This window comes from Netta rufina (genome assembly GCF_964035555.1).
Source record: "Netta rufina genome assembly, chromosome: 7".
In the NCBI taxonomy this organism is placed as follows: domain Eukaryota; kingdom Metazoa; phylum Chordata; class Aves; order Anseriformes; family Anatidae; genus Netta; species Netta rufina.
The window spans coordinates 31,843,859-31,898,997 of record NC_140130.1 but is presented as its reverse complement, the minus strand read 5'-3'; the positions used below and the strand labels follow the sequence as shown (position 1 = coordinate 31,898,997).

Genomic DNA, 55,139 nt, shown 5'->3' with positions numbered 1-55,139 from the left:
GAAAAGGGAGCTCGAAACCCATCTTTCATGAGTAAAAAGATCCTTTGAAGAGCAGTAGCAGAGTACGCCGCATGGGGAGACGGCAGTTTTTGTCCGTTTTCTGTGGTACTGCAGGTGATTTCATAGAGTCAGAGAATCGTGGAATTGTTCAGGTTGGAAAAGACCTCTGGGATCAGCCAGCCTGGCCTCGGAGCAGCCTCATAGCAGTGCTCTGTCCATCGTCACTCCTCCAAAATACTTTTATCCCCTTGGACTGGAGGAGCCGACAGCATCTCTGTCCCTACCCCTGGCAGGCAGAAAAAGGAAAAGGAAAAGGAAAAAGAAAGAGAAAGAGAAAAAGAAAAGAAAAAGAAAAAGAAAAAGAAAAAGAAAAAGAAAAAGAAAAGAAAAAGAAAAAGAAAAAGAAAAAGAAAAAGAAAAAGAAAAAGAAAAAGAAAAAGAAAAAGAAAAAGAAAAAGAAAAAGAAAAAGAAAAAGAAAAAGAAAAAGAAAAAGAAAAAGAAAAAGAAAAAACATTCAGAGCATGCATTTACAAGTCTCCTGATCAGAGGAGTGAATCCTACTCATTATGATCATTTTCCAGTTATAATCTAATTTCCTTGCTGATGGAATATACGAGGATGGACTAGGCCAGGTAACCACCCCACCTCCAGCAGCAGCTCTGGCTCATGTTCAGGTGTGAATTTGGTCAGGCTGGCTGAAGCGCTCGCTGCTTCGATCTGTCAACTCTGTCTTCTGCAGCCCCTGCAGCAGGGACACAGAAGGAAACATCTCCACTGCAGCCCACAGCCTGCAGATGGATGAATTTCCCTTTGAAACGTGAACAGAGGACAATATTCTGTAGCTCTCAATCCGATGTATCTTCTCCAGCCATGCTGCTGCAGGATCAATAACCCCTGATAAGGCAGCGGGGTAACCAGGGACTTCTGCTCAACTGGCTGAGGCAGAACCGCGGCTCCAGGCTTTCAGAGGAAGACTGAAACCTGGATAATGCCTAAAACCTGTTCATTGCAGAGCTAGGGGAATATTTCTTTCCAAACTTAATCCATTTTCTGAAATACAAGATGAGGCTGCACTTATACTTGACATTACTTTAGAGTTTGCATAACTGCTGTTAATTCTAAGTGGTGGTAACAGTCTATTTCCCCTCTAAATTCTTGACTGTAGTAGATACTGACTGAAAAGATCATTTCCAATCTTTAGCTGTTTTTAACCAGAACAAGACTGTTCACCTTTCCCATTGTTTGTATTTCTAAATACTCCAGGGCACTGGAGAACTAGATTTTTGTCTCCTAAGTACATATTACACATTTTCTCATCTCCTTCTGTATTCTCATATTTTATTTTATTTTTGGCTGATCATCTGTTCTGTATGCTTTAGTGGTTTAAATATCACAGCTACTAAACAAATTACAGACTGCTTAAAGCAGAAGGGCAGTGGATCTGATTTCCAGAGGCATGGAAAGATCCTTGCTATGCCCCAGGACAGCAAAGCCCTCCTTTTGTTCCCCAGTGCTAGACTGTGGCCGGGCAATCAGCTGGAATAGATCACTTCAGCAGCTTCTTCAGCAGCTCCACAGCTGCCAGAAGAGCTGGCTTTGGCAAGGCGAGGGTCCCATCCCACAAAACCTGTTGAGATTTCTTAACTGTCCAAGATCTTCAAAAAAATCTTTATTTTTTTCTTCTGTGCCTATAAAAATTGGATTATCATCCTGGAATAACCCTGTGCTTGGCTCTTGGTTCAGGCCTCTTGGCCCTTACCCAAATCAGAGATTTAACCACTATCTTACAGCCCAGTAAGAGAGCACTTCCATACCACGAGATCACTGCATGTGCATTTTCTGGGTCTCCCCTCTTGTCTGAGAACTTTCCTATCATGCAGTGGCATTTTTGCCCAGTAAAGATGTTAGCAGCAGTTTGGGAGAGGAAGAGAGACTAGAAATGACCAACTAATCCTTCTCAAGATGAAGTCAGGCACAGATGTATTTTTAATGGTAATGATGCTTGTGGGGGTTATCTCCTGCCTGTAAGTGTGCTCTGTGTGTATGTTTGATGAGTTTGCTTTTGAGACATTAAAACACAGTGATGAAAATATAATTTCCATCCCAAATAAGGTATAAATTAAAGGTAAAATAAATATAAGTCCGTCCCAAATAAGGTATACATTTTTGCTTTTGAAAATTATTTATTAAACCTTTACCCTCCACTGCTTTAATCAATGGGAGCAGCAAGTTCTGGGACTGACGTTCTCCATATTTTACCACGCTTTTTAGCTCTACATCTACACTGGGAGCGATGCCAACTCTAAACATCCAGGGAGAACTTGCAAGAAAGGGATCTGAGTGCACAGAGCTGGCAGTAACGCCCAGCAGGCAGCAAGACCTGGTACTGCAAGGCGCTGGGCATTTTAGATCCCAGAAAAGTCATAAATTGTTCAAAACCTGGGCTCCTGCACGGCTGAGCCCTGCTGGGCCCAGGTCCCCTCAGACTGAACACACGCTCTGTTTGGGATACTGTGTCCTGGTTTCAGTTAGCACAGAATTAATTTTCTTCCTAGTAGCTGGTGGAATGCTGTGTTTTGGCTTAGAATGAGAAGAGTGCTGATAACACCCCGATGCTTTAATTGTTGCAGAGCAGTGCTTATACTAAGCCAAGGACATCTCAGCCTTTGCTCTGTCCTGCCAACAGGCAGGCTGGGGGGTGCAGTAAGAGCTGGGAGGGGACAGACCCAGGACAGGTGACCCAAACTAGCCAAAGGGGTATTCCATACCATCTGACGTCATGCTAAACAATATATAGGGGTGGCTAGCCGGGGGGAGGGGGCCGGACTGCTCGGGGTTAGGCTGGGCATCGGTCAGCGGGTGGTGAGCAATTGCATTGTGCATCACTTGTTTGTACATACTATTATTACTTTCGTATTATCCCCATTGTATCATCATTATTATTATTGTTATTATTATTTTTGTTATTTTTTTTTCTTTTCCTGTCTTATTAAACTGTCTTTATCTCAACTCACGGGCTTCACTTTCCATTTCTCTCCCCCGTCCCAGAGAGGGAGGGGGGAGGGTGAGCGAACGGCTGCGTGGTGTTTAGCTGCCAGTCGGGTTAAACCACGACATACTGTCATCTGGTAGAGTCTGGCCAAGTGCATGTTGTATGATTTTCTTCTCTGACATGAAAGCAGCTAGAAGATTTCCCAAGTACCTTTAGAGAATTTGAGGTCGCAGGATTACACATGCTTACTTGCTCGTCAAAGACTGTCCGGGTGAATTTTGCACAGAATCCCTGTCCTGCTTTGATAATCAGACCCGTCTATGCGTGCAGCTCCTCCTTTTGCCTGTTCCGGGACTGAAGACTTATCAACAAAATTTCTGTAAGAGTTTTTGATGCAAGGTTGACGAGATGAGAATGCAGCCCTCTGTGGTACCTTCTTAGCACAGCGTGTTCCTATGACATGTTTTAACTGCACAATTAATGAGCGTACAGAAGAGACACGGGAACCTAATACAGTACTCTTGCTTGTCATCATTTATCATAATCAACAAAAACATTGAATGATTATGAAATATGCATAATGGAAGAAAAAAAAAATCTAAAAATATATCAAGTCTTATGTTTGGAATAACTTGCCTTTTGGGTCTGAATAGGCAAAGAAAGGCTGATCATAGAATCCTAGAATCCTGGAATCCTGGAATCCTGGAATCATAGAATCAAAGAATGGCTTGGGTTGGAAGGGACCTTAAAGATCACCCAACTCCAACCCCCTGCCATGGTCAGGGATGCCACCCACCAGATCAGGTTGGCCAAGGCCCCATTCAGCCTGGCCTTGGGCACCTTCAGGGATGGGGCATCCACAGCTGCTCTGGGCAGCCTGCTCCAGTGTCTCACCACCCTCTGAGTGGAGAATTTCCTCCTAATGTCAGCTCCACATTGTCTGATTACACCATGCAATATCCTCTGTAACTGCAAGAATAAAAAACTGGGGGTGATTTTGGTAAGCAGATTTAAGAAAATCATGCAGTCCAGGTGGTGGGGAATCTTCAACAGATTGAAGTTACAGCAGCTATGTGTTTCATAGTTTGCTTTGCAAAAATATCACAACAGTTGTCAGTACATCTGGCAAGAATCTGCTGGAACTTGAGTCCTGTAACCTCAGATTCAGTGATGTCCTGGGCAAAAATGTGCGTTGGAATTGGCTCATCTCATTAAGATTGCCAACGTTGCACAGGAACGAAAGGGAGGTTGGGATCTTGATCATCTGCACATCATGCAGATGTCTTCTGGTGAGATGGCCAGGGAGCCGTATTTTCCCAGGTGATTTTCACTCAGTTTAACACCAAGACACTGCGAACATGCTGGCCACTGAAAGCAACTCCAATTAAGTTGAAGATGCGGTCTTCAAAGTTTCTTTTTGTTAGCTTCAGGAAGGCAAGGCTGCATCAGTCTATTTACGTATTTAGCTCACTGATTTTGTCAGATCACATTTTGCTCCTGTTAGCCCTGTGGGATCACATCCAGTGTTTTTTTCAGAGTTTAGACTATGATCAAATAGGAACAGTGTGGCATAACAGAAGGTTTTATTTTATTTTAGGATATGTGTGTGTTTCCTCATTGCAAACTTAGAGTTGACAAATAGATGACAAATTCTGGATGGCATTTGAACTAAACTTTCATTAAGCTGGCAGCATCTTTATGTTTATTTTTGGTGGAATGACCTTTAGATGTGTAAGGGCTCTAGATGCTTCCTGATTAAGTTATACGTCCATGTAAGAAACACTTTCAGCTCTGAGGAATTACGTGGGGGCGATCGATGAAGGTATCTTCCACTTTCTCAGAGCCTCCTGCTCAATTTGTGAGATAACTGGGCTGTAGGGGGGAGCTTTTGTATAAAACAAGGCTGCAATGTAGGGGGCTCTTTCTTAGTTGCAGCTCCTAGTGCTGTCTCTCTCTACAACCAGGTGTTTGAGAACAGCTGCTTGGGTCGAGGAGCTCCATGAAGAAACAAGGCTGACTCCTCTGGTTTTGACCTGTAGTAAGATTTCTTCCTCTTAGGAAAAAAAGTAACTGATGTTAAAATAAAAGAGCATTTCCGTTCAGCTAAAATAAAAGGCCATTTCAATGCAGCACACTGAGCCCTCTTTGTGTTTTCTCTTCCCTTTTTTTTTTTAATTTTATTTTGAATCATTTGACTGTTCCATTTCCATGTTCTTTTGCACTACTGTTAATTAGCTTACGTAATGCAGCTCCCATCCTGACCTGGCTCTGATCTCCTGCGTGTCTGCTGCGAGGAGAGGGGCTGGGGAATGCTTATGCGTGGGTGCTCATCAGCTGCAAAATTCATACAGCTCGGACTAGTAGCCTTGTAGATGTCAGCCTTAAAGCTAAGTCAGATAAAACATAAATACATCTCATTTACATTTCATCCATGAAGGATTAGGACGCTGGGGGAGAATTCAAAGGAAAAGAAAACAAGAAGGAGGTCAGGAGTGGAAAGCTCGTTCTCAGGCCATGATGTAAGTTCAGACTTCTTTCCTGGTTTTACTCCATAACTCTGTGCCCAGCTCCAGTTTGGGAGTCTGCCTGACCAGGGGCTGGGTGTCAGTCACAAGAAGCCCTCCAAACATTGCTCCTGGTGTTTCTGCTACGCTTCCATGTTTCCAATCATTTTAAGTGTCACTGCACAGGCTGTGCAGGATAATTTGATCGGCAAAGGAAGACAAATGAAAGCCACCAGATTTACAAGAGGTTGGATTCTCAAGACTAACCCTCCTGCTGCTGAAGTGCGGATGGCAGAGAGAGAGAAAAGACTGCAAGAAGGCACATTTGCTTCCTTCTGATCAGGCTCTGAGCGGGGCTGCCCCACGTCTTGTGGTGTGGTGCCACCGATGCTCCACCTTGTGCAGGGTGGCACAGACTCACCAAGTTGCTTGCACTGCCTGAGCAGAGACAGCCACCCTCCTTGGGCAGGAACATGGATATTTGCTCTGTTTTCATTTCTTCCATAAATCTGTAAAATGCAGTTCAGTAGAACTGAAAAAAGACGAGGTGAAAACAAGTTAGCAAAGCATCTCTGCAAAACTTCGCTGTCACCACAGCTCCCAGACTTGCCGTATGCAATAAAGAATAAGGTATGCAAGACAACAAGTTCTATAAGATAAGCTGTATTTAAAAAGAGATAAATGAAGAGGCTAGTCCCAAACAAATCCTTGCTAGAACCTATAGTTAGTGAAAGCTGTTTGTAGGGAATGTTCTTGTAGCATCGGCTGTCCACTGGAATAAGCAGCGTGTTGCTGGAAAACAGAGATAATTGGCTGACCACAGATTATAAATGCTGTCTTAATTTCTCGTTTGGCCGTGTTATGATTTGGTAACTTCTTCATTTCATTCCTAATGCTTTGAGCCCTTTCTCAGTCATAGATTTGCTGCAACAGAGGGGTACTGACTTGGAGCATCCTTGAGATTTTCTGTGCTAGCAGCTGCAGGTAAGAATTGCTGTATCTCACTTGAAAATATCATGATGAATCACATAACTTATGACCAACAACTAAATATCAGCTGTAAATAAATCAACAAAAAGACCACATAGGACTCAGTGCCTAAGAAGTGGTTATATGGAAAATAAGTCTACTCACTAGACCTTACTTTGCTTTTAAGGAGATTGCTGCTTTGGCAGGTAGAAACAGTTGCAGAGGTAAAATGGGTCATTGTACTTAATGAATGATTGTCTTTACACAAAGATAAATGACATTCTGTTTAGCAAATTAGAGCTACAGAAAGGTATCAAGGCATACATAACAAACAGATTAAGACAAGGTGATTAATTAACAAATCTCAAAAAGTAATTGTTAACGGGAAAACGTAATTGAATAATGGTGTTTCCAGAGAAGTTCTCAGTGCTATCCAATGCTCTGAATATCGTGTCAGTCTTTAAACCTACTAGAAGCGCTTTGTTTCTATCATGTACTTTGAGAAGGCATCTAAGTCAGCTCTCAAGTGCCTTATAAAGTGCTTCCCTCCTTGAATGTGGATGTAATTAAGTCTCATGTGATACGGCAAGTAGCTGGGACCTTACATGTCTCTGAAGCTGAAATGCGCCTGCTTCTTTTTAAACTCCTGTTAAGAAGACAACTTTTGTGTCACTTCATGTTCCATTTTCTAGTGGGTTGTCCCCAGCCATTTGCCTGACCCTGCCCTCAGCCTCGGTGAAGGTCTTCTGCCACACGCTGGTCTGGTGTAAGAACTAATGCTGGGTTCCTTGCAAAGGCCTCTTTGGTTTCATGGATGGAAGGCCTAAGAACCTTCTTAGGCATTTCTGTAGGGGTTCATGTTGTCTGTTTGTCTCCAATTATCTCTGCGATCAGCTCTTCATATTATGCCTACAGTCCTTCAAGTGTAACCAAGTGGTTGCAGCACCACTGCTGTAAAGGCAGTTGCTGGGGATGTCTAAGTTTGATTTCTAGAATTCACATTATTTTGCCATGTCTTTCATGTTAAAAGACAATATTACCAAAACACATCTATATAAAGTGGCCAAACACTGACAGAAAGGTAGAATAGAAGCAAACAAACTTTGAGTTACTTCTGCAAATGGAATGGTTTGATCTGGCACAAATACAGCTCTCCAGCAGGTTTCAGTTCAAGTGGGTCCTGCTCACCTTGTTATGTGCCTCTCACCACCTCTGAATAAATCTTACATCCTTCTCCACAAAACAGTATTCGAATACTCACAGTTCTGTGGCCTCTGCCAGACTAATACAAACTGGGAAGCTTGAACTCAGGAAATAAATTTTCCTCAAAGTTTTTTTTTATTATTATTATTATTTATTGCTGTGTTTAACAATAATGCTTGCACTGCCAGGAACATGGCAGTTGTGATGGGGCTGCAGATTATTGATGCTAGTTGGTAATGGGCAGTCCAACGCCATTTCCATGTCTTGCAGCAAGTCATCTTTCATGCTGCATCGTTTCATGTAGCAATAAACACTGCAAACCATCATAACATCCAGAGAATGCCCATGATTTACAGATTATGACCCAAATAACCAAACACACGAAATAAATAATTGCACTCTTCAATCTGGATATATGTATATAGCTCTATATATCATCTGTATATCCAGTATCCAGACCCGGATATCTTCTGGCATGACCTGAAAAAAAAAAAAAAAGCAAAAAGCAAGGTTAAAGGGCAAAAAATGAGGAAAGTTTGTGTGAAGTTTCATTAGTGCAAGGTATTTTTAAGTGAAGAGGTATTTTTAAGTTCTGAGTGTTGTTTTGATTGGGTTTGGAGATTTTTTTGGAGGTCATTTTGCATATAGCAGAATATTTAAAATATTTTGGTAATGTAATCTTTTAAAAAAATCTGCCTCTGAACGAGAAGGTTTCTGTTTTGCATTGCTGCTGTAAATGAAGTGGCTCTTCTCAGAGAAGTGTTTGCGATCACATTTATGGATGGATATTCCAGGTTCATTCACTTTTTTAGCCCACAGACATTACCAGGAGGCATTGCTGATCTGCATACGTTGTGCCAAGGTTTCAGTCTATCAGGTGTGGATCGCACAGATGTGGTGTCAGTTTTACAGGACACACAGAGCAGGGCCAACTCCTGCCGAGCTGCCGGTTATTTTGCACCTTAGGCAACCCTCAATGCCACACATATGGCTTGCATCAGGAGTCATTTTTGCCCATGCTATAGAAATATGTCTTCTATCAGGTCTCCGACCTGGGTACATGCAGGGCACTAAGCAAGCCACTTCAGCAGGACACGGTGCTCCCAGCAGTGGGCACAACACTGGAATTTGCCCCCACCACTGGTATCCAGCACCTCTGCCCATGCCTCCTGCTGCTGCCAGTGGTGGTTCTGACCATGAAGAGCTTGGTTCCTGCTGGGTGCATGGGTTCTGGATGGTCTTTGGCTATACTAATCCCATGGCTGGACTCTTCCAGTGATTCCCGAGGTATTCAACCTTCTGTGTTTTCCAATGCATTGTAAAAAGCTACTTGAAGCACCTATCATCCCATGTATACTTCTAAAACACATGCGGCATCTAGCCAGGAGAGCTGCTGCCAAAATACGTGCCTGGCAACAGCCTTGCGTGTTTAAGTCAAAGCTGGGAAAACATTGCTGTGGGAGCAGCAGGCATGAAAATAACTAGTCTGATAAGTATATAGGCAGTTTTCTTCACAATGTTACTATTTTGGAAGAGGGAGAGCATTTAGTAGTACTTGAATATGCAATGTGTACACAAATTGAATTTCTTCCAGAATAAGTGCTGTGATTATTCTGCCAGTGAGGAACTCATACTCCGCCTATACAGAGTTATTCTGATCCGTTTCCTAATTGGCAATGCCTAATTTAGCTTGTTACTAGCTACAGAAAAATAAAAGCTACCAAAATTCTTCTATTAAATATTTTTTGTAATGAGATCATTTAATGGCGTTAGCAGGGATTTTTATGTTTTGTTTTGTTTTGTTTTGTTTTATTTTATTTTATTTTATTTTATTTTATTTTATTTTATTTTATTTTATTTTATTTTATTTTATTTTATTTTATTTTTCTCAGAAGTTTTGAGGGAATAACAGAAAAGCAATGTGGTAAACTGAAAATTCATTCCAGCGTGCTCAAATATTTGTAATGCACATAACCATAGTTTGTTAGCTGCTCATGTGTTCCCCTCAACATGAAGACTGGGTTTTGATGCACTGTCTGAACAGTTTTAGGCTGTTTTTGTCCAGCCTAACCTGCTCTCCTTTGTCAGTGTGAATTCTGTGTGACAACGGTGCTGGCTCTCAGAAAATTGTCCAATACTCAACATGTGAAGAATGGAAATATGGGAATTTTTATACCCAAACAGCAGTGCTGTGAGAAAGGACAGCACTTCCAAAGAGCTTCAGGAGAACACTGCTTGGTACCTCTGCTGAAATTGCCAAAAATTGCCAAAAATTGCCTCAGGAACGAGGCTGAGGGACCTTCACCGAGCATTTGGGCACGTGTGGTAACAGCCACCGGCAGTGTTTGATGGCGATGAGGAGCTGTACACGCACCGTGGGTATATCCTGAGACCTTTCCAGCCGTGACTGAACAAAGTAAAACCAAGCCGCTGATGTAAGTCACAGCCTGATTTACGTGGCCTTTTTATGGCATTTCTGGCGTTTGGATTTCCCTCCCCGCCTCCAAGCGCCTTCAAAAGCCACCCTTAGATCCAACACCACACCCCTCAGCCCTGTGCAAGCCAGGGGCGGGGTGCCCCAAGAGGGCAGTTTGGGGTGTCCCAGAGGGTGACTTGGGGTGTCCCAAGAGGGTGTTTTGGGGTGTCCCAGAGGGTTTTTTGGGGTGTCCCTGAAGGGTGTTTTGGGGTGTCCCAAAACCACAAAGCCCGCGCTGGGGCGCAACACCCAAAACCGATTAATTTTAACCAACGACAACAACACACGACAACAACGACAACTTTTTATTCGCTGGGACCCGTCTTCAGCGCCCAGGACGCGGCGCTAATGAAGGGGGGGCAATTAGCGGGGCCACGCAGCCCCTTCCCGCGCCGCCCGCGCTCGCCCCCGCGGCGGGGCGGAACGCGCAGCGCGAGCGGGGCCCGCCTTCTCCCCTCTCGCGGGGCATGCTGGGAGCTGTAGTTCGCTCCTCCCTCCCCTCGCTGGGCCGTGCGCGGCCGGCGGACTACAACACCCAGAAACGAGGTGTGTGTGTGTGGGGGGGGAGAGAGGCGGCGGGCAGCCCTCCCGCCCCGCCGAGCTGTGCCCGGCCGCGCCTACGATCCCCAGAGCGCCCCGCGGCGCGGCGGAGCGAGAGCGGCGCGGGCAGGAGCGGGGCCGGGCCGAGCCCAGGCAGGGAGCGGGGCCGGCGGGGGGCGCGGCTGCGCGGAGCGCGGCTTCCTGAGCGGCTGGCGGCGGCGGCGGCCATTTTGTGGTGCCTCTCGCCTCCGCCGAGCGGGCCGCGCCGCAGGGACCCGGCGAGGGGGCGAGGAGACGGAGCGAGGGCGGCCGGGGCCGCTCCGCCTCAGCTTCCCTGAGGCTCCCTGCGCCGCGGAGCCCCCCCCCCCGGGCCCCGTCACCCTCCGGCTGCGGCTGCGAGCGGCGCTCACGCACCATTATGGAAGACGACGGGCAGCCGCGGACCCTGTGAGTGCTGAGGGGGAGCTGGGGGATTTTGGGGAGACCGAGGGGCTGTGGCGGTGCCCCGGGTGTGTGTGGAGCCCCGGGGGGGGGGGTCCCTGAGCCCCCTGTGGGGCCCCCCCAGGGCTGGAGCTGCCCCCCGTGAGGCGGCCGCTGGTGCAGGAGGGCCCTGTGAGGGGCTGCGTGTGGTGGGGTCTGAAGGCAGCGTGTAATAACTCAGGGCTGCCCCTCTGCTCGCTGTTTAAGCATTGAGGATTTGAGGTTTTTGTTGCTGCCGGTGAGCTGGGTGCTGCCCCGCAGGGCTGGCTTTGTTGCACGCTGTGAACTTGTAGCGGGGGGCCCCGCCGCCTGGGCGGGTGTGAGCACCCAGACGGCGGGGTGAGGGGGTTTGGGGAGCTCCCCGATTAAAAAAAGCTCCACTCCAACACTCAGCACCACGACAGGACCGTGTTCAGGCCGCCCGCACGCGAGACACAGCTCGGGACGGTGCCAACCCAATCTTTGTTTAGTTTTAGGGACAGTGGCTTTCAGGAAGGCTCGCAAAGATGTTCTGGGTGGGAAGCCGCTTTGAAGAAACTACTGAGGCAGGGCAAAACAGCTCGGAATTGCTCAGTTTGGTTTCCAGCACCAAAATGATGACTTGGCATTTGAGGCTGTTGGAGGCAATGTGTGTTGTTTTTCTCCTTGCTAGGTCTGGAAAAGTTCTGTTAACTTGCTCGTGGTGTAGTACAAGTACCTGCCCAGCCTTTGCTCCCTGAGATGTTAAGTTTGAATAACTGCACCCTAAATACTCTCACTTTTTGTGTTGACTGCCCAAGTGGTCTGACTTTGCTCGGCCCGCGGAGTGGAAGTGGTTCCCAGAGCGCTGCCTGAGAAGGAGCAGAGGGAAAAGGCCGAAGGTGCCCCATGTTTTACTGGGGGCTCTTTTCTGGTCCTGATCGGTTCCTCCTCCTCCTTTCTTTTGTTTCAAGAGCTATATCTGGTCCGAATTTTAAAATGTTTATTTACCACTTACAAGTTTCGGCGCTACGCTTGAAGTGGGTTCATCTTCCTCAAAGCATCCAGCAGTGGCCTGCCTTAGCCTGTGGTCACTCGACGAGGAAAAAAAATTGCATTTGTGCTCAGATGTCTGAAATGCCATCACTACAGCTGCCCAGGAGGTTTTGTGGCACACATGTGACTCCCCGTATAATTTGTCAAACTAGTAAAGAGCATACACGTTCAGTTCCTAGCAATTTCGTAGCAATCCCAGTCATGTCGGGTTACTTTCCTAAAATCCTTTTAGGGCTGTTTTCATAAAACACAAACATTTTGCCGTAGCGTTTCTTCTTCCTCCCTCTTCTCCCTCCTCGTATCTGAAATACCTTTAAATTTATAATTGCAAGTTCGTATTTAAAGGTTATTGTGCGGGGTAATAGTTCTCCCTTGTATCTGTTATGATCTTCCTTACAAATAAAAGATGTGCTGTCCTCAGGAGCAACTAATAGTACTGTGAGTTGAACTCTTTAGTTTAGCTTGTTTGTTTTTACAGGAGAAGGCCTAAGTAAAGAATAAATTGTTTATTCTGCTCGATGGCGTGCATAAGCACTTGGCTGATAAGTGAAGCTTTATAGATGGCTTTGCTGAAGGAATAAATGAAATACTAAAGGAAAACCTGCAGGGATTGCTTTGTTGTTCTCGGTTGTGGTAGGTCAGTGATGAACCTCTAAGAATTCAAAATATCTTCTGTGGCTTAATATAGAAAATAGACACCAGTTCCATTTTTTCTCATGTTTCATAACTAACAGGCCTTTATGGAGACGTGGAGAACAACACTCAGTGTTTTCTGCCAAAAACTTCTCCTTGCTGCTTTGAACAATTTGCAGATAACTCGAGAAAGGTGGACTTCTGTGTCGTGTTTTCCCTGGTGACATCTAGATCCTGGTCAGCACCCGTCAAGTCACCCATGGTACAGAAAATCAACAAAGGGTACTTTTTTTCTTTGCTGGCTGTGATCTGAGCGATGGGCTTCCGAGTTCTTTGTACAGAACTCTTGAAAGCTCTGTTTTCCATGGGCACTGCTGGGTCTCTTTCCATCGTGAGCGGTATCAAAGTCCTGCTTCTACTTCAGAGTGGAAACCAGGCCATCAGAAACTTCTTCTGGTGCTGGTGTTTTCAGCTGCCAGGGACAACGGGAAGAAAAGTTCCCAATTTGCTTGTTCTTATTGATGCTATCCGAAAAAATGTCAGGAGCACTCACTAAATACCTGTAAGCTGTTGCAGGTTGCTGCCTTGCTGTGTTGTGCAGCAAGTCCTGTGCACTGGATGCACAAGTCAGACCCTTCAGCTCTGAGCCCAAAGCTGGATTCACTTTTCTTGTACACCTTCAGTTCAATCCTCTTGTAGAGGGGTAGTGTAGGGACTAGATTTTTCTAATTTTATTTTCTGTAGTACACTAGCATTACTCAGAGGGATGCTACTGGAATTTGTAGGGAATTTTCACCACAGCGGCTGCGTTAATCCTTATAATACTTTCTTCAGTGGAGTCTGCCATTTCTTGCGTGTTGTCTGCATGAGCCTGAAAGCTTTTTTACTGTCTTTCAGCAAAGTAGTATGTAGGGGAGCTTTCGTGGACCTAAAAGTGATGGCTGTAAATGTCCCTTTCTTCCTTACCCCAAGAGTTAAACTCTAAACTAATTGCTGCTATTTGCATCTCTTATTTTTTTGTACAATTTTACAAGATCTCCAAATTTGAAATGCAGTTTCTTGTTCTTTGAATTGTCAGCAGCATTCGAATATAGTGTATTGAAACTTGTGTCAGGGTATATTTCTCTGTGTGTGTATAAATAAATATATGTGTCGTTGTTTTTTTTTGTATGTGCTTATTAATTGGTATGTAAGTGCTTCAAACTTGCAGAAGGGAACAAACACTACTGCCTGTATGCAAAAAAAAAAAAACAACTTTTGCTGCCCTGTCACATTAACCAAGACAACAGCCTATAAAAGTATAGTAAGTGCTTCTTCTCTGTTAGTTTTATGATTTTTTTAAAAGTCTGAATAATACATCCTGTCAGATATAACAAACCAGAAATACTGAAATTCTGTGGAACGGCCTTTTGAAGGCCATGTGTTTTCTTTAGGTGTATTTCTGCTTGCTTCGTTTTCACGAAGTAGAATAGAAAGTGCTGCGTTATATCATGCATAAGTTGAGGTTAAAAAGGGGAAATTTGGGTGCCCCAGTAGTCTGGCAGTATGTGCCAGGTGATTAGCATCAGCTGAGACGTGTTGTGTTTCCAGAAAGGTAAGGTTTCCGTTCCTAATGTGTTGAATATATTTCTTTCCTTAGAGATGCACTATTCAAACGTGGTACCTGGAGCTGTTTACTTGTATGATTTTTTTTTCCAGTCATCTTTAACTGTATTGCAGGAGGTAATGTCACTGCAATCTACCAAGTTAAAGACATGAAAGCAGCCATCAAGTCCTGACCTTTATGCGTTGTTTCGAATTTGTAGCGGTGTCTGTTCATGTGTTTTACATGAACTTCAAGAGTTTTGGGTTCTGTGGATGCTGTCTGTGTCACACGAGCCTTTTGCTGTGAAGTATTCTCGGTGTATTCAAGTTTCCGAGCATTACCAAATTGTGTAAGGTGTTGATGCTTTCTGGTTATGGTAATGGTGATCATCAAGGCAGCATTTATCATACACACGCAGAGAATTAAGGGACCATTAGGACTTTACATCCCCTTTGAATCTAGCAATCGGGTGGTCCACAATTACTCTGCTCATTTGTTTTTTTATGCAGCCTGTTTCATAGCTGAGGGTTACCATGTGGCATCTCGCAGAAGATGTGGTGGGGTGGAAAGCCACCTGGTACTGCTTCCAACAGCACAGCTTAGCTTCATTGAACGGGTTTGGAAGGAACAATTTTCCTGGCATTTTTGTTTAGGAATTCCAAAAGGAATTCTGCAAATGGTACATTGGAAATATAAGAACTCTGAAAAACATACTGATATGCAGAAGATGCTGAGACTTTGGTGTCCTGTGTTGTTACTGTGTTCTTTGCAGAGCCTGACTTTGCAGCAGGGTGAATTTGGGAGGGCTGCCCTGTGCTTCTTCCATGTCAGTGCTCCAGCACGTACGGGGCAGCAACCACTGGTGGCAGTGTCAGTGCTGACACTTCCCGGGGGAGCTCTTACTTGAAGCCAGATTTTTCCATCGGATTTTAGTAATGTCTGCAAATGGCAGTGTTTCCACTTAAAACTGTTAGTGCTTGGCGATTTTAACTTGGTGAATGATTAACGAGCTTAGTTAGGGTTTCAGATAGCAGTTAAACACTTAGCCAGATCTTCTACGTTTTCAGGACAGGGAGTTGAAAAGTCCATGAGGCAGGCAAGCTGTCTGACGGGGGGCGTCTTCCTTGGTTTGGCAGGTCTTAACTTTCCCAAAATGCTTCCTAACAACACAGTCTACAAATGCAGCTTCCTTTAGCGATGTCTCCTAATTCATGCATGTTTAGTAAGAAAATGAAGAATACGTGAATGCGTTTAAGGGATGTGTCTGTGTTAGGTGACATCCTGTCGGAAACCAGCTCTGGATCTGGTGCAGCACTTCTCTCCTGATGCCGAGTTCGGAGCTGAGCTTTTGAAAGAGTATCAGCATAAAACCCTGTGAATTTCATTGTGTGGTGTTCAAATGAAAACAAGCGGTGTCAGTTGTAATTTTGCTCAAGCTAAGTGGCAGGCCAGTTGTCAACCACAGAAGTAGCTTTTAAGACTTTTACTCCGAGGGATGCCCAGTAAGCGAGAGAGGCACACGCTTACCGGGCCTACATGTGGACTGAGAGCTGCTGGCTCGTGGTGGAGCTCACCGGAGTGCGCTAACAGCTCCCACTGACTTCTTGTTAGGGGATTCCATAGTAGGTCAGAGTGTAATGGATAAAATGTGTGTTTTCTTTCAACAGCTAGATCTCAGAAGTTGCATTCTTGTTGTTGGTTGTATTTGTGTACCTTATACCTTGACGGGCTTATTTTTGTAAAGAACGAGTGCTCCTGGGCTGCCAATGTGGAGTTGTGCTGACATGATGTGCCTTTCCCTTACCATTGGAGTTTGATTTGAAATCGGGCACGCTTTTTTAAAGGAGTTCTGTTTTGTATGTTTGACTTTTTTCCGAGCCATCTCTGTGACCTGGTTTTACTCTTTGTGAGTGTTAAAACGTAGCAGAGTATCCAGGAGTGGTTCTTGAACTTGGCTATTGCGTGTGGTTGGTTGGTTGTTTTCTTACTATTTGTGTAATTGTAGGACTCCATCTAAACTTCATAAAAACAATTCCAAGTTTTGGAATTTCTAAGGCTTTGTAAATAAATTTTGATAAGCGTGGGTGATATTAAAATAACACTGCTAAAACCTGGGGGAGTTCTTACAGAGGTGGTAGCTGTTGAGCTACATGGCTAGGTGGTCCTGTGTCGTGGTGCTGCACAGATTGCCTTGCCTGTTGCTGAGCCACCGGGTTTCCCACTTCAGGAAAACAGAAGAACTGAGGTGGTTGCTTGCAAGGCACAGCACGGTCTGTGTCCGATAGCTACTGCTGAAATAGGAGGCGTTAGCTGTGGGTTCGTACCCAGATTAAAAGTGGGCTTGATTAGATGCTCAGTGGGAAGTGAAACTTAAAACATCGTTGCCCAGTTGGTCGCTTGCTCTATCCAACATTCCCGAGCAGCGTTCTTCCTGCTCGTGGCACTGCTTTGAAGAAAGGCTTGGTGCTAGATACGGATGTCCAGTGTTCTGTCTGTTTCATGCTTCACGTTCTCAGTTGTGCTGCTGACTTTTTAATTTAAAAAACACATGGATGTTGCATTAAAGCTCTGTCACAAAATCATTTGTAAATAATGTCTTTCAATTTAAGATGCCTGGGATTTTAAAGGGAGATTTTTTCATAGTCATTTAAGGATTAAAAAAGTAACATTTTAAAAGGTGAAAAGTTCTGGTTTAATTCTTTTGTTTGTTTCCTTGTGTAGCTATGTAGGAAACCTCTCCAGAGATGTGACTGAAGTCCTTATACTTCAGTTATTCAGCCAGATCGGACCATGCAAAAGCTGTAAAATGATAACAGAGGTAAGGCCTTTCACATCCAGAGGGGTAGCAACAATAATGTAATTCAGGGTAAAATTGTGGGGGCTTCTTTTGACATTACTGGTAATCTGTTTTCTGGGGTCGATCTTGTTTATGTTTTCTGATACCCTTTTGCAGAAGAGACCTGTTGTTGAGCACAGTCCTGTACTTTTGCTGGTAGCCCTGCCATATCTGCTGTCAACTGATGATGAGATTCTGCTTTAATGTAAAGGATTGTTGCCCTCTCTTTTCAGAACCATCTTGTTCTGATAATCAAAAACTTTCTTGTTTCCAGTGTTATCCATGACTATTTTTTCCATTTTTGACTTTATCTGAACAAAAATCTTAGTAATTTTTCCTTCTTCACTACAGAAGGACGGTCAAAAATTCTTTGAAATATGTCCTGAGCCTCTTCTTTAAATTGGTGTAGGTCTTGTCTGCACTAGGCTGTTCTTAAATGAATTTTTTCTTAAAACAAAATTTCCTTAGTATCCCAGATAAGGTTTTTGTACAAAGTGTTGGTAAGTATTAATACTTTCTTCTCTCACGTTTGTAAACACTCTGATATGTTTAGGGTTGGTAGCTATTTCTGTGATCTTCTTGACATATCCTAGGCAACTTTTTGCTGCCTAGCATTCTTCCTTCTTTCTTTATTTATAACCCACAATCTTCTAGCAGGCAGGGACTAATCAGAACTTGTGCTAGGTTTAATTTTTGGTTCTGTTGTGTTTGTTTTTTTCTTTTTGAGTGCTCTTCTTGTGGTTCCTACTAAGTTGTTATCACAGATTTTATGAGTACGGTCACCTTTTTTTTATCAGGAACATTAATGAAAATATTAAGTGAGCTTGGTCACAAGACTTATCCTCTTAGGAACACCACGATAGTAACTTCTGTGATCTGCTTTTCCTTTCAATGTGGCATGCTGCTTTTTTGCTTTTAGCCACAAATTAACCTGATGCTTGTTAAATCACTCTCATCTTCGACTTAACTAGTAATTTCTCACGTGGCACCTTTATTAAAGCTTCCTAGTGAAGGTAAGAGTTCTGCCATGGTTATTGGAGAAAGACGAGAAGAAAGTAGCATGCGTTACAGAACATTCTTGGTGGTTTTGCTTTAGAGAAATGGTGATTGTCACATGCCCTTCAGAAATAGGGTGCTGCCACTGGCTGAGTGAGAGGTGTTGGCATCACTCTGATTTGCTACAAAGTGGATGAGAAATTCCAATGCTTGTTTTATTTTTTATAACCACAGAAATAAGCAAGTTCAGCACCCATTTACTCAGTGTGCTGTCTGCCCTCACTGCCCCAAGGCCACCTGACAGGCTTCACAAAGAAGAGGGTGTGGAAAAAGATCTTGGTGAGAGGGGAATTCATATCTTGAAGGTAGAAAGGGCAGTGGTTTTCACCTCTGGAATACCTAGGAGGGGTATTTTGTTGCATCCTTTAGGGTATGTTTGCATTTCAGAGGTAGTGTAAATAGAGTATTTATACTGCTGGAAATGGGTTTTGATACAGAGCAATGCCCTATAATTACTCTCTGGTTCAAAGAGAATGAGACATGCAGAAAATAAGAGGGAGGACAGTGTCTTTTTCAGGTAGAGTTGTAAACTTGTCAAAGTGATAACCGTAAACAGCATGAGCTACAAATATTAGCAGTGCCTTTACCTGCATACTTTAAAGGTTTTAAACATTTTTGTATAGCATGTTAGTTGTTTGGGTATTTAAAAAAAAAAAAAAAAACCAACAAAAAAAACAACAAACAAGTCCTTTACAGTTGTTTCAAAGTAATACGCTTACACCTTGAAACTGACTTTCCAGGTAACTTCAAGTGGTTGGATTCTAGACTGGAATTGGCCTGCAGCTGTCATGCATGTAGCTGTCAAAGTGCCTGTTGACATTGCCCATCCTTCTAATCCCTGCATTTTAAATTTTTGACAGCTGCTGTTACATTTCAGTAGTTCTTACCTGCCCATTGTTACTACTTCAGTCAGTTGAGTTTATACCTGAATGTTTTCCTTTTGTGTTTTTTCTCTTTAGCCGTTTGCATCAACTTTTTTTCACTCACTTTTTCCCTTCTCATTTGCAGAAGATGTGACATGGCCATACTAAGTGGCTAGTGTTTTCAAGTGTTTAGTGTTTCAAGTGTTAGGCCCTAGCTCTTGTACTCATGACATTTTTGGGCAGAATTTAAATCCAGTGTCTCATAGTCATTTCCACTTGATCAGCTGTTCTGAAGGCTTTCGTGTTCTTTGCTCTTCATATCCTGATTTAGGGAGCTTTATTTGTGAGTTAGTGTTTTTAAAGAAGAGTTGCTAAGTCAGTGTACAAAAGCAGGTTATATCCCAGATGCAAGAGAATAGCAATCAGTTGATCAGTGTCTTCCCCCTTGATCATTAATTATTTTGAGCCCTTTTTAAGGGGTGTTTCCCAGCTGTTAGGTGTAACAGTTTTCACTTGAGGCCAAGAATATGCAACCTCTACTAGTGTGCTCTACTAATGATTTTCAGGTAAAAAAAAAAAAAAAAAAAAAAGAAAGATTTTTATGCAGGAGGAGAAAGAAAATTGGTGAAAATGTATGTGGGGAACAAACCTTTTCAAGCTATGAGTATATATTGGAGGCAGAAGACTAATTTTGTTCTTCTCTCTACTCTTCCCCTTTTCCCTCCTCTCCATCCAGTCTGCAGATCACCTTTCTGGTAGATGAATTATTTTTAGGTCAGTACTGAGACCTCATATAAAGTAAACAATGCTTCAGAAACTGCTAGACCATTAAGAAGCCCATCTTAAGAATTCTTACATTTAAGTATAATTTCAAAGGCTTTTTCATGAATCTAATGCAAATCGTTCTTAACGTTTCTAGCTATAAGTAATATATTTTCCTGGATTTTCTTCTCAGCAACCCGATAGCAGAAGGGTCAACTCTTCTGTTGGATTTTCTGTTTTGCAGCATACAAGCAATGACCCTTATTGCTTTGTGGAATTTTATGAACACAGAGATGCAGCTGCTGCATTAGCTGCTATGAATGGGAGAAAAATTTTGGGAAAGGTAAGTTGTTTATGTTGTAATCTTAATTTTAAGGGAAATAAGTTCTTGTAAATAAATAAACCTATGGGAATTTTTTGTTAGAGATGTTGAGAAAGATTAAATATTATTAAAATAAAATACTGTTGCATTAAAAATAAAAAATAATCTTATTTAGAAAGTATTCTTTATTTTTTTTAAAGTGCTCCAGTCTTTTATATTGAGCGATGATTCTTTAAACATTGACAGTTGTAACCAACCCTTAAATTACATTACAAAATGTAAGAGTTTTATTAATTTATACTAAATCTTATACTTATTTTCAGGAGGTCAAAGTAAACTGGGCAACAACACCAAGTAGCCAGAAAAAAGATACATCCAGTAAGTAAAGTAATGGCACAGTATTACTTCTACACAAATACTTAATAACATGTGGTAGTGATTGCCATAAATGCATTTAAACATAACTTTTCTCCTTCCCATCTTGTGTTTAATAGAACTTTGCAAACTAATTCTTCTGTTTTCTGCTTTACAACTGGGGAAACTGGAGTGGACGCGTTTAGTTGCTGCTGCTCATCGAGTGGAATCGTGGGCGTTCCTGGTTCCCAGTGCTGTACGCAGAGCATCACTTTCTCAGGAGTTAAAACTGTAGATAGCAGTTAAATATTTGATTAGTAAATTATTTATTTTCAGATCACTTCCATGTGTTCGTTGGGGATTTAAGTCCAGAAATAACAACAGAAGACATCAAGTCAGCATTTGCTCCTTTTGGTAAAATATCGTAAGTATCATAATAAACATTGCTGATATTAGTTAGGAAATCTGACAGTCAAAATGTGGTTCTGATTTGAAATGTTATTTCTTATCTCTTAGATATTTTTTCTGATGTTAATTTCTTTGTGTTGGGTGGGCAGTAATGAGGGATTGTCTTTCTATCTTGGTATTCATATCATGTGTTTGTATATACAATAATGCAATTGTGCTTCAATTTTGCTGAAAGGAATATGCTTTTAACTTTATGTACTAATATCTTCCAACTTTTTATTAGAATTTAATTACTGTTTCTAAGTGTGATTCTTTTATTGTTTGGAATGTGTACAGAATAGTGATTTTCCAAGTGGTATATGTTGCATCTTCAGCATATTTTAAATGCATTTGTACTGCATTTTATAGGCAGTATCGAACACTAGGCAATTAAATAATTTTATGAAGCAGTTTGTTGTCGAACTTCTGAAAATTTTGAAAAAAGCTAATATTGGAAATTAAATTACTTTTCTAGATATGATGAATTAAAATTATATTCAAAATAAAAAATGTTGGATTTATAGTATGTGCACACTTCTGCCAGTTGAGAGAGTTTCTTTAGACTTCTCTCAGAAAATTCAGGTGATAATTAATCATTTGGAGTTTCAATTGAACATGTTTAACATTAAAAGAATGCGTGTGAATTCTAAAATATATATTTAAGAGTACTGCTACAAAAAGCTTGTTAATCTGTTACCAGCTTATCTTCATAGAAATCCTTTAAAGTTGCACATGAATTTTTTTATACTATTTTACAGGAATATATTTCTAAGAACAGAATTTTTCTCTTGTTCTGTACACATATTTTTAAATGAATCATAAATCTTACCTCTGCTATTTTGTTTACTTTGCTTTTTTGTCTCTTAATGTGGTAAGTAGTACTGTTTAAAAATCGATATAAAGAGAATAATTCAGGTTTCTGTTTCTCAATCTATATTTATACCTGAGACCTGCAGTTTTTCTAAAGTCCAAGTCACAATTAAAAGTAATAGCATTCTGGTTATTTTGCAGAATTGCTCATAAGAATGGACAGGATCTTGAAGGCTAACTGCAAGGAACTGTGCACACTGGAACTCAGTTGTAGATTTTTTCTCATTTCTATTTATTCTTATTATACATTATTTATATATACATATTTTAGTATTTACATTTTAACATTCTATATTCAGTGCAGTTCTATATTTCCAATCATTTTAACTTACTCACTAAAATTTCTGTGTAAATTTGTTGTTTTCGTACTGGTGTGCTTAGCATTGTTGTTAGTTTTATTCTCCTTTCTTAAATTTCTGAAAATGTCAATTTTTCAAAATTTACAGCTGCCCAAACTCCAAAATGATGGTAGAGAATTGACCAAGAAAAATAAAGAAATCTGTTAACAGGCCATGTATGCCTTTTAATTCCTATTTTTTCCTCTTTTTCGATTTTTTTAATATTTCATATATTTTGTATCACTAGGCAGAAGACATTTAACTATTTAGAAAATGCATGGTAAATTAGATAGAATTGTTACAGTAATTTATAGAACAGTAAACCTTAGTGGACCCTAGCCAATAGAATATTAGAAAAGGAAATTTGTTTCTCTTATACTTCCAATTTGAACATTCTAGTTTTAGCCAGTATAGGTTATGTGGTTAGGTTGCATGTCTATTACATGTTATTTTTTTTGTCCTACTGCTTTTTTCTAACAGGTAAAGAAGCAATAGGGAGAGTTCAGGAATGACTAGTTTTAGGGCTAACTGAATTTATAAGAAAAATTATGCTCACAATACAGTGTGTGTGGTTCCTTTTAGTTTTTATTTTGCTGGTTGTTAATATTGCCCTCATATAGCTGTGCTTCTTTTCACAGGGATGCACGGGTAGTTAAAGATATGGCAACTGGAAAGTCAAAAGGCTATGGTTTTGTATCTTTTTATAACAAACTGGTGAGTAATCACAATGTAAATTTAAAATAATTGCAGATTTTTCCTCTTTTAGTTTTTCCTGTTTATATATTCACTACATAACAGACTTTTTCTCAAGGGAAATTTGGGTTTAGAAGACAGTTTAATCAAACTTCCATTATTTGTGGTAAGGGATAAAAGAATTATGAAAGAATTTAGATGACTGCAGTGGTGCAAGAACATTCTGAAGAAAGATTCCAGAACGCAGAAAGCTTGTTTGGGTGTGCTGGAGTTGGGCTTAGTCTGTTGAGCCATCTTTTGTAGAGTGAGTGGAGTATCTGCTCCTGGGCCTAGTGCTTTGGGATGCTGTACTTTGGGTCTGCTAGCTGAGGCACTGCACCTCGTCCAGTGTGGTTTGGTGTGGTGGGGTAGAAGCCCCATAGAGTGAAGCCCTGGAGCCCTCAGTCCCAAGCTGTGCATGCAGTTATGCAGCAGGGCTTAGTGTTTGGCAGGTTTCGGTTCACACCAAAGTTCAGTCTTGCTGGGGACCTAATGCTGCTGCATGCGTGGCATACACTGAAGTACAGCTGAACTTGCTTCCTTGAGCTCTGCACCTCAGTAAAATGTCCTACTACTTACAGCAATACAAGAGCCGCAGCAAATTATTCTTGGTAATTTTGAAGTTAATTAAAAAAAAATTCTGGAAATGATTTGGAAGACTGAGTAGTGTTTGTTTAAAGATACATTTAGGACAATATGGGGTGGTTTTCCTTACCCGTTAAGGTCTCAATGCACACCACAATTATGAGAAAATTAAACTGCTGCATTGGACTAGAACAGTTATGGCATGGTCTTGGTTCCATTTGTATTGTACCTGTGATCATCAAGACTAGCAGTGAGATGAATTTGAGCTGGTTTGGTTTCCTAGTCTGGTTGGAAGTTACTGTGTCTTAGGAGCAAGGATGCAGGTTTTTTTTCTATTGGTGTTCTCTCATAAATTCATCATTGTATTTACGTATTGTCTTCAAAATGACGACTGGGAGGATTGAGTTCCTGAGTCATTAGTATTTGAGATGAGCCTGTCCTGAAAGCCGTCAGTGTGGGGCAGGGAGCTGCAAGCCATTCACCTTTAAATTGTTCCCGTGTTCCCTTGGTCCCTTGTGCTTTACTTCCTTTCTTAAGCTTTGTGCCCTTGGAAAAGCATTTCAAGCATATGTACTATTTGCTCTGCCTCTTTTCTTTCAAAAGAGTTGGGGGGAAATAAAAACGATTGCTTCTTGCAGAGTTAGCAAACGTTTCCTTTTTTACAACGTGAGCTTAGAGGTTGTCTGTTAGCTCATATTCAAGATAAGGTGTTAAGCCGTGTGGGCTGTGGACTGTTTGTTTTTTTCTGGGTGTTTGTGTGTTGCATACATACAATGACTTTAACACTTAGAGAAGGTATGTCTGAGGGTAGACTGCTTTGTAAATTGCATACCTTCTAAGGGCAGAAGAGAGGAAGGGGGGTGGAGGGGCAAATAACAGGAACCTGCAAGCTCAGTGGATTTCTGTCCCAGCATTATGTTAACACATTATTCAGCCTTCCCTGAACTTACAACTTTTCTCCCTACATCTGCCTAAACTTGACCTTTTACAATAAGTGCCTATTAAGGTTCTAGAAGGCCACGTTGAAGCATTTCTATTTTATATCATGTCTTCTGCAGCATGTACTTTGTGGTATAAACTTTAGTTGGGTTACAGCCAAGAAATTTCTCAGTGAGGGATTACTAAATGACGATTAAAAAGTCTGTCTTTACTTTTCATCTGTTACTATCAAACACGCTTTTGTGTATTATGTTCTTGGTGATACAGTCAGTTGGCAAAATCATTTTATTTTCTGTAATTAAAACTGTAGTCCTTTCATCTAAATAGTTGCTTCTGGCATCTCTATGACCCTTGCACTTTCTTGGGGCAGCCATCATAGACTCTGATACACTACCTTTACACAACAAGGATCTGTGTGTATACGACTGTAGTTGGCTTTGGCTCTGTACAAAGAAAATGGGAACAGGGAGAAAGCTTTTCCAAATTGCTTGTGAGGGCCTTCCTATGTAACCGTTGTCTTGATGTTACTTGATTTTGTCTGCTTACTAGGTGGATTTTTCAGAATTTCATGTACTTTTTAGCAGTTGCTGGAATTAGTTGACAACCAAATCTTATACATAGGTTTATACGTACTTCTTATTTGTATGTATTCGTAGTCTTTATTTTCCTTTCTTTAGGATGCAGAAAATGCTATTGTACACATGGGAGGCCAGTGGCTGGGAGGCCGTCAGATCAGAACTAACTGGGCAACGCGGAAACCACCAGCCCCCAAAAGTACACAAGAAAGTAAGAGCTTTCTGTAAAGTTCTGTGGTGTTTGCTCTCTTGCATGGCACTGTTAAATGGAGGAATGAAACGGTGCTGCCACAATTATGTCACTTAATTGAATATCTAGTTTGGCTTCCGGATCTTAAAAAATAGATTTTTCTGGTATGTTAAGTCAACGTAGTGGTGGCACTGCTGCTCTATCATAAAGTATTGGATGTTTGTTAAATGCATAATTCACACATCTGTACAAGGTAAGTATCTGGGACTCTGGTTACTACTAGCCTGATGCTTAAAAGCGGCCTTCTCTCTTTCTAGATAACACAAAACAATTGAGATTTGAAGACGTAGTAAATCAGTCAAGTCCAAAAAATTGTACTGTTTACTGTGGAGGAATCGCTTCTGGGCTAACAGGTACGATTTGTTTTATTGCTTCTTTAATTGCTGAAACTTTGTGGACACCAAGAGGGCTACTAATTCAGAAATGTTCTGTGTTGTAGATCAACTTATGAGACAGACTTTTTCACCGTTTGGACAGATCATGGAAATCAGAGTGTTTCCTGAAAAAGGTTACTCTTTTGTCAGGTATGCACAAAGAAAAAGAAAATCTGTGATTTTAAGGTAGTACTGATTCATCTTCCTGTAATTTCACTTGAATGAACTTCAGCTGATGCCTTAAGAGCTGTTGCCGTATGTTCATAGAAAAATTTGGAACTTTTAAGCAGCCACCAATCTTTTTACTTGAAAAGATGAAAATCTGTGAAAGCAGATCTTCTTCTCGGGATTTTCCTGTATGTATGGAGTCACTTTTTTAAATAACGCACTGAAGGGACTACGAAGCATAACACTGGTTTGTTTTTACATTCTTTAGATTTTCAACCCATGAAAGTGCAGCACATGCTATTGTTTCAGTTAATGGAACCACAATTGAAGGACATGTTGTTAAATGTTATTGGGGTAAAGAGTCCCCTGATATGACTAAAAACTTCCAACAGGTAATGGCATTTTCACCTTTTCTTTGTTTGTTCTTGTATTTGTATCACAAAAGCAAGCAATTATCTGTAACGCATCCCAATTATAACAGCTAAACGTTGTAGTAGGATTCTTACAAAATTCCATGTTCTGTCTCAGTTATGTTCCAGTTGTTCATCAAATTGGGCTAGTGATTTTGGTGGAATATCTGGTACTGTCTGCTGGATATGAGTCAAGATAGGGAGAAACTTGGAGGTAATTCTGATTCTTGCTAGCCCTCTTACCGCAGACTAGCTGACCATCCAACCAAACATCCCTTGGTATTTGAAGCACGTGTGCGTGCACACTTCCAGTACGAGGATCTAATTAGGTCGCAGTGCTGTCTCACTTTTATTTATTTACTGTGGCTAAATAGCCTTAGCCAGCGTGACTGACAGTCAAAAGTGTTGCCTCTAGCAGCTGCAAAGGAACATAATCCACCTCTAGAACCTGAAGAGCTAAGAATTCTTCTCTCCTTAGGTGGATTACAGTCAGTGGGGGCAATGGAGCCAAGTATACGGAAATCCCCAGCAGTACGGGCAGTACATGGCCAACGGGTGGCAAGTACCGTCATACGGAATGTACGGCCAGGCCTGGAATCAGCAGGGGTTTGGAGTAGAGTGAGTAATTGTACTTAACTTTTTTTTTGTAGAGTGTTCCAATAATGTTGTGTCTGAGCTTCAGGCTCGTTTGATTCGAGGATTGCACAAGGTGTCAAGCCTTGTTGCATGCTAAAGCTTATGTTTAATGATTACCATGGACCAAATAGTGGGGTGAGTCACTCTGGCTTGTTCTTGATAAGACGTTTTGTGCACATGGGTGTCTTGAGACGCAAAGTTAACAAAGACTGCCTCTGTGTTGGAGTTTCAGGTGGTGGTCTTGTCTGTTACCTAAAAGTTTGAGATTCTGACTTGTGGTGGAGAAATCTAAACTGTGGAGCCCTGGTGTTTACCAAAGGGTTTGTGACTGAGGAGGAAAGAAACTACGTAATATCCCTTTTGCAGTTCCAGAATTTGGCTGGACTCTTAATACTTGAAACCTTCACCAGAATTTTTTGTTTTAAAACACTTCTAAAATAACTTTTGTTTAATTTCTCGTAATGTTTAATTGGCAAGAGAGAAAGCCCTGAGAAACCTATCAGTGGTATTCCTGCCAATTAGGCGTTGGGGATTTTTTGCATTTCTGCATCACTGGTGTGGAATTACAGACACATGCCTGTATTCGTGCCTTTTGGAGGTGGTTGTTCTCTCTAACTAGTATCCAGTACTCCCCCCCTCTTAAAGCTTATGGTGTTTTCAGAAACCACATGTTGCAGCATTTAGCCTGGTATAAAAGGCTTCTGAATTACTCACAGAAGAATAAAATGTTCTATTTTGGTGTAACTGGTAGCGTAGGAAGTGTTTTATGTTCTTTTTTTAGTCTGTTGACTTGTAAATAACTTGACTAGCTTGCATGATTTTTTTTCTTTTGTTTTTTCTTTTCCTGTTCCTTTTTAAGCCAATCTCCATCTGCTGCCTGGATGGGTGGATTTGGTGCTCAGCCTGCCCAGGGACAAGGTGCTCCTGTAATACCTAACCAAGCTGGATATGGTATGGCAAGCTACCAAACGCAGTGAGCTGGGACTCTGTTTAAAAGTGTGTATTTCATGATAGGCCGCAGTTTCCAGTGATGCTCTGAAGACTGGAATGTAGACAATGAAAAAAAGAAAATATTTATTTTAAAAATGGAAATGTTTGGAACCTTTAGCACAGCTTTGCTTTGGTGAAGGACACAAATGTCTTCTAGTTCTGCCTTTTTAAGTTTTTGTTCATGATGGATATGAACATGTTTTTCTTTGTGTACAAAAAATTAAAAATAAAGTCAATAAAGACAATTCTGACTACAAATTTTGATATAGTAGGAGAAATGGCTAATGAATTTGATCCTTAGGTTACCATTCCACTTTTTTTTGTTCTGTCTTCAGTGTTTTATATCACTGTGCTTTTTAAGAGAAATGACGTTGAAAAACAAAACAGCAAGTTGCTTTTAGTTGAACACACATCCTGAAATAAACTGTGGACCAATCATTACAACCTGCTAGACAGTATTGGTTTTTCAAGAAACCTATGGACATCGCTCTGAAAGCATACGTAGGTCTTGGAATAATTTTTTTAAAAAATATTTAATTTTTCTACATGCTTAAAGAAAACAGAGTATGATGCAAAGAATAGTTCGGTCTGAAGAATGAAAAACAGTACTGTCTGAGTTATTTCACATAACTTCTGTCCACATTCAGGCACATATTATAACTTTTCAGAGCTGGTTTGCTTATTAAGATTGTAGGAGTTTGCGTTTAATTTTGAGAATTAAAGAAGTTTTTGCAGGTATGTTGTTTGTATTCAAATCAGACAGTCATACTTGTACTTTTACATAAAGTTTGAAGGCTACACATTGTAAATATTTCATAATTACAGTGTTTCAAAAGCATGCTCAAACATAGAGGTAGCAATGTAATTATTCAAAGTAATACTTAATATACTCTACTGCTTTAAATGCAGTAGATTGACAAGAATGTGCAAGACTGACATTTCCAAAGTTGGCTATTATGTAAAGTTACATAAAGAACTATAACAAAGAGCCTTAATTTTAATTTCATAAATCTTTAATGCATCACCTTTTTGTCATTAGAAATACGAATTTTTTGCTTTACGTTATTTGGTATGTAAATACCTTGGTTAACAACCTTGTAAACCTATTTCAAGGTTATTATAAGTTGTATAGTATCTTGAGTGTTTTGAAAAATCTTGATGTTTTTTAAGTCTAGAAATATTTTGCCCAAGAATTTTTTAACAAGATTGTTAAAAACATCTTATTTTAGAGAATATTCAATGTGCCATTTGGTAAATGGAGATGCAGTTGAAACAGTACACTGAGTTGTGACTTATTTTTAATTAAAGTTTTTGTCTTTATGGGTGGTTTGCATGTGATGAACCTGTACAGAGGCTGGGTTGTTTGTGTACTGAGTGTGTAAATGGATAAATCATGAAGATGTTTAAATGGTATACTTGGGTTATTTCTGAATAATTTTATGGATACATTGATATAAACTGCCTCAATAAATTTGAAGTTGAAAATGAATGTAAGTTAGATATAAGTACTGTCTCTTACCTATGACAGCTAGGGGGTGCAAATGTTTCAGCTGTATTCAGAGATACACTGAGGCAGCACGATTAAATGTAGGATTTGCAGTGGTAGACCAGTGAAGCAAACTTGCATTTTAAAAGAAATGGAATGTTTGATTTTAGATGCTGTAGTTCTAACGGAGTGTTTGAGAAGCTGCATATTTTATCTTTTCTGTTTCTTTCTGTGCAGGTGTTGCAAGTTGGAATAGATTTTGAAATAGAAACTTGCAGGTTTTTCTAAACCCAGCCAGGTTGTGCAATTAACAACACTTAATGCTGTAGCAAACGACATGAGTTTTTTTTTCTTCTTCTTCTACTTGATGTGTTTAATAGTACCTTGAATTTTAGATCAGGTTGAAAGTGAGAGATTTTGGAAGAGCAATTTAGTCAGTTGGTTCAACTGTACTCAGAGATACTTGCAACTCCAGGCTTCTAATGCATGCAATAATGACTGAAGTTAGCGTGGAACCGTAAGTGCTTGTGATGACAGAACTGGCCATGTATCTCTGTTTCTCCTTTATCATGTGTCGTGTTCTTTTGCTGAAGTTAGGAATCTCATCCACAGGACTCTTGTTTTTTCTATAAATTTTGTATATATGTGTATATCTACGCGAGGATCGGCCTATACATTGTAGTTTGGAAAAAAAAAATCACAAGTAAGTCTGCATTTTTGTTAAACTCATCTGGTTTCAAAAAAATAATCATGAGTTAGATCTGTGAATTTGCAAATTATTTTAGGGTTTCTTAGACTTCACTTGAAATCTGGGGTTTCTACGTGATTCTAGGTGTTTGAGTTCTGACTGTTCTGGATACATGCTGGTGTGTAAGCAGTATGTTCTTTAGGCGCTACTGAAGATTTCGGTGTTGCAAGTACATCGCCACCTAATGCCCATATAAGTGGGCGTAAGTTTAAGGCGGTGATCTTTCAGGTCTCAGTATGGACTTCACTTTGAATCTGATTAAATAACATGCCTGCTGCAGGGTTGGGTGTTACCTGACCTGTGTTTCAGGATGACAGATAGGATGTACTTTCTCCTTTGAGTCTTTTCTCCTTGGTTTTTATACGGCTGTTCTTTAATGGTGATATTTCTTCGCAGACTACTCAAGATACGGGAGTCTCCAGGGTCCTTTAATGTTTCTGTAGCACTGCGAGGAAGAGTTGTAATTTGGATTGCTTTCTACTCAGTAGCGTTCGTAAATGCATTACTGACAACTTTTTGGCACCAAAGAGCCTCTTGCACCATACTGCTTTTATGAATGACTGTTACACTGTTGTAATTTCTCTAACTACAGAAATCAACCACTACCTAACCCCTTACCGCTAGGATTTGAATTTCAAAAAGCGTTGATTTATCATGGCTTACGTTGATGCGTGCAACCTGAAGCAAGGTTGTAATCTGCACTTGCAGAAAATGTTCAATAAAAGTGAAACATGATAAAGGGCTTATCCTCTTGTCATCTGTCAAAACGTTGTCCCTCTTCGCTGTAAAACTGACAACAGGTATATAAGGCTGAACTTGTAAACTATGCACTTTGAAACCATGTAAAAGATGTTTTATTTACAATTTTTTTGTGGAAAGCCAATTTGTATTTTGCAGAGTTGCAGTAGGAAGGCTGTACATCTAAGGTTTTGTGTAGCTTTTCATCAGTCCTGCCTCCTTGTGTATATTTTAAATTATATTCTTCCTGCAGAACCTGCTTCCTTAGTAAGTTAACTTCATAAGAAGTTCACTGTGTCAGAACCATTTCTCATTTCACTTACCAAAAAAATCTCACAGTGAATAAGGCTGAGTTTTGAAGAAAACGAGCGATTTGTTTTTTCTTGTGTTTGTACACAAGGACGTGGACTTAAACTGTATGGACATAATTAGTGTCTGATGCTTCTGATCTGACTGTTTTTGAACAAGGGCACAGGTCTTTGTTACATGGAACTGTTCCTGGTCAGCAATAAAAGATTTTGTTGCACTGTTCATAAATGGCAAGGTATAGGCAATCTTTTATTCAGTGTGCTTCAAAATAGATGGATGGGGTTTGAAAAAGCTAAAGGTCTTGTTTCAGCTTGAATCTTCATATATGTATATGTCTATATGAAGATTCATATACTTATATATAGGTAGACACAGCGTGGGGTGTTTGAAGTTATTCTGGATAGCTGTTTTGATAGCAAAAGCAAAATGTTCTTATGAAACTGAACATCTATTCTGATCGTATGGAGTGGTGCCTGTAACACGTTGGCAGAACTAGGGGTTTCACTGTTTAATGTTCCTGTTCATAAAAAGGCATCTGAAAAACAATAGCTGCTGGAGGGGTTTTTGTGATGTGTGATTTCAACTAACTCATGAATCCAGTTGATTGCTTTTTGGGAAAAAAAAAAAAGTGAAAGAATTAAAAAGGTGTTTGTGTTTTTCAGTATTTGTCACCTGGATTAAATCTTCTTTTTTTTTCGCTTTCCACCGTCACTTCACGTCAAAGACAATGTTCAAAATGTTTTCTGAATGTTTTATTTTAAAAAAGAAATAGGGCTTCATGATGATGAGTAAACACCGATTGTGTCATCTTCCTGAGGATACATACTGATCTAGATCATGGATGTGGATGACATGCTCTGTGCTCACTGACATTTAAAGGGTAATGTTTCAAAAAGTTTTGAGTTGACATTAGTAATGATTATTTGAATACAAGTTATTTGTGCTGAAATACACCGCCACTCATGCTTTGATTAAAGCTTGTCTGAGCCTTTTTGGTTATTAAAAGTATTGCTGATAAGCTGTGAGAAGAGACATCGCTTCACCTTGTTTCTTAGTGTTCAGGCTGCCATTCATTAAGACACCTACGTTGCAGTCTTGTTTTGTTTTGGAGAAGAACACGTGATGGAGTTGTGTGAAGGAATTCAGTGCAGTCTGCCTTTCTGTACTAACAGATGATAGCATCTAAATTATTTCAGCCCTTTGGAAACAAGGGATCAGAGGGCTTTTGGAGGACCTAAGGCTCTTTACCCTCTGGCACTTCATTTTAATCTCTTCATTTTTCCCAGAGAAGCTCTCCAGGAGACATAGGACAGGGAGGAAAGCTTTAGCTCAGAGTTGCTCACCTGAACTGGGGTGTCCTGCTTCTGCTCACAGTGCCTGTCACCTCCCTTTGCACAAACTCAGATTCTCACTCATCCCAGGTACTCAGCACCTGTCCTTTCCAGCCACTTGCAGGGAAGGGGAAGGAGAATGATGGAAAGTGAGAAGGAGTGGTGAAATGAAGTGGTGCACATGCTAGACAAGTGTTGTACATGAGCAGCACCAAGAACACCAACTCCTGTTGTTGAACACATTCAGAATCATGACAGGCTTAAGCAGATTGTGCAGCAGTATCTGAAGGGTTGTGAGCATTCAGACACAAATTTGCTTTATAACTTTGCTTAAAATAATTTTACTTTACAATGAAAAATGTAGAAAACATGTAACTTTGCCGTTTTCTTTGTTTCCTGAGAAAATAGGTGCACATTAAACAGCCAAACTAGAACACCTAAGTTAACTAAGCAAAGAAATCTTTAAGGAGCAAACTGGGGTAAGCTGTTTCCATAGACATTTGTTTAATTTTGGTCTCTTAGCTTGGCGTTCTGTCGTTTGCCTGCATTGACCCTTTTGTTTGTATAGTCGAAGTGCTTTGAAACAGACACAGCTGCATCTTGCGTGTCTTCCTATTCTTTAAAAATCAAGTTTCTGGGGCAGGGATGGGTAGGAATTGAGTAAGAATCACGAGCCTTACCACATGAAACACTGAAGAATGCTTGAGTTTCCCAGCTGGAAGTTGACTTGCTTGTGCCAACCTGCAGTTTAAATATCCCAGGTCGCAAGGAGTAGCTGCCATCCTCTGTTTGAGTAGCAAGGTCTTTGACCTTAATACACAGGTAATTGTTGTTGAGGTACTGTTCTCTGATAATGCTTGTGGTTTCTTTGACCCTTTCAGTGAAGTAATCTTTTCCATTCCACAAATGAGTTCCTTCCTCTTACGCTGTCATCAAGCATGAGAGGAAAGACCAATTAACACAATTTATTGCTTCCATTTTGGGTCTCAACGTGGGGGTGGGGGGGAATAACCTACTTTGGTATTAAAAGAGCCATCTAGTTCTGCAAGATGCCTCTGTAGAACCGTTTCTATTTGAGTTTTACTTGCACCTGAAACCACAAGGAGGCTACACCAGTGTATTTTAGATCACGAGGAAGGAACCGGCCCCTTGGAAGCGCTGTTACGTGCTACAGCTACCGTAAGGGATCACTGTTGTACTGTTAAATGCTGGAAACATTTGTGTGTCGCTGCTGACTCTTAAGTGCAAGGCTTGTTTTCTGTAGAGAATAAACTTGTCCTGTGTATTTGCAGATATTCAGAGAAGGCTGAGCAATCCACTGCTGTTTTCTGAAGTCCTGCTTTCTTAATGTGAATTAGGGCTTTTTTCTGTCCTTTTCAGGTATGTGGCATGGTTTGTAGGAGAAATGTCTGTTGCATTAATGACTAATTATTTAAAATCATGGCTAATTTCAGACATGCTGTCTAAAAAAAAAAAATACATTCCTAGCTTGCTATTCCTAGGTTATCCTTGCCTCCTGCTATAGGGCTTTTTGTATTCTATGGAAGAAAACTAAGAAATGCCATGAAATCTCTCAAATCCCTTTAAAGAGACACTCTCAGAAGCTGGCAAGTTGCTGTAAACTTGCAGTATGTGTATAATGACCTTGTTCCAGAGGCTTACACATTTCATATACGTGGCTAATGTATTTTGAAAAACAGTCCGTACCTGAGGCCAGAGGAATGACTTAGATATTACTGATTACTGCATTTTTAAGAAGAGGTAAGGCTGCTATGCTGTACTCCCATGGACTGCTTAGAGTACTCCTTTCAGCATCGTTTTGTTGTGTGGCCTTTTGAGAAGATCTTGGCCCACCAAGATATGCTCATGGAAATCTGGCAAGGTAGCAATACTGTGCTCGAAGTCCATTTTACAGGGTCACAGCAACAAGTGTTGGGCAGAAGCTGCATACAAGTAGAAAAGTGACATTTAATCAAAATGCCTGTACTGTAGAATCTTACATGGAAGGTAGTGCTGTAGTCTTTTCTTTCTATGTATGACTTCTAAGTAAAAGGAAGGAAAGATGTTATCATTGAAAGTATTCAAGTGTGACTGAATCTTTGTCTGCTGGGGCTGTAGGAAGACATTCTTTCGTAACTTATCATTGCAGAAAATACAAATGGATGCTTAGATTGTGGGTTGTGATCTGGTTACTGCTAAAACTTTGTATCTCTTGCTTTCATGCCCAGTCTATTTTGCTGTATTTTTCATTTTAATTTTTTATGTTTCTAGTCAACAGAGTTGTATTCACCTTGTATGTCGACCTGTTGCATTTGCACCTGGTTCTTAGCAGACACGCATTGACTTCAGGTATCACTTTTAATGTTCTTAGAGCTGACCTATAAAAGATGATGACTGCCCTTCCCCTGTATTGCAAAAGTTTTTGATTTCTTATCCATGTTCTAATATTTACAGATGAATTTTGAAAGCATGTGTTAATTTTTACTATTTTTTTTTAAATCTTCAGGTTTGAACCAGACTGGACTTGCACAAAATCTGAGATTTCTTTATCCCTACTCCACCTCCCACTAATTACAGTCCTAATTACATGTAAGCTGGAGTGGCTTAGAATGCGTTTAAGGTTTTGATGCTGATTTTTCAATTCATTTGTAGTTGAATATGTTAATGTAGTTTAACCATGTCAGAATTTTTCTTACTGTAAAAGTGCCTTGTCATGAAAAACCTGATGAAAGATGATTTCTTCATCTCATATTTTCATGTGTAGAGCTACTTTATTTTCTGCAAGCTGTATAGAAATTGTGCAGGTATCCTGGAGGATTGAAAAAAGAAAAATGACACGATTTGTATTTTTTTTTTCCAGTGTAAAGACAGCATAAAGGTGAAATAAAATTTGGTCCCCTTAATTCTTTCTCCTTTATTTTAATAGAAAAAAAAAAGCTAAGTAAAAATATCAATGCTTTTGGTGAAACAAATGCACATTAAATATTAAACTAATGAAACTTGCTTCTTTGCTGTCAGATGCAAAGGACTTAAATCTGTTCTTAAAAAAATCACCTAATTAAATTGCAAGCTTTGAAATGTTCATGATTTTATTAGTGCAATTTAGGAAGAGGCCCGGGTGTAGCTGCAATATAAGGAATAAGCACTACTGGAATTTGGGTTTTGCAGATTGTATTTGAGCATAATGCGGTTGGAGCTGGAGCATTGAGGAGCGTTACACAAGCTTAGGAATAAAAGTTGATCCTGTGAAACTTCTTATACTAGGAAGTATAATAAATAAAGCAGTGAGTCAGAGCTTTTTCCAAGTTCAAAATGAGGGATGTTGGACAGATTTCCCTGGTTACTCCTGATTCATTTAGGTAGGCCTGAAGCATTACAGTTTCCTACCAGAATTCTCTTCAAAGCTGTTTGTGCCTCACAGGAAGGGTACGTTTATATTTTCACTGTATGTATCGTACTAAAAGATTAAAAACACGCTTTATCATCTGCTCCTTTACTCTGAAATTTGTAGAACTCCTGATAGTAAATGCATTTAACAAAAGCCTACAAAACGTAGTCAGACTATAAATGGCTTACTCATTTAAGGTTATTCTCACTAAAAAGTGTCTCTTGTCTCTGACAGAGTACCAGATCTTACCAAAATGAAATCAGCGCTTTTTTGAAACAAAGTAGACTTAGCCACACTCCGGGGAATTCTAGCATTGAGCCTGTCAGTGATTTCTTTGTGTTTAAACTATGAAAACAAGAAGCTAAAATATTTAGATTAAAAAACAAAACAAAAAACACCCTCTGTTTTCATGATGCTCTGTGTGCATTTCAACATTGGCTTATTTGGAAGAAAAAACTTGAAAGCAGCGTTTGCCAACCCATCATGAACGCTAAGATAAGTATTTGTGAAGTCTGAAACCTGAATTTATGTATTGGACCTATCATATCTCTGAACAGTCTGTGATTTTATGCATGTATTGTCATGGATTAAAATGCCTGGTGTGCTGTGGCCAGAATACAGCCTTCAGTGTGGCGTTTACTCTTATTTCTGCTGTTACATGTGAAATCACCATCATATAAGGCAAGGTTTGCCAGTCTACAGAATTTATGTCAACAGATCACTTTCTGTTTAAATTCATGTAAAAACATTTGGGTAAGATGCTGAGGTCAGCCATATACAATAAATTACTTTCCCTTTGAAAGTCATAAAATCACAGTAATGTTTTTGTTTTATGAATCTCTTTTGGAAGAGAAGATTAAGTGGTTAGTCCTTGGATTTGAGGGAAAATGAATTTTCCTAGAAATTAATAAAGCTGAAAGCGAGCTTATTTGCATCATAGACTTTGAGGAAACCTAAGAACCTCGTCCTCTGTCTTTGCAGCTAGCCAGACCTCATTGCCAGCCATGAACCAAGGTTATGGTGTGCTTTAGTAACGAGCGTGGCAGAACTGGAAAACAAGCCTTAAGAGCCTAAACTCACACCCCTGTTCTTGTGTAGCACAGGCAGGAGTTTGCTACCATGAAGACCCCTCCTTAATTTAAGTGTTTTAGATGCCAAGTTTGGGGTCTACTTCTTAAAGAGTGTAAATCAGAAGTACCTCTGCTGAAGTCAGTGAAATTATATTGCTGTAAATGAAATCTTTAAGTCATGAGTTGGGTTTCTCATAGTCTGTTCTAATTGCAGTTGATTAGTTTTGAGTCTGTCAACTGGAATTTGGCATTGAAATGAGCTGCTTGTTTTGCACATTTTCTATGATGTTATTCATAGTTCATTATGTTCAAGAATAGACTTTTGCAATGGAAACAGCTAAGCATAACTACTTCCATTTCTTTTCAAAAACAGCTATTTAAACCGAAGTCCACAAATTACTCTTCAGGATACAAGTAAAATTTTAAAGCAGAATCTTTGATCTCCTTGCCTGAAATCACAAACTTATCGAGTGTGTTTCTGCCTTGTTGGGTACCTTGCACAATCTCATTTCTTCTGTTTTTCTTTTTTCTTTTTTTCCTAGCTCATTCCTACCAATGTCAATGGGAAATTTGCTGAACTCTCTCCAAATCTTTAAACCTATCCTCACTTAGGATAATGGCTGATCCAAGGTTTGTTGCTTCTCAATATGCTAACAAGTATTGTATGTAGAGAATGGAGTGGGAGAGGGAGAAACAAAGCTCATAAAAGGTTTTATGTTCAGTTTTCAGTGAACTTTTCCTATTTTAACTTTGAGTACTTTTGAAAGCAGAAATAAAAGCTGAACATAAAATATAATCAGATGGTATGGTTTCATTGATTAAACGTATCTCCAGATTTCAGTGTTTCAGTTTTGATGGTACACAGTTCTTGAGATGCAAGTGCAATGACTGTGTGAAATGTGTTTTCTGCTGTATTGCCTGGCATAGCCTGCAGACTTAGATCATGTTGTATTTGACAGCCAAAGGTTATCAAACAAACATGTGGGTTGTATCAGCCTAGTAATTTCTAATGGAAGCTTTGCCCTGTGAGACTAAGGAAAAACCTCATAAAATTGTTGTGATGCATAGTCTTAAAATCTATTTAAGAATGTATATATCTGGCAGGTAGGCATTGGCACATTTTGACTTAAGTCATAACTAAAGTTGCATGTGTACTTGTACAGGTGTTGCAGTTTATTTGTGGGGAAAAAAGCAAAAATCCCCCAAATGCCTGAATATCTTCACCAACTTCACCTGGAAGGAAATTTCCCTCATTGCTAAGGCTCACAAAGCGCTGAATGTCAAGCACAAGAACGGAGCACACAGCACGGGCATCTGAGACCCTGACCCAAGCAGCACTGGCAGTCGTGCCCAGCTCAAGGGAACAAGCCTGTGGGAGCAGTCCAATTGCTCATGCTTGCAAGAAAAAGGGGGGAAAATAAGAACTACCGAAAGCAATTTTGTGTCAAGGGGAAGAAAGGAAACAAGAAAATCTCCTTCAGACTTTATGGATAAATACGTGGCAGAGTGGAAGGTCAGCGTTAGCAGAACATGAATGGAGCGCAAAGGGCTGGCTGCGCTGCTTGGAGCTTCCTGGAGACACCACTGCGGGAACACAAACTGCCTTCGGTCTTCAGGTGTTCTCATATTTATCTACTCCTGTCTCCAAATGCATGATGTTCAGTCTTAACTCAGATAACTTGTCTGTAGATTAACTTGAAGATTGTTTTTCTAGGAGTACTAATTATAAGAGTTTAAAGCCAAAACTTTTGTTACCTGATACTTAAATAAAATTTGGTGGTATCTGCGTAAGTGTCCATGTGCTGCTCTGGAACACCTGGCATGCTTGCCTTGGTGGATGTGACTCAAGAGGCTTGTGGAGGATGTGCTCTTTCCATAGAGACGGACACCAGGGCTGTTCCTGCAGCATTTGCTGGTATCCTGGCTCTGAATGTTGCATTACCCCACACTGACTCTTGCACAGAAACACCAGTTACGGCCCAAATACACTTGTGTTTCTTAGGTTTCGCACATCTGTTTGCAAATGCCACATGCAGCTGTTCTGCAGTTCCCCCTAGCTGCAAAACAATTTATTTATTTATTTTTAATCCTCACCAAAAGCCAAGAAATCTTTACCAGCTAACACAGCTTTTGGCCCTGGTAGGCGAGGCACAAATCCAGCAGCGCACAGGCCAAATCCCTTCAGCTGGAAGGTATTGTGCTGTTATTTACTTTGGAAGCACAGATGCGATTTATTCTCGTGTTGGGGGTTCTGGTGTCACCGATTCCCAGGGAAGGGAGCTTGGCCTCGTGTGTAAGCGGAAAACATCCCTGGGTTTGTGAGGGGAGCCCGTTGTGTGCTGAGGCGGACACAAAATGGGGGCGGCCGTGGCTGCTGGTGGGGCTCTTGGGTGTTGGGGGAGAAATATTTCAGTAAAATGCCACTTTTCAAAATGAAATAAACGAGAAAGGGAAATGTGAACATCTTCTGGCCCCTCTGCCGGGCCAGAATTGCTCTTCCACGTCTCGGGAGAGCGAGGGGGGCCCCGGCAGCGCCACCCGCCCGCCGCTTCTGGCGGGAAGGCGCCACCGCCATGTCGGGGCCGCCCAGCACCTGCCCGGTGGCCGCTGCCCGTGTGGGGCAGGAGCCCGGCGGGGCCGAGCGAGGGTGCAGCGGGGCTGAGGCGAGCGGGAGCCGCCCCCGGCAGCACCTCCCGGGGCCTCTCGGCGAGCAGCGCCCGGCCCCGTTACCGGCACCGCCTCAGCCGCGGGGCGGAGCGGGCGGCGGCGGCGCCCGGCAGGAGGCGGCGGTCGGGGCCGGGCCGGGCTGGGCTGGGACGGGGCCGCTCCCCCCTCTCTCGGCACCCCCCTGCGGGCCCCGCGATGTTCAACCGGGCCGTGAGCCGCCTCAGCAGGAAGCGCCCGCCCTCAGGTACCGGGGGCGCCTCAGGCTGGGGGGACGGGGACGGGACCGGGACGGGATGGGGGGAGCCATGGGGCGGCCGCCGCGCTGAGGGAAAGGCTTCGGGCGCCTCGTTCGCAGGGATGCGTGGCCGGGGAGCGCCTCCAGAGATGCTGCGAAAGCAGAACGGCCCCTGCGCTTCCTTCCTGGGGGCTAAAAGTGGAAGCCGGTGGCCAGCTGCTGCTGCTGCTGCTGCTGGTGGTGCTGGTGGTGGCCGCAGGACGGGATGCGGTGCGGGGAGCGCGCCCAAAGCAGCAGCAAGGCGCCGTGGCTTCGTGAAACAGGCAGGTGAACCTTCAACGGGACTGCTGGATCAATTAAGGAGGGTTTCCTTAATTAACAATCAAGCGTGCGATCACGGAGCCGTTGAGGTTGGATAAGGAGGCCCGTGCTGGATGTTTGGTGCGAGCAGGGGCTGCGTGAGGTGGGCTGGGGGCAGCAGGCGCTGAGGGGGCTCTGTGAGGGCCGTGCCTGGTGTCTCAGGGGCTTGGTGAGGCTCCAGGTCTCTCTGTGGCTGCTGGCACAGCTCGGTGTGAGCACTGCTTGCTGTGCTTTCGGCCCATATCATCGGAGGCTGCAGCTCTTTGCCGTTTCTGGTAGCCCCCCTCATCTGACAGGCACAGCGTTACGAGCGCCGCGCTCACCAGCACATCTGCCCCGCACAAAGAGGCTTTATCCCAGCCTTGCTGCCTGACTGGAAAAAGCAGCTCCTGCAGGATCCTGCCCTGAACTACCACGCTATCCCGCCTGCTAGCAGAGCGTGGGATTCTCCTCCGAAATAACGGTGCCGTGCACGCAAGCACTTGGTCGCTTGCTGTGTTCGTGCCGGCCGCTGCACATCCCAGAGGCAGCGGTGTCAGGGCTGCTCGCTCAGTGGAAACTTTGCTTCAGCAGCCCCCGAGCTGCCTGCTGCTGGCTCGCTCTGCCTCTTGGCTTCTGCTCTGCCTGAGAGATAGCGAGCGCTTTCCTGGGGCAGTCAGAAATAAGAGATATAATTAGCGTGTTTATCGCGTGCGTGCTGATTACGGCTTTTTCAGGAACGTGAAGTGGAAGAACTGCCATGGCGTAACGCCCTGCTCCATGCTCACAGTTATCTCCCAGTGCTCAGTGGCAGCAAGTGCCAGCCTGCCTGGTTTTATTGCTCACAGACATGTACCTGTTGGTCACTAAACGCTGGTGCTGAGCCTGTTATTCCCCGTGTACGCTATGTAACTTGGTCACCAGATGCTTTTAACAGCAGGAAGTTATCTTTATAAACAGCAAATGGTGCTAATTAGGGTTATTCCTGTAATTACGTTTATTGCAGGATTGCATTCTAAAATAAACATTTTCAGGTTTTCATTGAGTGGTTTTTAAGGAAAGGTTCTCATTGAGGTTCTCATTATTTCTTCAGTGGAAGCATTGTTTTTAAGGAAATTTAGTAAGATCTTGGGGCTATGGACATGGGGATCATTCTGGGGAACTTTATCCTGTCCTAAGGTCTTAAAAACTTCTGGACATCACACATCAAATCTGCTACATGAAGCTAATACGTGGAGTGGGAAGGTACGATCCCAACTGGGGGGCACTTGTATTAAAAAAGAGAATGTTTGTGACTGCTTATTTAATGGGGTGTAATAAAAACACCCTGCGGCTTTCATGGGCTTATAAAGCTGGAGGATGTTCCCCGCTGCCCTGCACCCCTTTACGCAGCGCTGCCGCTCTGCTTGCAGGTGGGAGCGACCCTCAGGAGCCCGTGGTGCTCTGCTCACATTGCCTTGCTGCTCCCACCTGGCTGTCGCATGGTTTACAAAGATCAGATGCCTGGACGCTTTGAGTCAGGCTCCTAAAATAAATTTCACAAATCACAATCGGGAACCACATCCTTTTGCCTGAGGGGAGGGGAAACTGAGGCACAGATAATTCACTGCAGCGCTGTTTCTAGGCGGAGTGGAATTAGTTTTCTTACACGGGCAGGGCTGTAGCTGTACCTCCTGCTTTGGAGACAAACCTGTCGCGGCCCTTACTGAGGGGGTGTCCTGAAACCTGAAATAACCACTTGTGAAGCGGGAAGGGGAGATTTTCGCAGTGGTCTCTCTCACCGCTAGGAAAACAAATGGACTCTGCAAGTCTGCAGCAGCCCAAACTCTTCGCTGCAGTGCGAGTGCTTCGTGGGGTTTAACCATAGCTGTGAAGGGCATCTGATAGCACAGCTCTGCACAGATCATGCTGTGAGATACTTGCTGAGGTTTAGATTCATGGCGGAGGGAGGGTTTGTAAGAGAACTGCAGCAGAAGTTGCTGGGATCTGGGTTTCCAGTACCGGCAGGGAGAGACGAAGGGGCTGTGAGGACGCCTGCGGTGGTTTCAGCACGCGCTTTGTGCACCTCTGCGGTGTGCAGGGACCTCGGCTGGTGCCTGGCTGCTCACGGCCCTTCAGCCCTTCTGTGTCTCCTCCTGGCATCCCGAGTGCACGAGGAAAGGAGGCCAAGCTCTTCGTGTGTATTTGAGAGTTGTTCAGATCAGCAGTAAAAGCTCTGGAGCCTTCCCAAGGAATAGGTCTTCTGATGCGTAGCCAGCAAACAATTTTTTGGCTTCACCAGCCTTGGATGCGATGTGCTTTCTGTCCCTGGGACAGAAATACTCAGAACCATGTACCAGCTGTCCTATCTGCGGTGGCAGCCCAGCGTACCTCGTGAAAACAGAACTTCAGGGGACTTGAAAACAAACAAACAATCAGAAAAACCACCCAGAGGCCGCTCGCCCAGCGCAGGTTGGCTCAGCCGGGGTGAGGCTCCTCTGCCAGCTGCCCCTCTCCCCTGAGACCACGTGAAGGTGCCAGACTTGTTCTGCTGAACAAACCATCGCATTTCTTTCCCCTTCTGCCTTTTCCCACCTCCCAGCAATGAGTCTTTCCTTGAAAATAAGTTTCGTGCGTGTGACCGAGTGGGATTTGCTTTGTAGGCACCGATGCCACGGGCTGCCAGGAGGAAAGGCAGAAGGAAAGGTCCTGCTGCTGCGCGGGCTGCGGTCACTGTGCTCCACAGGCAAAAGGTGCCTGAACTCCCATAAAGCAACGGCAGCGCCTACTTCTGTGCTCGTGAATTATCCAGCTGCGAGACAATTTTACCTCTCTCGATGCAAAGCAGCATTCAAATATGTGCGTGTGTTTATTTTCAGTTTTATGGTGTTTCCTTTAAAGAGCGCAGCTGTAATCCAAGGGAGCAGAGGGGAATGGGGAAGAACTGCGTGTGATGTTAATCACTCCTAACAAAGATGCTCTCCTCAATTTTTCCAGAGATAAACGACAGCGAGGGTCACCCCAGCAGCAGCCACCAGAGCTTGAAAGGAACCTCAAAATGGGCTTCATCGCTGGAGAACCTCCTCGAAGATCCAGAGGGAGTTAAACGATTTAGGGTTGCTATATTACCTATAAATATTTATATAAACTAGAATTAGGAGGAGTGAGATGAATGAGGCTCACCACAAATGGTGCAGCTGTGCCAGTGCTGTAAGCACACAGGCTCGCATCCTTCTAGACATGTACCCTGTGCCGAGGTGGCAGAGTTGGAGCTGTGGCATTTGCCGAGCTGCTGATGTGGGGAATTGCTTGCTCTTGTAAGGCCTGCAGAAGGCTTTGGGTAGCATCTTTTTAATGGGATCGGTCAGCTGTTGTGAGGATTAACAGTTTACTGTTAGATAAACGACAGGCCTTGAGCAACTGATCTCTCTCGCCAAGCATTATTAATTGCTGGGCCCATTCCCACACATCCTTACTCAAGCAGCAAGTTACCACAAACCATTCCCTCAGCCTGATAACTCTGAGTGGCTCTTATTTTGTATTGCAGCAGCTGTACTGAAAAACATTAGCTTAACTACAAACGGTGAGCTTGTGTAGCTCCAAATGGAGGCTTGAGGCTTAATTAGATGAGGACGGACAGTTGGTTTATCAAGGCCTTGTGGCTGAAGTCAAAGGATTAGCTGCAGCAATAGGAACTACCTGGTAAAGTATGGCTTTGCTGGGCCAAGAACTGATAAAATACACTGGGATAAATTATTTCCTCCCAGACTGGTTTGAAAACTGATGTAAACCAGGATTATAAACCACTGTAATTACTGTGTGATTGAGAATTCTTAAAACAACAACAAAAATCGTGGTACTATTTAATTCTTGGCATTACTCAATCTTTATTTTCTAATGCTTGGAAGTAAAAATTGTCAATCTCAGAGCTATAAATATTTCAATCACTGCTTTTTATACGTCAGTTTAATGTAGTTTTTTCCCCTCATTTTAAAGCATTCTTCAGTTTTGGGAGAATGCTTAAACACCGTTTAGAGAAGGCAAATACGTCTTCTGCTTTAGTTACTTAAGTAAATTTATTGCCACTGATGATCATGTTTAGAAACACTTTGATATGTAGAGATTTCACTCATTAAAAAAATCAGAAAGATGCTAGACAAGAATCTCAAGTGATCTGTTGCTCTCATTAAAATAGTTCATTATACTCACCTGCTAATGAATTCATATATTTGCAGAGTTCCCTTTGAGTAATAACTGTGAAATTGCTCAAGTTATTTAAGGGAGACTGAAGACGCTCTTCGTCTTAGTTACTGATAAGCTCTGAGATTAGATGTAGCTCATCCTTCTCCTGGAATGTGCTTTTAAAGTGCTGAATATATTGTTCATTGGTGCCTCGGCAGCGAGTAGACACATTAATGCAGTGCTTCTGTCACACTCTTAACTCGTGTCACGGTGAAAACTAGCCATAGGCAGCTTCTGGCTTTAATAGCTATGGTAGGAAGAGAGAAGAACAGTCGAGAAATTGGGTCCTAGCTTTGGTAACTTTTCTTTTTCTTTTCCCTAGGAATTTTTAAAGAAAGAATTCAGTGAAGAAAATGTTTTGTTCTGGCTAGCATGTGAAGAATTTAAGAAAACACAGGGAAAAAAACAGGTATGCTTCCTAAATAAATTTTACTTGTCAGCAAGGTTTCCATAGCAGAAATGGAGCTGTAATATTTCTGTCACATAATGTGCCTCATGTGAGTGCAAATAAACACATTTGAGGGAGTTGTACTGAAATCATTGTGGTAGAATTGTTTAGAAACAAGGTTGGTTTTATTTCCAATCAAAACAAAATGCTGAAATTGCCAGGTTTGCTGTGTTTGACAACTAAACTTTTTGTTGCTGCTTTGGAATAGCAAAAAGTTTAGTTCACTAATATTGCATTATCTTGTTTGAAAATATAAAGTTATCTGTTTCAGGACATTTTAAAACATAGTAGCTATTATATCAAAATATACACCACTATGCTTAATATGCAAACATAAAAACAAACAGCACAAACAAAATGTTTTACAATACCAAACTGAATTGTTTTGCCTTACCAAATTACCAAAGCAAAAGTATTTGAGGGTCCATTTGGATTATTTTGTTTAAATATTTATTTAGATTGATACTTTTTTTTTAAATTTTATTGCTACATTCCTATTTTCATAAAAGCTATAATTTTCCGGTAAAAATATTCTGTTGGAAGCTTTTTAACCAACCATCTCCAGTAACTTCCATCGAAGTCTAGGTGCAACAGGAACACAGGATGTACTTTTGCTTCTTCTTAGAAGCCTGTAGAGTCAGGCCTAAAATATGTACCACGTCCTGTTTGATTGTTTCTGGAAAAACTCTAAGATTTTTTTTTTTGTCAAATTCTGAATTTATTTATCTTCAAGGTAGTTTCAAAACTCCAACTGAATAGTACAATCAGTGAAAATAAAGCTCTTAAATCTTAGAAGCCCTCTTTTTTTTGATATCCCACCTTTATGCCCTTCACATACTCCCCTCTTATTGATGACAAAGGGAATGTTTTGGAAGGCAACAGGTGCAAATTTTTGTGTTACTCTGGGCCAGTTGAATAGCATGAGGAGGTGAGGCTGGGAAAATACCACTTAAACCTGCTTCAGATGGGACAGCATATGCTGTGAGTAACATCAGAAATGCCAGGGAATTGGAATCAGGTGGGGGAGCTGGCCTTCTGGGGGCATTAGCAAGTGCATCTGGAGGAGCTGCCCCAGTTCTTGTGTCCAGACTGCAGGACTTCCTGTCTTCAGGCCAGTCAAATGTTGTCAGTGGATAATGTTTTGCAGCAGAATACTGGATTTTCAGCAAAACTTATTTTTGAGAGGGGACAGTCAAGTGTCAGGAGGCAGGATGACAGAGGTTACTGCTTGTGCTAGCTGCTCCTCCGGTGGCAGCAATTTCCGTGGGTGGAGTGAGGAGCGCAGCCAGGCTGCGAGTCCATCTGTCCCCTTGCCTGTGAGGGGATTTCAGCTGCAGCCGGGCTGAGGCACGCTGGAAGCCAACGTCTGATGGCACCAAGCTCGCCCAGACAGGTCCTCAGACCTGGCTCTGCTTTGGAGGAAGCAGCTGCTTCCAATCCCATCGTGTCAGTCTGAGGTAGAAGGCGTTTGATCTCCTCCTCCCCCAGATGTCCATACAGTGTCCTGGCTGGTTCCCTACTCCCCTTCTGAGCTGGTAAAATAGAAGCCAGCATCGCAGTTCATGAACAAATGGAAAGATCCCTTTGCTCTGTGTAGGGCAGATGTTTTTTTTTCTTGGTGCGTCACGCAGTGTCCTTGCTAAGAGGTGTGTAGGTATCAAACCAGACTTTAAAAAGGAAACGAAAATGGAAAATCCTTCTGTCAGGTCCCATGTTTGCCATTGGATAGCAATCAGATTTTCCCTTACTAAATAATTTCCATCTTTTTAGATTTACAGCATTGTGCACGCTAGTGCAGGAAATGGCAAACTGATGGGTAGAGATAGCAGCTTAGTGAATGCTTGACTGGATTGCCAAACGAAGGGATGGAGACTTGGTTAGTTTCAACTCAGCTGAATTATTCAGTACCAGTGATTACAGCACAGTGTGTAACGAGAGCTTTGGCACAGTAGACTCCAAACGTTACAACCAGGTAGCATAAGGATGCTTTAGGATGACACGGATTTGCAGTGAGTTTTCGTAGCTACTGCTTATTTAGTTAACTTACACAGCTAGAAAAAGCACTAAAAGTAGAAATCCTTCAAGTGTTCACGATAGCATTAAGCACGAATATGTCTTCTGAAAGTGACTCTTGCAGAAATCGCTTTGTATCTGTCTGATGTGAGCAAAGTGTTCCAAAACCAACTTAGTTATTTAACAACCTGCTTCTCATTAGAGCTGGTTTACCACAGAAACTCTCACAGACACTCGGATTTCGGTCAGATGAAGTTGATTTCAATTAAACCTGGATAAAGTAGGATTGTTTTTTTCTATTTTTAAAGTATAAAATAAACTTGCCGTTACTTGACGTGCGAGTGTTAGCATGAGGGTTTTCTTAGATGCAGCTTGCACCAAAGTCACCAGCCGCTCGTTGGATTAATTATCTGCTGTGCTCAGTGCTGTCGTGGTCCTGCGGGGGCTGCTGTGAGGTGGGGAGGTTGGCTCGGGAGCTGCTGCCCTTCCCTGCTGTCCAGCCTGCTCCTTGCAGGCAGGTGCCAGCTCGCCCTGGCTGTGCTTTCTGCTGGCTGCAAGTTGCCGAACTCTGTTAGTGCCATTCTGAGAAAATATCCAGTGCCTTTTGTCGAGGCTCATTAAGTTTGCTTCAGTCTTTACTCTAACCACAGCCATGTGGGCTCTGCCTACAGAGCTGATGTATCGAGCCTACACGGCAGATCTTGCAAGATGTTGTGCAGATGCATCTTCTCTGCCCCCTTCCTCTTGAATGTGAGCCACTGTGCAGCCAGGGTTGCTTGATCACAGGAGCAGAGGGAGCACTGGCAAGAAGAAGCCTGGCACCTGCCCGTGGTGTTGGCTCTAGACTAGTGGTGGGAATGCAGAAAGCAGCAGAAAAGGAGTTCAGACCATACCTCTCCTCGAGTTTACATTTGTTTTCCTGTTTTGGTGAGTGAATGCAAAATGCACGCATGGTGCAGGGGAGATGTTCAGCATCTGCAGAGTTGGGCAGCGAGCAGACTGCATCAGGAGCCTGGACAGGTCTTTAGGTGGGCCGACTCCAAGCTGTTGTCTTGCAGCATGGAAGTACAAGCTCTTCCCCTCCGCTCAGGAAACACCTCTGTCATTTAAAATAAAGAAATAAAAAGGATATTTTCCTTATCACTCCTTTAAAATTGAAGTCAAAATAGAAATGTCATTTTTAGTGAAGACTGGGGAAGGAATTAAGTGAGCTCTGCTGCCACCCATATGGTCCACATCTTAGGACACTCATTTAACTATTGAAATGGGAGTGGTGAGGATAAGTGAATAAAATTTAACTTTAAATATTTTACTGAGGTTAGTTATGTGTTTCTGCTTGTTAATGAAATAAATAACATGTCCCTTGTGCTACTTTCCAAGTTTTAAATGCTTCTTCTATTGCAGCTGAGCTGTAAGGACAAGTTACAGATTGTAGGAAGTGTTTTGAACAACAGAGAATCTTTTCAGCTGTTGCTGAAATTCAGCAAAATGCTCAAGTTGTGTAGAGACCACTTTCAGAACAAATGTGTATTATGGTTGGATTTGATGGTCCTGAAAGGCTTTTCCATCCCATATCACACTGTGATTCCGTATCTGTTCTGTACCACGTCCTTCTGCTACTTCTCCTGTGAAATGTGGCAGTGTTTATAAAGGACTAGGTAACACCGCACAGCTGCTAACTGCTGGAGTCTGCTCTGATGAGCATCTGGGACTCCCATTCACCTCATTTGGGAACCGCACATGCTTCAGAGCTGAATTTGACCTTAGGAAAGGAAGTGGGAAGGAATATTTTATCCATTTGAACTACCGAGGGGGATTTGCGTAGACAGAACTTTGTATTCCAGAGGGGAACTTGGCGTGGATGCAGAGGCGAGTACACAGATGTAAGAGAAAAGTGCCAGAAACGCCTTAATAACCACCTGTGAACAAGGTCCCAGTCTCAGAATCAGAGCAGAGTCCCCCGCGCTGAGGCTTTAGTTTGAGGCTAGAACGAAGATCGCCACCCACCGACTGGGAACAGCGCTTCCTCTTCCGCCTGGACCTGGCTTTCCATGAACATCCTCTGGGGAAGGCATAAACATACTGGCAGCTTCACTGTACCTTCATTTATTTTTTAGTTCAACTGATGTTTCCCTGCTGGAACATGGATGTAGCCTAAGAGGGGCTCTGTGTGCAGCAGAACCTGTGAAGTTCATTCGTGTACTTCCACGTCTCCAGTGCCACATCAGGCCCCCCGTGTCTCTGCAGTGACCCCCTCTCCCTACCACAGTTCTTTCACTTCCTTTCTTTGTCATTCTTTCCCACAAAATCCAGAGATCCTCCCCATTTCACCAGCCTCCCACGCAGTCTTCTTGTTCCCCCCATGTTCTCTAACTTCCTCACAGCACTTCTGTTTTCTCTCATGTTTCCCCTCGAGCCTTCCTTTACTCTTTCCCCGTGGTGCCCAGCTTGCTGCTGTGCTCCTTGGGCAAGAAGCGCCTCGTGCTGGGGCTGGCGTGGAGCTCCGTGGGTGTCCATTAGCCACCTGCCAAGTCCTGGCTGGCAGCTTAAGGAGGCAACTTTGGAATATATCCTTTGCACTTGGCCTGTGTGAGGGCTTTAACATAATTTAAGGCAGTCACAGCTCTGATTGGATTAATGGCTCATTTAGAACAGCCGTCTCTGACCCAGTCTCCCCTAATCTGTGAAACTGAAAAGATTGGGGATCTTCACAGAACACCTCACAGTGACTGAACGCAGCTGGCACGTGATAGTTTATCCACCAGCTGAGTGACCTGTAGCACTTTGCGTCCCCTTCGGTGGAGAGAGAGTTAACTCTCAGGCATTACTAATTGTCAAGCACATGTTGCTTTTCTTCTAATTATCACCAAATGCTGATCCTCAGCTGTGAAACATTAAAGAAATTCTGGGACTTGTTCATGGGTAAGGGTTTAAGCGCTTCCTCCTTCAAGCCCACTTCCTGCCAAAGGGTCCCCTCGCAGACAGTTGCTCGTTAAATGCAGCGAGGAACGCTGACACGGACCCACTGCCAGTTATCTGGGCCTGCTGCTCTGCAGGCTGTGCTTTCAGAGGGCTGCAGTGAGGCTTACCTTGTACGTGGCTTGGCAGTGTTCTTCCTCACAAGCTTTCTCTTGATCTGACTGGCCTGTGTTTGATGTTAAAGGATTTTAGCCACTTGGATGTTGCTTTGATGCTTAAGGGTGCCTGGTGTGGTCAAAACACTATCACTGGTACTGATCTATCAAGAGAAGACCCCTGAAATCAGGGCAAATGCTAACACAGTGCCTTATGCAAGTCACACCTCTATTTAACAGCTTTTGAGAGACTTATCAATACGGTTAGCCAAAAATTATTACATTTTTCCCCAATCTTGTACTCAGTGTTGGACGTGAGCTGCCCTGAGGTAAAAACACACAAAAAACATGTAAGCTGCACGATGAGGTTATCCAGCAGCAGGCATTATGCACTGATTTGCTTATTTTTGCTGCACAGGGAGAGTAAGCTTCCATGGTGTTTTTTTCCTCCTGGGTTCCTTGTGTATGCTGGTTATCTACTAATAAAAGCAATCTTCTAAATAGTGAAGACAAACCCTAGGTGATGGTGCTGTACAGTTTTACGCTGGATACTCAGTTTTGGACATCACAACTGCTGTCTGACTGACGTGCTGAATACTCACAACTTCTGCTCATGTCAGCACAGGAATTGGCCTGCAGTGATGTTTTTCCTCCAGCACAAATAAGTATAAATAAATAAGCTGATATTCATATTTTTGGTTTGTTTCCTTTTCAATTCACGCTAAGTTTTGTTTTTAAGAAGTGAGTGAGTTAGAAGTTTCCATCAAAAGCTTAAAAATACAGCGACTATTTCCACAGTAAATAATTATTTACGTAAATGTGTCCTTTTGCAGATGCAAGAAAAAGCTAAAGAAATTTACATGACTTTCCTGTCCAGTAAGGCCTCGTCCCAAGTCAATGTTGAAGGGCAGTCCCGTTTGAGTGAGACAATTTTGGAGACACCTCACCCTCTAATGTTTCAGAAGCTCCAGGACCAGGTAAAGCTATTTTCTTCCCCATGCGAACGGTGAAGAAATATGAACCGTACGAATTCCAGTTTGGGACTTTCCTGAAAAATTGGATGAAGTTTGCTCCTGGGTACCTCCGCTGGTAGCTTGGGAATCACCGAGTGCCTAACTTTGTGCCTACATTTTCCTGTGTTCGCTTGTGCCGAGTCATTGCTGATGTTTGTTTCCGTAGTTGCCACTGGTTTCCCTGAGAGCTCAAGATTCCCCTCTTTGCTTTGTTTTGTATTTATATTTATGTGAGCATAATGCAGTTTTCCAAAAAGCCCCCTCTTCTGTGACACACAAAACTAAAGGGAGGAGTTGGCATCTGCTTTGCGTTTTCCTACAGAACTTGGGAGGTCTGGTAGAAATTAAGTAGTGGACTTCAGGTACGCCTTTTGGTGGTAAATCTTCTTAATTGTTAGCTTAGTTCAAATCGTAAGCTGTGAAGTGAGTCATCTGCAGCTTTCCAGCACTTGCCGTCTGTGCTATTTTTAATTTCTGTACCAACCTCAGCACTACCTGTATGTTCCATTTAGCTCTTTTGCGGAGAAGCAGTTACACTGCTTTAAAATAGTGTTTTCAGCCTATTTTTATATCAGGTGCTGAATATGTTAGCTGGGCACTGGCTGGATCAGTTGGAGGGATCTGAGGAGCAAAGGTCCTGCCGTCTTTCAGGGAGATTCCAAGCCATTGGCAGTGGAAGTGCCTGAAACCCAGCTTCCCCGGGAAGAAGCAATGTTTGTCATGGAAAACCTCCTGACTTGGGGGACGGGTGGGTGATTACGTGGTCATGAGCGTGAAGCTGGAGGGGCTACTTGGGTTAGGATGTTTTGCAGCTTTACGGTGAGCATGCACACAAACAGCCAGGGCTTAGTGATAGCTGGCCTGGAAACGTGCTAGAACAGCAGGAGAAGAATCCCAGTGGTGTAGGGAGAAAGTCTGTGAACTTACCAAATGCAGAACGTTTGGGTTGTTGTAGATTTCCACTGCTTGAAGCTCCTGTTTATTGCTGTTAGATAATTGAGGAAGAGTTATGTTCTTCTCTTGTCTTCAATCCTTATAAAGTTATGAAGAGCAGTGCATATAACTTGATCTCTAACAAACACTGCTCACTGCTACTGGCAGCTTGTGCTTCAGGCGCAGTCAGCCGGGCTCGTTGGCCAGAGCTCGTAGGGTTCCCAGCATCAGTGATAACCAGCACTTGGTTCCCCAGCAGCCCTGGTGGTTTAGCTGGGGCTACTTCTGGGGCGACCTTAAGCACACGGCTTAGAGGCAGCTGTTGCTGTTGAAGGGCGTTGGAAGTGGTTGATGAAAATCTGTAGATTTTTAAATACTTGCAGGGTAAGCGTGCCTGCTCCGAGGTGACAAGGGGAGGGAACAAAGAGAACTCAGCTTTTGCACGTGATTATAAAATCTGTGTCTGGCTAACCAGGCTCTAGGGGTACTCAGAGAAGATTTTGATCTGAGCGTTCTCCCTCTCTGGGAGATGCTATAGACGATACAGGAACAAGAGGAGTCTAAGTTCTTAAGCTGACTTAAAACATTTTAACAGGTGATGTTTTCATGGCAATTTTTTTTTGCCCTTAAGCTAGTTTGATAAATGTAATTATACTGGAGTCAGCCAACCCCAGCAAGTGTAATTTGACCTTGCTTAACTGTATTGATTTGAGCCTCTATGAAGAGGGTGTTTTGGAATTAATTTTCAGTCTTCAAGATTGCCACCATTTTAAATGTGTACTTAAATACTTAGATATGTAAACAAGTGATGATTTGTAAAATGCTTTATGTCATTTGTTTTGCAAGGAGGGTAGTGAACAAGTGACAGTTGGTAAAGTGCTTTATGTCATTTATTTTGCAAGGGGGGTGTTCCAGCTCACGCACAGACAAGAGAAGTCAAGTTCTGTTTGCTTGCCTTGGTGTGTCTGTTCAGGTTCCTTGAACATGCGGGGAAAAAAACAAAGAGGCAGTTTGAGATTTTTTTTCCTTCCAAACAGCTGGATTACCCAGTTGCACTACCAGCCAGAAATGAGGCTTGTAAGGTTATCCGCATTTGGATGATCCACAACTGCAGGTCAGAATCCAGAAATTCCTCTTGGAAACGTAGTTACTCTGGGTACCATAAAATGTAATGAGTCACGAGTGATGGCTCAGGGAGGCTGCTCCAATGAGATAGTCATCAGAGGGTGGTGCAGACTTGGGTTTTGCCATGGTTGTAGTTTTCAGGTTTTCTTTTTATTTTCCCATTGTTTCGAGACCAAGCAAAATACGGCCCCAACCTTGACACTGACCAGATTCCAGGCTCCTCTCCCAAGCCCTTTTGTTTTCAGAAAGCTCCGAATGAGTTCTAGCATTTTTTTGCCTGAAGTGGATATAAATAGAAGAGAAAGCAGATGTGTTGAGGGATGAGCCTACACTGGAGCCATTTGACACTTAAATTAAAACTAAAATACACTTTGAGGTGTATTTTAATGTCGCGCCTTTTAGTAATTACAGTCGTGGCAGCAGTAACAGAAAACAAACAAACAAAAAAAAACAGTAGAATTCATATGTTGTCCTCATTCAGAATGTAGTTTTACTTGGGTCATTCTTTTTTGTGTTGTTTTCTTTTCCTCTCTTACCAGATATTCAATCTGATGAAATACGACAGCTACAGCCGCTTCTTAAAGTCAGACATCTTCCTAAACCATAAGAAGTCTGAGGAGCAGGAGGAGAATTCATCAGAGGCTCAGACTGCAGCTAAAAGAGCGTCAAGAATTTACAACACTTGATACGATGAATCTCGTTAGGAGAGGCGATCCAGTAATTAACTCACACTCAGGAACAGTCTAGGTTTATAGCAGTTGCATATAGGGCTTGGGAAAGCTCAAAACATTTTTAGGAGATACTTACCTTTTTAATTGCTTGAATGACTAATTGTTTTTGCATGACAGCTAATAAATAACCAAGTGCCCATGGAAAGACTGTTTCCTAGCTAAAAGGCTGAGGTATTCCTCCATAACATGAATTGCATTTTATATTTCACAAGTTAAAATGCTTTCAGTTTCTTTTGCTTTTTTTTCATTGTTGTTTTTGGGCGTAATGATGCTGAGAAAGTGTTTTTTTGTTGTGTTGTTGTTTTAATTTGTGCCTTCTGGTTTTCATTTGTGCATGGCTTTTACTTTCTGAATTGTTGGGAGCAGCTGTTGAGGAGTATGTTTTAAGTTATTTTGTGAATGAGACATTCATAGGAAACTCTAATTAAGGGACAGCATCTTTCAGGGTCAAGATCAATGGAATCTAATCTCACTCCTGTTTTCCAGTGTAACTTTTTTCTTTCAAGGTGGCAGAAGTTTTACTTTGCCTTTACTTACACATCAAAGCACTTCTCTGATCATGGTTTTCATTTTTGTATTTCTTCAATTTCTCCAATATTTTTGCAGCAGACAATCGCCTTCAGAGAAGGGAGCAATGTATATCCCCTTTGGGACAAACGCTCTTAGACACAGAGCATCTCTGAAGAATTCCTAAAAGCCGTCAGGAAATCTGCCAGTTAATATCCCACATTGGGCACACTCATTTCAGCAAAGCTTGACTGGGGCATGTCCTGCGTGTCAACCAAATTGTCTGTTACATCAGGGTCAGCTGCTGCTACTGGGAAGCATCTGTTTTTTTCCTGGGTCTCAGTCACATTGTGTGTGGCAAGAGTTATTCTGCAATGTGCCAACCATCAAAGTCTGACTTTGTAAGATATTTCTACTAAAGTCAACCTGCCAGTGTTATTAAATTGCAGTTTTATTTGGGAAAGCAAAAAGCCACGTGCTTGTTCACAGGCTTCACGGTGTGTAGTCTAGCTCTGTTTCACTTTCATTACTTACTCCTTCATTTTTTTGCACTGCTTTCCTTGAACTTCTGCTGATGTGCTGGCTAATCAGATTGCACAGTTAGCTTTTCATGTAGTGTTTTTTTAGGAAGGTCAGATGTCATACATTGCTGTCACTATCAGTGTTTTTAAAACTAGGTCTAGGTTGTAATTTTTGAGGACGCAGATTCACTTGATAGACTTGATGATGACTTCTTTATCTCTGAGCCATTCTTGCAGGTAACGTGTAAAGAAAATTGTTGCTGTGGGTGCTTCGTGTTACATATAAGAGCGGGAATGGGACTTGTGATTCTTCCCCCAGAGCTAAATGGCCTGTTTGT

At 42.2% G+C, this 55,139-nt stretch overlaps 2 protein-coding genes across 9 annotated transcripts; both read left to right on the top strand.

Annotated features, from left to right (window-relative positions):
- The first annotated feature begins 10,790 nt into the window (after positions 1 to 10,790).
- On the top strand, positions 10,791 to 38,761 carry TIAL1 (TIA1 cytotoxic granule associated RNA binding protein like 1). Of its 8 annotated transcripts, XM_084290271.1 has the most exons (16): positions 10,791 to 11,132; positions 17,119 to 17,215; positions 20,108 to 20,257; positions 20,560 to 20,614; positions 20,927 to 21,014; positions 22,884 to 22,959; positions 25,179 to 25,287; positions 25,584 to 25,679; positions 25,766 to 25,850; positions 26,137 to 26,260; positions 26,757 to 26,896; positions 27,774 to 32,995; positions 33,809 to 33,896; positions 34,788 to 34,865; positions 35,023 to 37,604; positions 38,138 to 38,761. In XM_084290271.1, the coding sequence occupies exons 1-12, from the start codon at positions 11,104 to 11,106 to the stop codon at positions 27,889 to 27,891; spliced, it is 1,167 nt and encodes a 388-aa protein (XP_084146397.1). In that variant the 5' UTR covers positions 10,791 to 11,103; the 3' UTR covers positions 27,892 to 32,995; positions 33,809 to 33,896; positions 34,788 to 34,865; positions 35,023 to 37,604; positions 38,138 to 38,761. The 8 variants fall into 8 exon arrangements, with proteins under 8 accessions (XP_084146397.1, XP_084146396.1, XP_084146398.1 ...); XM_084290270.1 differs by having other exon boundaries at positions 27,774 to 33,896; XM_084290272.1 differs by having other exon boundaries at positions 27,774 to 34,865; positions 35,023 to 35,105; positions 37,517 to 37,604.
- Positions 38,762 to 39,836: 1,075 nt separating this feature from the next.
- Positions 39,837 to 53,728, top strand: RGS10 (regulator of G protein signaling 10; the record flags this gene model as incomplete). The annotated part of the gene is made up of 5 exons (XM_084289998.1): positions 39,837 to 39,885; positions 43,192 to 43,310; positions 44,759 to 44,845; positions 50,805 to 50,948; positions 53,582 to 53,728. The coding sequence occupies 5 exons, from the start codon at positions 39,837 to 39,839 to the stop codon at positions 53,726 to 53,728; spliced, it is 546 nt and encodes a 181-aa protein (XP_084146124.1).
- Positions 53,729 to 55,139: the final 1,411 nt, after the last annotated feature.

Bases quoted from the DNA above. Each gene is read 5' to 3' on its own strand.
- TIAL1 (XM_084290271.1), top strand. From the start codon at position 11,104: ATGGAAGACGACGGGCAGCCGCGGACCCT. The intron at 25,288-25,583 runs GTAAGAGCTTTC...CTCTCTTTCTAG, and splicing joins CCCCAAAAGTACACAAGAAA to ATAACACAAAACAATTGAGA. The intron at 26,897-27,773 runs GTGAGTAATTGT...TTCCTTTTTAAG, and splicing joins CAGCAGGGGTTTGGAGTAGA to CCAATCTCCATCTGCTGCCT.